The sequence below is a fragment of the Lycium barbarum genome, chromosome 2 (genome assembly GCF_019175385.1).
Source record: "Lycium barbarum isolate Lr01 chromosome 2, ASM1917538v2, whole genome shotgun sequence".
Lineage (NCBI taxonomy): Eukaryota > Viridiplantae > Streptophyta > Magnoliopsida > Solanales > Solanaceae > Lycium > Lycium barbarum.
Window position 1 is genome coordinate 127,121,511 of NC_083338.1, and position 72,089 is coordinate 127,193,599.

Below are 72,089 nucleotides of genomic sequence, written 5' to 3' on the forward strand. Positions count from 1 at the left end.
AAATTTTCGGTGATAATTCTAGTGCTATATGTGTGTCTAAAAATCCTGTGCATCATTCTAGAGCAAAGCATATAGATATTAAACATCATTTTATTAGAGATCATGTTATCAAAGGGTCTATTGAATTACAATTTGTTTCCACTGAAAATCAACTTGCTGATATTTTTACAAAACCTTTACTTGAGGAAAGATTTTGCATGCTTAGAGAATCTCTAGGAATTATTAATAAACCTTTATAGCTGCGTTATTTTTGGTAACTTGTTTGATTTTCCTTTCACTGAATTGCTTCAGTCCCTAAACTTTCCCCAATTCACGCTTTCTCATAAATATCATCATTCCCCCTTCCTCTCTTTTCTACCGTCTTTTCATTCTTCCACCACGTCTCCCACTTCCGCATAAACCTTTCCTCTTCCATGACTTTTCATTATCCCCAAAAACTCCATTAAAACCGTCCATCCTTCCATTTTTCTTCACTCAACAGCCTTCTTCTTTTTTTACTCATTTCAAACCATGGCCAAAACACAGAAACATTCTTATCTTTCCACTCGCAAAAGCTCGAGAAACAAGAACAAAAGTAAAGCCTCATCCTCTGTTCAAATAAACTCTGATGGCTCTGATTCCTCTCCTCATAACTCTCCAAATTCGTTGTCTCTTCGTTCCTCCAGTTAACGTGACCATGCAGATGAAACATGTGGTGATTCTTCCAAGAAATTTAAGTTCGATTATGAAAATGCCTTTCTTGACCGTCGAAAATTCTGTTCCACCCCAAATTCTGACCTATTTCACTCCCTTAAAGGAAAATCGTTTGCTCATGGTCGAATTGTGGATTTTGATGTCATCTCTTCGTTGCATTGTCATATTCAACAGTTTTTTGACTTTCAAGGCTGGATAAATCTTTTCTCCTATGCACCTCCTCGTGTTTATAAACACCATATTCGTATGTTTTATGCTAATCTTAGAGCTACAAAGGATGATGAACTTGAAACCCTTGTTTTTGGCACTCGTATTTTGTTTGACAATTCTGGCTTTGATGAAATGTTTAATATCAAAAGCCCTGGTTTTTCTGATTTACCTCGTAACTCATGGCCGTCCGATTTTGAGGTCTTTTATGAACAGGCCAAGCGGTCTATTTCTCTTGAATCAACCGATTCTCTGCCCCCTCACTTAGGCCCTAAAATTTTGTCTTTTGAAACCCGTGCACTTGCTCACATTGTTGCCACCACTATCTTGCCTCGTGTAGGCTCTTTGTCGACTCTTACTCAGCGTGATACTCTTCTTACTTACTGTTTGGTTAAAAAACGTAAGCTTCACCTCTCCTTCCTAGTCATGAACTACATGTTAGAATCTGTTTCTGATCCCACTAATCTGCCCTATGGTATGCTCATTACTCGCATTATGGAAGCCCATCATGTTAATCTTAATGACCACCCTCCTATCTTTATTAAAAAATGTTATGACTCTAGAGCATTTGTCAGTATGGCATATGTTTGTATGGATGATGCGTGGGTTCTCAAGAAGGATGTGGATAAGGAACCTGAGAACTCTTGTCTTCCTATTTTCCAACAATCCAAACCTTCCTTCTCGAACCTCCCCTCTGATCACTCTTCTGATATTCTTGCTAAACTATCATCCCTTGATGACAAACTTGATTTCCTCAAAGATCTCCTTGTGACCACTCATTTTCATATGGAAAAAGTCAGGGATGCCTCTAAGGAAGCAAGTGCTGATGTTGCTCGACTGCATATAAAGATTGATGGTGGCTTAAGGGAAATAGGTCAGTTGGCTACCAAACTTCAAGGTAGTGTTGACAGCCTTCCTGCTAAGTTGACTGAAACTCTGGATGCCATGAAGGATGCTATGGTTAACACCTTAGCGTACTTCCTTCGGCCCTTTGCTCAACAGCAGCGGGAGGAACAGCAGAAGCAGCACTCTGAAGGGGGGGTAGACAATCTTTTAGTTTTGGACATAAGTCCATCTTGTCTAAGTTATTTTTGTTTGTTCTTACTAGAACTAGACTATGGTTTGTGGCTGTTTAATCAGCCATTTTTGGACTCCGTTGGTGCTGGTCTATCCAGTCATCTGATCTAACCCTATTATCACTCTATTCTGTGTATTATTATTTTAGTTTTGCTGTCTGTTTCTCTTTTTGATTGATGCCAAAGGGGGAGAAAAAGTCTAGTCTGGATTATTCAACTATTCAGGGGGAGAATTCAACTGCTCAACTATTCAGGGGGAGCATTATTCATGGATTAGAATCAATAAGTTAAACAGGGAAGTTGACTACACTTACACTCACTTTGAGTATTTTTTTGTCATCATCAAAAAGGGGGAGATTTTTAGTGTTATGATTTTACTGATGACAAATTATTGTGTAGGTACTATACTCAAAGGTTCAACCAAACCCATTGGACAAAAAATCCCAATGGACAAAAAGAGTTTAGTCGGCTGCAAAGGAGTACAAGCCCAATTCAGCTGCATAAGGAAAGTAATTCAAGGCACGAAGAAAATAACCTATTACTTATTTTTGGAACATGGATTAGATTTTACTCAAGCAATCAAATCAGCACAATCATGGAAATTCAAGCATTAAATCAAATCTGCATATACAAGGAAACAAGTACCATTCTAACAAGGCAAATGGCGCATAAGGAAGACAACTGTACAACATTGATTATCTATCAAGGACGCACAAGGAAACGAGTATCTGCCAAATAAAGGTGATGCCACAGAAGGAAAGAAATGTTACAGACTTAATGATCTCTTGCTTTATTCTTGGAAATTAGGATCCTCAATATTCCTAATTTACAAGGATCAATTCTCTTGGGTTGATATCTCTGCTGAAAAAGAGTCTAACGGCTAGTTGATTTGAAGACTATATAAACAAGACTCTAGAGATGAAGAAGAACATACTTTGGTCTCATATTCTCAAGCTCTCTACTTTACTTTTCACAAACATTGTATTCTTAAGTGATATAGTGTAAACAAAAAAAGAAAGGAGAGATATAGTATAGTTTGTGAGGCATTGTATCAAAAAGATCACGAGTGTTTGAGTGTAGACATAGGAGCTCTATTCAAACAAACCATTGTACCAATCCACTTACAAAAAGCTGCAGAGAACACCCTTGCAGCCCAAGGGGACTGGACTAGGATTCACATTGAATCTGAACCAGTATAAAATACTTGGTGTCATTTACTTTCCGCACTTTTATTACTGCATTGCTTTATAGTCGACTAGGGTTCTAAGTTAGTCGACTGTCTGAGTGAAAAAGTTACAATTCACCGCCCCCCTCTTGCACTTTCAAATTTCGTGGATAATCCTCCATGTTAAAACATCATGTGGTCTACTCTTTTGCTGGAAATTAAATTCTTGGATTCCTTTCCAACCATAGGTGATACACTACTCCTGCCAGCACCGTCTTACACAAAATTGCTTTAGAACTCCTCCTTTTTGCATATCTAACAGCTCCATTAACTTCCTCAGCCCAAGTTAGTGTCCCTTTTGAAATACCTTACCATGTGAGTAGTTTATTCTACACCTATGTTGAGTATGTCCATTTGAAAAACAGATGTGAAAGTGCAAGAGGGAGGGGGGTGAATTGTAACTTTTTCGCTTATGCAGTCGACTATCTGAACAAACTAGTAGACTATAAAGTAATGTAGAAGTAAATTATCAAAAACTAAATTACACCAGATATTTTATACTGGTTCAGATTCAATGTGAATCCTAATCCAATCCCCTTGAGTTGCAAGGGTGTTCTCTGCAGCTCTTTTGTAAAAGGTTTGGTACAATGATTGTTTGAATGGAGCTCCTACGTCTACACTCAAAACACTCGTAATCTTTTGATACAATGCCTCACAAATTATACTATATCTCTCCTTTTTTTTCTTTTTTCTTTTTTACACTATATCACTCAAGAATACAATATTTATGAAAAGTAAAGCAGAGAACTTGAGAGAATGAGACAAAGGTATATTTTTCTTCTTCTCTAGAGCCTTGTATTTATATTCCTCAGTTGTGTAGCTGTTAGACTCTTTTTGCAGATATGCCAACCCAAGAGAATTTATCCTTGTAAATTAGGAGTATTGAGGATCCTAATTTCCAAGAATAAAGCAAGAGCTATTAATGTTGTATGACTTCTTTCCTTGTACAGTATCCGACTTGTATTAATGTTGTACGACTTCTTTCCTTGTACAATATTTGCCTTGTTTGGATGGTTCAACTTTGGTACTTGTTTCCTTGTAGATCTTGATCTGACTAAGCTTGAAATCTTCATGATTGGCACTGATTGATCCCTTGACTGATTTCCTTTCCTTTGACATAGCATAAGATTCTGTAATTTTACTCAATTGAAAGCTTGGCTTGATCTGGTACTTTGTTCTAATATAAGCATGGGCTTATTTACTTTGCACTTCATGGTTGTTTCCCTTTGTAGCCGACTGAGCTTCACTTGTCAATTTGGCTTTGTATGTCCAATGGGTTTGCTGCATCTTTGGATTCCTCTGTTTCCCTTTGTAGCCGACTAAGCTTCACTTATCCAATGGGCTTGCTGCATCTTTGGGTTCCTTGATTAGTGTACCTACATTGAAATATTTTTTCATCATTAAAATCATAGCACTAACAATCTCCCCCTTTTTGATGATGACAAAAAAAAAAAAAAAAAAAAACTCAAAGCAATGTGGTCAAACTTCCCTGTAAACAACTGAAGTTCATTAGTTGACTGTAGTCCGTGATAGTACTCCCCCTGAATAGTTGACTCATGTCCAGTAGTTATACTCCTCCTGAATAGTTGACTAATGTCCAGTAGTTGAGTGTCATCTCCCCCTTTGGCATCAATAATAAAAAAAAAAAACAACAACAACCAACAAAACACAACAGACTAATATAACTAGGATATAAGGCTGAATGAAAAACCACAAAATAATTCAAAAGGCTAAGTAAACAGCCACAAATCAAGTCAGGATGGACTTAGGTCCAAAACCAACACATTGTCTAAAACAAACACAAAAGACAAAAGTATTTTTAATCTTGCTCCCCCTCAGAGTGCTGCTGCTGCTGCTGCTGCTGCTGGGCAAAAGGTCAAAGAAAATAGGCTAAGGTGTTAACCATAGCATCCTTCATGGCGTCCAAAGTTGCAATTATCTTAGCAGGAAGACCATCGACACTCCCTTGGAGTTTAGTAGCCAACTTACCTGCTTTCTTTAACCCATTGTCAATTTTGATACGCAGGCGAGCCACATCAGCACTGGCTTCTTTGGAGATATCACGTACCTTCTCTATTTGAAAGTGAGTGGACACAAGGAGATCTTTGAAGAAATAAAGCTTTTCATCAATAACAGACAGTTTAGCAAGAATGTCAGTAGAATTTTCGAAAGAAGGGGGTTCGAAGAAGATGGCTTGGATTTTTGCAAAACAGGAGGACAGGGAATTTCAGGATCCTTATCCACATCTTTATTTAGAACCCAGACATCATCAATGCAAACATAACCCATGCTGACAAACGCCTTAGAGTCATAGCACTGCTTAACAGGAAGAGGAGGATAGTCACCAAGATTGACATTGTGGGCCTCCACTGTTCGAGTAATTAACATACCATAGGGCAGGTTTGTTGGATCAGAGGCAGATTCTAACATATGGTTCATGATAAGAGAGGACAAGTGAAGTTTGTGTTTATTAACTAAACATTAGGTAAGGAGAGCGTCATGCTGAGTGAGAGTCAAAAGAGAACCTACGCGAGGCATAATGGTGGTGGCAACTATATGAGCAAGCACACGAGTTTCAAATGACGAGTTTCAAAGAGAATCTCACGAATAAAACTACGAGAGTCAAAAGAGAACCTACACGATTTTTAGGTCTTCAATGGGTAGGAAGATTACCAGGAGTGTCAAGGGAACCGTTTGTTTTGTTCATAGGAAACTTCAAAGTCAGAGGGCCAGGAGTTGCAAGGTAAAGCAGAAAAACCAGAGCTTTTGATATTAAACTGTTACACCCCGTAGTTTTGTACGTGAGATTCGTTAGGTGTTGGTTGTTTTAAGTATGGACTCTAGAGTTACCTTCAAGGATATATAAGATTATATGTGTCTACCTTATGGCTATTAGAGTTTAAGTTCATATAATAAGCTATGGAAGGATTGGAGGGCAAGTGAATCAAGGAAATTAAGTTTGTTGGAACTTTGGAGAAAATATGAGGGGCAATTTTGACCCAACTTTGAGAAAGAATATCTTTTAGTATATGAGGAGTTTTGAATCAAAGTACAAGCCTAAAATGAAGTTCATGAAGTCTAGTTTTCAACGCAACAAATCGCGCATCCGACATCAGAATCAAACGTTATGAGCATTTTAAGACAGACTGCCAGAGCAGGGATTAACTCTGCGCGAATGCGCCTGGAGGTGGCGCGAACGCGCAGAGGACCAAAGGATAACTCAGCGAGAACGCGCCCCAAGGTGGCGCAAACATGCTGAGTAATTTCTAGGTTAGTGTAGGCAGACCCTAGAACGTTATAAAGGGGGGGGGGGGGGGGTTACCCCCTTATTCTTCACCCAAAACCTCCCCAAAATCTCTCCCCAACTTCCACCCATAAAATTTCAACGCGAATCAAGTGAAATCTCCGGATTTAGGTTCGCACAGCGTATAGTTGCGATTATAATATTGTATTGCGGGAAATCTGGGCTTGAAATCAAGGTGAATATTGAAGATATTGCGACTCTAGCGAGACCAAGGTATGAATCTTCCCTTATTGATATTGATTTAGGTTTATTTACGGAAATAAAGTTATTAAATAATCGTATAACGAATTTGTGGATTGAGGAATGGGATAAACATCGTGTGAGATGTTTTATGGAATATTTTGGTATGGATGATGATGGTGTTGACGTTAGAGTTGTTGTTGTTGTGTTGGTTGTTGGTATTGTGATTTCGGGCTAGGGGTATAAACAGGGGAGATGCTGCTCGAATTTTGGCAGATTCTAAAAAGATTTAATTTGAAGGCTTGAGGCAAGCATATGAAGATGAGCCTAACAATGGTATGAATTCTCTTAAATGTAGATTTACCAGCTTGGAAGGATAAGCGTTAAGTAGTTAAGAAGACCAAAAAGGTATGTTAAGGCTGTCCCTTCTTTCATTTTTAGCATGATCCTATGATATGAACGAACAAACGAGTAAATGAGCTTCCATATTACTCTACTCTTAGAAGCACTAGGAGTACTTCAGTCTTTGATGATCCTGTACCCTTGTTATTATGTTCCTTTGTTCATGGGTCTTGAGATTTCATGTATTAGTAATGTTAGCTCAGCAATTGTCCCTCAGAGTTAGTGTGACATCATATTATTCTGAGAGTTTTATTGTTTCATCTTACATATGCATTGCATTCATTATACATATGCACATTGACCCGTGACCAGAAGGCGTTATATACGCGTATATTATCTATATATGGGGTATGGGAAAAGGAATAGGCGTTATATACGCATTACCACCTGATCAACTGGTGCACCATGATGATGATATATGGATCGGGCTGCACGTTCCGCAGCAATGTATATGATGATGATGATGGCCGCACAGAGGCCGATGGGATATGAAATAATGGATCGGGCTGAACGTTTCTCAGCACTATGACCTATATATATACATGAGCATGATTATCATTGAGAGCATGCATGTTATGCACCCACAGAGGCATTGTCAGTATACAGACTTATGAAAATACTTTCAGACACTCAGTCATACAAATGCATATAGACAGTCAGTTGGTTTTGAGTTCAGAATCAATTCACGATTCTTATGTTTATATTACTTTTATGCCATACATACTCAGTACATTATTTGTACTGACGTCCCATTGCCTGGGGACGCTGCGTTTCATGCAACACAGGTGTATACAAATGAGTAGAGGACATTATCTATAGGATGTTCCCAGGCTATCAGCTGGATTGGTGAGCTCCATTTCTGTTCGGAGTGTTGTCGGGTCAGAGTACTTATGTATATCCTTGAGTCAGATACATTACTGGTATGTTGGGGCCCTGGCCCAACTTATGTTATATTATCTCGTGTATGTTAGAGACTATTGCAGATAGTGTCTTGTGGATAGTGCGTCGAGATGTCGACAATTGTGTAAAGCGGCCATGTAGGTCGATGTGTTCATATGCTTTGTTTTTAAAGATTTCATTATGACTAAGGGATGGTTTGGTATGATGGATAAGCAAAAAATAGTGATGGGATAAAAATTTAGTACCACCTTATCCTTTGTTTGGTTACTAATCGTGGAATAAGTTATCCCAGAATTAAAAATAGTGCTAGGATAACTTATACCAATTAGAGGGTGGAATAGTAATCCTGGGATAACTTATCCCAAGATAAAATAGTGAAATTGACTAAAATAGCCCTGAGGTTCTCAAAACCCTTTTTCTACTACATAAAATAGAGGGTATTTTTGTAAACAAATAACTTTCTCTTAAAAGTTATGCAATACATGTTACTTTTAATACAACAAATCAAACAATCAATAAGGAACAATATTGGGATAACTAATCCCAACATAAATAGTTCGAGTATAACTTATCCCAACATAATTAATCCCATCATAACTTGTGTTCAAACCAAACGACCCCTAAAGGTTTTCTTGAATTAACGATAAGGGAGAAGTCCCTGACATGATGAAAGAGTTTTATTGAAAAGTTTTTCAGGTTTTTCTTGACGGAAGCATCATTTCATAAATTAAAGGTTCACGAGAAGTCGTGACTTATCACTAGGATGGTAGTATGGCGCTCAGCCGAGTAGGGTCTAGGTGTCAGTCGCGACCCTCCGGTTTGGGTCGTGACATAAATATTTTGTCAAAACCAGAGCAGTAAAAAAGAATACGAGTTCCAAATACAAGGGTTTCTACCTCATCATCCTTGGTAGCTCTAAGGTTGGCATAAAACATGAGAATGTGGTGTTCATAGACTCTAGAAGGAGCATAAGAAAAGAGGTCGACCCAGCCTTAGAAGTCAAAGAAATGTTGGATATGACAGTGCAGAGAGGAGATAACATTAAAGTCCACAATTCGACCATGAGAAAAATATTTACCTTTGAGAGAATGAAAGAGGTCGGAATTGGGGGTAGTCCAAAAGTTTCGATGGTCAAGGAAGGCATTCTCATAGTCAAATTTGAATTTCTTAGAGGATTCTCCATAGTCTTCATCAGAATTTCCACGTTTACTGGAGGATCGAAAAGATAATGAGGCTATAGAGTTTTGGGGAGAGGAATCGATGGAACCATCAGAGTCTATCCTAACAGGGGACGAAACTTTGCATTTGTCTTTGTTTCTAGAGCTTCTGTGAGTAGAGATAGGGGAGGTTTTCTGAGTTTTAGCCATAGCGGAGAAGGAGAGGGATGTGAGAGGGAGAAGAAGAGGGTTGTCAAATTTAATGGCGGAGTTGGGGATGATAAAAGGTCAGAAGAAGGTGGAAGGTTTATAGGGAAGTGGAGAGGCGTGGAAAGGGATCTGAAGAGATAGTGAAAAGATGTGGGAAAGATAATTATGACAGACGTGCGTAAAAAAGGAAAATTGGAGGCGGGTAATTAAGGAAAAGGGAGTCCAAGAAAAATAATTACAACAAGTTACCAAAATAAATGCAGCTAAATCGGTTTAGCAATAATTTCTAAAGATTCTCTAAGCATGCAAAATCTTTCTTCCAGTAAGGGCTTAGTGAAAATATCTGCAAGTTGATGTTCATTATAAACAAAATGTAATTCAATAGCTCCTCTAATAACATGATCTCTAATAAAATGATGTTTAATAACTATATGCTTTGCTCTAGAGTGATGCACAGGATTTTTAGACAGACATATAGCACTAGAATTATCACATAATATTTTAATCAGCTTAAACAGCAAATCATAATCACTTAGTTGATGGATCATCCATAATAGTTGAGCACAGTATTGCCCAATAGCAATATATTCAACTTTAGTGGTAGAAAGAGATACTGATCTTTATTTCTTGCTATTCCAGGAAATTAACGATTTTCCAAGTAGTTGACAAGAATCACTTGTGCTTTTACGATCATCTTTATCATCTGCAAAGTCAGCATCAGAAAATACTTCTAATTTGAAGGGATTAGGTTTGGGATACCATAATCCATAGGAAATTGTTCCAAGTAAATATCTAATTATTCGTTTACAGCACTAAGATGAGATTCTTTAGGAGCTGACTGAAAACGAGCACACCTGCAAATGCTGAACATGATATCCGGTCGACTAGCAGTAAGATAAAGTAAAGAACCAAACATCCCTCTATAGTTAGTTTCATCAACAGCTTTACCTGTATCATCTTTGTCAATGGAACATGTAGGACTCATCGGAGGTCTCATATCTTTGGCATCACTCTGTCCAAACTTATGAATGAGTTCTTTTGTATACTTACTTTGACATATGCATATTCCATTATCAAATTGATGAATTTGAAGTCCCAAGAAAAAGATTAATTCTCCTATCATACTCATTTCGAATTCACTTTACATGAGATCAGAGAATCCCTTACACAAAGAGGAGTTAGAACTTCCAAAATCCATATCATCTACATAAATTTGAATAATAAGATTTCCAAAGGAAGCTCTTTTGATGAAAAGAGTTGTATCAATCTTTCCTCTGAAAAACCCATGTTCTACTAAGAAAGTGCTTAATCGATCATACCAAGCTCTAGGAGCTTGCTTAAGACCATATAAAACCTTAGTTAGTTTGAACACGTGATAGGGGTATTTAGGATTTTCAAAACCTGGTGGTTGTTTTTCAAATACCTCCCCATCAATAAATCCATTTAGAAAAGCACTTTTAACATCCATTTGAAATAATTTAAAACCTTTAAAAGGAACATAAGCAAGTAAAATTCGAATAGATTCTAACCGAGCAACAGGGGCAAATGTTTCAACATAGTCGACTCCTTCCTGTTGCGTGTACCCTTGAGCAACTAGTTGTGCTTTGTTTCTCACAACTTCTCCTGCTGAAGACCCATTTTGTTCCAATTACTAATCCTTTTTCAGGCTTGGGAACTAGATTCCATACTTTATTTTGTCGAACTGATCTAGTTCTTCTTTCATTACTTTAATCCAATGATCATCCTCTAAAGCTTCATCTACTTTCTTTGGCTCAAGTTGAGATATAAGAGCCAAATTTGCATTATTCTTACAGGATGCTCGTGTCTTCATTCCTTCATTTATTTCTCCAATAACAAACTTCTTGGGATAGCCTGGCTCACTCGTCCGTTCGTTTGGAACAGGCCCAATTGTAAAATTAGTCGACTCATCAGCAGAATTAGTTTTCTTTGGGGAACTATTTTGATCAGTTGAAGAAGTAATCATAGTGACTGAAGGTAGATAGTTTTCTTCATCTGCAAATTTTCTTTTTCAACCAAGCGATTAGTATCATAAAAAATAACATGAACTGATTCTTCCATTGACATAGTGTGTTTATTAAATACTCTATAAGATCTGCTAGCATTTGAATAACCAATAAAAATACCTTCATCGCTTCTAGGATCGAACTTACCGATGTTGTCTTTTCCATTATTGTGCACAAAACATTTGCATCCAAATGGATGAAAATAACTAATATTGGGTTACTTGCCACCCCATAATTCATAAGGGGTTTTCTTTAGAATAGGTCGAATCAAACACCTGTTTAGTACATGGCATACTGTGCTTATAGCTTCTGCCCAAAAATGATGTGGTAGGTTGTGCTCTATAATCATGGTTCTTTCCATGTCTGGTAGGGTTCAGTTCTTTGTTTCAACAACACCATTTTTTAAGGAGATCTTGGTGAGGAGAAGTTATGTGTACAACCCTGTTCATTGCAAAAGTCCTCAAATGCTTTATTTTCAAATTCTCCTCCATGATTACTTTTTATTGAAGTAATGTTGTATCCTTTGTTGTGCTGAACTTTCTCACAAAAAAACTTAAAATTCTTTATAGTATCATCTTTATGAGCAAGAAATATAACCCAAGTAAAACGGGAGAAATCATCAACAATTACAAAAGCATACTTTTTTCCTCCAATGCTAGCAGTTCTAGTAGGACCAACAAGGTCCATATGTAAAAGTTGTAGGAGCTTGGAAGTAGATACAATATCCTTGGAGTTAAAGGAACTTCTAGTTTTCTTACCTTTTTGATAAGCATCGTATATATGATCTTTTAAGCAATTTAATTTAGGCAAGCCTAAAACCATATCATGTTTAGCTAATTTCTCAATTAGTCACATACTAGCAAGCCCAAGTTTCTTGTGCTATATCTAAGGATCTTCTCCCATTGAAGCCAAATAGATGTGTCGAACTAGACTTTTAACTGAGTCTAGCACATACATATTATTTTTTCTGTTTCCAGGAAGGACTTCTTTTCCAGTTGTATCTTCTATGACGCAACCTGTCTTTCTAAATCTCACCTTTAGATCAGAATCACATAGTTGACTGATACTCATGAGGTTGTATTTGAGTCCTTTAACAAGATAAACGTTAGTGATATCACAAGAATTATTAAAAGAAATAGTTCCTACACCAATTACTGTTCCTGTTGAATTGTCACCAAAACTTACCAGTCGTCCGTCAAAATCTGCGACTGATTTGAATAAGCTTTTGTCTCCTTTCATGTGACTGGAACACGCACTATCTAGATACCGTTTGCCTTTTGATTTCTTCTTGTGGTGTTCCTGCAAAACAGAGTAGTTACTTTCTTTTAGGTACCCAAGCTTCCTTGGGTCCTTGAGGGTTAGCCTTTTGATGATCAGTTTTGGGTTTCCACATCTAGCCTGAAGAGGATGTATAACGAAATCGACATTGAAAAAATTTGTGACCCATTTTTCCACAACAAAAATATTTTTGGAAAACGTGTTCTTCAGTGATTGACTGGTTAGTCAACTTATTAATGGAATGATTTCTTCTTTGAGACATCCTTTCAGTTGATTTAGTCGACTGATCTGTCTCTTCATAATAAGTCGACACACCTCTAGATTTACCAGAAGTATTTCCATCATTGATAGGCCTTTTTCTAGTTGACTTGTTGCTACAAGTCGACTGGTTAGACCTGACTAAACTATGACTGGTGGATTTGCGCAACCCATTTATTTGCAATTTCAAATCCTTAACTTCTTCTTGAAGAAGGTCCCTTTCTATTTCGACTACTTCTAGTTTAAGTTCCCAGTCATTTTTTTTCTCTTTTAAGTTTCCTATACTCATCAAAAACTTTATTTAAATCTTCTAAAGTTTGATCAAGCAATTCTTGTGTTTCACTACAGTAGAACAGTGATAAGATCTTACCTCGCTTGTTTCACCAATGGGCATGAATCAAATATTCTCCATTCTTTCATCATCATCTTCAGAAGCTCATCTTCACTCCAACTGCTGAAAGCTCTTTGCTTTTGATAGTTTTTGGAGGGTTTTCTTTTTGCCTCAGGACAATCAGATGCAATATGGCCATATTTTCCACATTCATAGCATTTTCCATCATTCCTTTGTTGTACAGTGAAAGTCTTACCCTTCCTGAAATTTGAACCACCTTTTCTGTTATTTCTTGATCTTCTTATGGCTTCAATCACATGTCTAGAAATCATGGGTACTTCTTCCTCTTTAAAATCTTCATCAGATTCTTCAACTTGAGATTTGAAGGCAACCTCCTTTTTCTTTTCATCCTTCTGATATCTTTGAATATGATTCTTTTCAAAAGCCATTAGATTTCCTCTCAGTTCATCATAAGTAAAGTTGTCCAGATTTCCATCATTCGAGACAATTGCCTTGGTTTCCCAAGTCTTTGGTAAACTCCTAACAAGTTTTCTAACTTGTTGAGAGCTGGTATGAGTTACTCCAAGGGATTTGAGTTCTCCAATGATTTTGCTAAATCTGGTGAACATTGGTTCAATGTTCTCATCGTCCTTCATTATAAAAGATTCATAATCATGCCTCAACGCATCAATTTTGGTTTCTCTTACTTTTGACATTCCTTCATAGGTGACTTTAAGCTTATCCCACATTTCTTTGGCAGCTTCACAGTTGGATATTTTTGCGTACACTAATCCACTAATTGCACAGTAAAGCAAGGCTATTGCTCTAGCATTTGTTTGCAGTGTTTCCTGTTGTTCTTTAGTAACATCATGTGATTCCAAATCAATTTTTGGCGTGTTTGCGTCCTTCTTACTCGTATCCACATTTGGAACAGGTTTAGGCCCTTTCTTGATCGCAATCCAAGCTTGATAGTCTGCTGACTGCACAAAAATCTTAAACCTTTCCTTCCAGTGACAGTAGTGTTCACCATTGAAGTATGGTGGTCTTGTTGTTGAGTGCCCATCTTGCAAGATTGCTCCAGGAATTTGATATCCAGCCATTAGATATTTTCTCACGTGCATTTAAGCAACTAAACGTGAGGCCTTGCTCTAATATCAATTGAAAGTGCAAAGAGGGGGGTGAATTGTAATTTTTTTGCTTATGTAGTCAATTATCTGAACAGAGTCTACTATAAAGTAATGCAGAAGTAAATTGCAGAAACTAAATGACACCAAATATTTTATACTGGTTCAGATTCAATGTGAATCCTAATCCAGTCCCCTTAGATTGCAAGGGTGTTCTCTGCAGCTCTTTTGTAAAAGGTTTGGTACAATGGTTGTTTGAATGGAGCTCATATGTCTACATTCAATACACTCGTAATCTTTGGATATAATGCCTCACAAACTATACTATATTGTAAGTGGCGCGCAAAAAGCAAGAATAACATGTAAAAGGAAACAAAGGAAGTAGAGTTTAACTTTTGTATTTATACTTATACTAATATATAGAAACGAGACTTGGTGTGGACGAAAACAGCAAAAACAAGTTGTATCATAAGCTATGTGAAATGTACTCTAAACTTGGGCTTATTTTATTGGGTATTCATTCTTTCGTTCTTTCCCTGTCGACACATTTATTTGCACTATTATATCACCAACGCTCAATATTCTCATCAGCAAACATTGAGTCTTGAAGCTTCAGACTAGGATCTTTGAAGTTCTCTTTCTTCTTCACTCCTCCAGTTTCAGATCGCTTGTGATTTTTCTTTCGTCCTTCTTTTGCAATTGCTGATAGTTTTCAGAGAATATAATGATAGGGAGATTATGGATGTAGCGGTTTTTGAAATAGATTATAAACGAAGACAAATCCTTAACAACCATCCAAACAACCTATTCAAGAAGATGGAGACAATATCTCTTGCTCAAACTTCAGGAAACGCTGGTCATCTGAATCAAGTTTGGGTATTTATCCCTTTTTTTGTACTTTTGGGTTGTCGTCTATTGAATTTTCTAGATGCATGTTATTTTTTTCCTGATTTACTCATGCATGTTTAGAAATAGATACTCATGTCACACTGGTGCACCCGTGTTGTTTAATAATATGTCTAGATGAATTGATGTTCTTTGTTTTTCCATTTTGACAGGTGTACTAAATGATCACAGTGTGTATGGACTTTAAGATGAATTTAAGAGAGGGCAGCTGCAATAAAAGGCATGATCCATGTTTTGTTTAAAGTTTACCTATGTCTTTGCTCTCTAATTTCTATTCTACCTTCTAACTCTAATTTTTTGTTTTCTCTTTCCGTTTTATCTGTGCATGTTACCGTTATGGTACTTAAAATATCAAGAATGTTGGAATTTTCTTCATCTTGATTGTCTACTCAACATTTAGGATCTTTTAACATTTAAAAGGTGTGTAAACATGGCTCCTGATTTGCAGATTTCTTCATTTTTCCCCGTTCGAATTTACACACAACAATGAGGTACCTTCATCTCCTCATTATGGTATGTACCTCTTCTCGTGAATGTTAAGTATTATTTTGGAATCGACAAGTAATTTTATCACCTTTCAAGACATTTCCAATTTGCTTCACCATGTATATTTTGAATTCCTTTTATTTGCTTCGATTGAATGAAGATGGGTAAGGTACGTAGTTATGTCACAGTCATTGGATGTGTCCTCTTTACTGCAATTTATTTTAATTATCTATTATGAAGCTAGACTATCATTAGCAGTTCACTAATTAGAGATTATGAATTTACTAAGTTAACAAAAGGAAAATGAGGCAATTGTCTGTTATGTTACTGAAGCTCCATACTTTGTTTAGTTAATTATTCAAGAGTCACCAACCTAATGTGAACTTGTTTTCCCTTTATAATAAAATTTATTGGGTATAAGATAGTAGATATTTGAGGCAGGTTTAGCCAAGATGGTAGATTAGGGAACATGAACCCAGAAAAAAGTACAGGGGGAACTTCCTTTTCTTATCTTTCAGTTTTCCATTTTACATAACGGGAAAGAAGAAGACGTCATTTGACAGTCTCCAGTGTGTAAGAAGAAAAAAGCATTTATGTGTTTTATTAATTATTTTATTTGCTTGACCATGAGGAATAATGAAACGAATAATCTTATTGAAGCAACATTTGTAGAAAATTGAAATTATCACAAGGGCAGCAAACCCAGGAGAGATTGATACAACTGGATTGGTGTAGACAATTGTTTTAATTTATGCGTCAAACCCTTACGTGATAACTTCAGATTGGGTTAGTGTATCCATTTTCCAAGTCTTTGGCTTCATACTGGTATAGTATGTCCATCTTCATAAATTTAATGTGCACTACGCAAGGGAAAGAATTGATGGACTCCAGCAGTGTTCGTAAGACTAAATTGTTTCCTCTATCTGCTGTAACAGTAGTTCCATTGGAGATGAGAATTTCTGGTTTTCTTTATTGTGGCATTAGCTAATAGTTACTAATTAAAACTTTGCCATAGATATCTACACAATTGAGGGAAAAAAAGATGTGAGATATATGAACGTGATTGTATTTTAATTGATTTATAAGGAAACCACAATTGTCATCTCTCGAAAGGAACTTCTCTATTCAAAATTTCATGTGAGACACTTATATGTGGTAAGCCAGTGGAGAACCTGGATCCTTTCCGCGAGTCCTTTTAATTCAGTTAGAGGCATCCAAAGCCCCATAAGGTGAAGGATGCGGATCCGAAGGATGCCTACTGCTTGCTGAACTTTTGTGATGGTTAAACTACATAACAAATTTCACCTACTCGAAGCATTCACAAATATAGTCCTGCTAAGTACCTTATTGGGCAGGATGTTGATAGCTATGACTTCACATCATTATAGTCATCGTGGCAATGATGACATTATGGATGTGGTGCTTTTGCCATCATCTGCCTCCTAAACAAGCTGTTAAAAGGGGAAGTTGGACCAAAAGAATAGTTTATGAATTTCCATTGGAGAAACTTTATGTTTGTGGTACTTTCCTCCTTTAGGTTGCTAATCTTTCGATTGTGTCTTTCCTTTTAAGATCTTTCACATTAAGAAAGAGTTTGGATAAATATACATTTGATGGCCAGTTCTATGAATCAAAATCTCGAGTTGGGGGGCATATAAACCAATTATCCAACCATTCTCATGACTTCTATACATTTCACATTATCCAATTAAAAGTTCTTTATACATTTGAAAATCTGAAACATCATAGTACTAGATGCTTCAGAGCTTATTTCTTGATAAAATTTCTTAAATACATGATACTTTCATGAATACAAGTTTTCTGCGCAAGACATGGAGTCAAGTATAGGAGTGGAAGCTCGCAAGATTTGGGCTACAGGGTCCCCTATCCTAGTGGATTTTTGGACATTGCTACTGGAAATTTTGTTCAGTTCTTTCTGATTCTTCTCTGTGCATATATAAGTGAAGAAAACTCTTGTGGAGCGTGAAACCTGTAATTTCTAAAAGCATTGAGAAGATTCACTGTACCAAAGGCAGAATGAGATTTGTGCCTCTACATTTCACAGTTGGTGAGGAAGCAGAAACCATGAGAATTATTAAAGTTGTATTCTTTAATAATCTAATGCGTCAATTTTCTTCTCTCTTTTTTCTTCTTCTGGAAAGTGACTTGTACTCCCGATCTAGATGGGAGTTTAATACTCCTTTAAAGTGTGATATGCTCTGCTCTTTGGTGAAGGTTCCTGAACACTTTGGCAGCAGAATATTTTCATTTTTAAGTATATTCTGGAAATTTACACTTCAAGTTTGATTGTTTCATACTACAATTCATCTAATTATATCGGGGAATTAGTATTCTCTTAGCTTCTCATATCAATATCATATGTATATTTGATCTAAGATCACATTGTTTCTGATGTAAGTGTGGATGAATTTATCCAGACGATAGGAAAATCGAAGCTTGAATTTTCTTATGCTGTCTCATCATTTTGATTAGAATTTTAAAAGGTACACCAACTTCCATGCACGAGCCTTGCCCATCTAGTTGATAAATAAAAGATGGAAAATTTGCAGGATTGTCCTTCGTTGGGGGTGGTTTATAATTTTTTGCCCCTCAAATCAGTGATCTTTAATTTTTGCCCTTCGCTAAAAGCCCCTTGGTTTCGGATTCGAATCTCCACTCAATCAAAAATTTAAAAAAAAAAAAAAATGTTAGACCCCAACTTAAGTTGGGTTTCAAACTCTGCCTTAAGGCAAAAAAAAAAAAAAAAAAAATTGCTGGAATTTTGCAAATCTCTGCCTTAAGGTCTAATTTTGAGTAAAAGTTTTCTGCAAGGCATAAGTTGGACCCCAACTTATGCCCAACTTATGCCTTGCGAATCCCAACTTATACCTTGCAATTTTATTTTTATCTTTTTGACTGAGCCTGGGTTCGAACTCAGGACCTCTGGGTGTTAAACGAAGGACAAATATTAAAGCCCACAAATTTAAGGGGCAAAAATTAAAGACCACCCCAAAAGAAGGGCAATCCGCGCAAAAAAATGATAAAAGATAGCACGTATAACCGTCAATAAAAAATTGGACCAGTAATTTGGAATACAAAGACTTTTTTTGTTAAAACAAGATAAAATGTCCTATAACATAACATTTTTTTACACTATTAAGGTACATAAGTTACATGTTAGGAGAACACTTCAAAATTTACAAGATTTAAAAGACAAAAGGACTGAGAACCTATGTTGCTTGGACTCTCTAAAAGTGCTATCACATCCGTGTCGAGTCCTAAAAAAATGCACTATTTTAGGATCCGACACACACTTGACGAGATATTTGAAGAGTCCGAGCAATATAGCTAAGAACCCCTTTATGTTCTCCTTCGTGGATGTGTTGAGCCCTTGAATGTTCCTTTTTGTGCAAATTTTGGTCTTCTACTCACTCGAATGTGAGCATCTAAAGGGCTAAAGTGATTACTATTCCCATTTTTGAACTTTTTCTTCTTGTGGTGGATTGAATCATTAAAAATTCCCACTTGCATTCTATGACTCTTTGGCCTCAAAGACTTTCTCATATGCTCTTTCCTGTGTTCCCTCATCGATCTTCTTGTTCTTCTCTTTGTCTCATCAAATTTTATAGAGCCTTCTGCTTCACTAGAATTGCTAGAAATATTCACTGCTATTTCAATGTCTTTTTGATGTCTACTTCTTCTATTATGTCTAGGTGTAAGAAGAAGTTGTTGAAGCTTGAAACAAAGGCAAGAGCAACAGCAATCTAAGGCTGAGAAGCAAGTGGTGAAGCAAGCCCAAGTAGTTCTACACAGTATGTGACATATGCACTGACAAATTCCCAACTTATAAAGTAAGTAGAGGAATAAGAGAACTGCAAATAAACAAAGGAAATTTAAGTTAATTACAATGAAGTAATCACTTCCAATAACTTGTTTAACAATATTTTTTATGTGTTAGAAAAATATAATAATTCAACCACGACAATCAAAAGGGTAAAAATATCTTAATTCAATCCACGTCATCTTTGAATTTGTTATATTCTTGGAGTTAGCAAATCACCTCGTATTTGCCCTTGATTCTAATGTTTGAATATGATTCACCCCTCTTCTTTTAACTATGATTTAAAGTTACTCTCTGTTGTACTTCATGTTAGAGTTATGATAGATTCCAGGACGAATATGAAACGATTTACTAATTAACAACAAAGATGAAAGATAAAATTAAGATTTTTTTTTTTGTCGTAATGAAGTAATTTGACCATTTCTCCTATAACAATTCAATCAAGATAATCAAATCAATAATCTATGGAAATCTTTGATTTATGTATTTGATGCCAGGTATATTTTGCATAAAGTTCTTGATAGCATTTTAGTAATCTTAGATATGGTAAATACTGTAGCTTGCATTCTTTTAATGTGATTACTACATAAAAAGTCACATTCCATTCTTTTAATGTGATTACTACATAAAAAGTCACATTCAATCAATATATTTCATTTTTTTCTTTTACATGATCACTTCATCAAAAGTCACATTCAATCAATATATATATATATATATATAACGTGATCACTTCATAAAAAGTCACATTCAATCAATCTATTTCATTTTTTTAAACGGGATCACTGCATAAAAAGTCACATTCAATCAATCTTAATAACAAATATAATTGGATGCTAAAATTGTAAGGTAGAAACTGACCGAAGTATAAGAGGATTGAAACCATGGCCGATTTCATCAGTTGAGGGATGCAAAAGTTCTCTATGTAACATAGAAAATCCCATGTTGGAGCACATACTGAACTGAAATATTAATTATATCAGAACATAAAACACTTTGAAGGGAAATTAAAGAGAAAACAATGAAGCAGTTAGAGAACAGAGACAATTTTGTAAAAATAGCCCATAGATAGACCAAAAAATTTGTTGAGGCAAAGAGAATAAACATTTACCTACAAGCCTTTCCAGACAAAAAATCAAGTGGATGACCAAGCAATTTGCCAAGAATTTCACCAAAACCTGATAATAATGCAGTCATCACATTCCCCATTCTCTAAATCACTAATAACAAACTCATTTAATGCTTTCACTTATACTCTTTCATTTCCTGCAAAAGTCAAATTAAATAAAATCTTAGTAAATAAGCAAAATTAGTTTAAGAAACAAATGAAGGAAGGATAATCTTACTATAGCAGCAATAATTTAAAGCATTGATGGTGACCGTTGTAAATAAATATAGCCTCCGAATCATTTAAATGTAAACTAGTATTAATACCCACGCGATGCGCGGAATATCTTAAAGAATATTAAACATGTTAAATTGTAATTTTCTAATCATAAATTTAAAATTATTCTCATTTCAAATTCAAATATGTAATATCTTTAGACTTCTTATACTAAACCTTTTGAAAGTTCAATTTTAACAATTTTTGCCTTTCATAATCTTCACTGTATTATTTCATATTGTCCATTACTTAGTATTATTATATTGCGATGTGGCTTTTTATTATTATTACTTAAAATTAAAATAGACTCACATGTCTCTTCGCGTTGTTTTAATATAATAAAGAGTTGATAAAGGTATGAATAAAAGAAACTACCCAGAATTTTCGAGCAATCTTTGGTCCATAATGAATAATAAAACGAAATAAAACCTTCAACCCCGTGACGGATCACAAAAATGACATAAAAACTCCAAGTAGAAACCCTTTTTTAGTCTCTACTAATGTCATTCTAAAGTCATTACTTTTACTCTTTTAGTACCGTATGACATTTGAAACATCAGATACTTGGAGTGGCTGCTATTTCTTAAACAAACAAAATTAAAGCTTTTTTGATAAAATAATAAACTTTGAAAATAGTGAACTTTGTTTTTTTGGGCGGGGGGGGGGGGGGGGGGGGGGGGGTGGGGGAGGGGAAAAGGGGTGTACCCTTTATATATATATATATATATTATTGAATTTCTTTAGCATCATTTCCTTTTCTGAATTCTCTTATTTGAATTGAATTCCTGACTCTATAATATCAATACTTAACTCTGTTGTAGTAATTTTGAACTCCTGTGGTAAAGGTCTTTAATGTTTGCCATTGATTCAAAGCACAATTAAAGTTATTGGGCTATAGAAATAGAAAAATTGACATCCTGTTACTTGAACAGAATCAACTCTGGCACAAATTTGTATTTAATAGAATACTTGCAAATATCAACTAAAAGAGAAAGATCTTTAATTTGTTATTTTAATGAGTGGTTACATTAGCTAAACCAAGAAACTTCTTAAGTGGCTAAAAGAGAATGATGAAAGATCTATATACTCTTACCTTTCGTCCGACAATATATATTCAAAGCAGTGGCCGGGGATATAATTCATGTAAATGTGAGCATTGTTTCCCTGAAATTGACGAAAGAAATCAAACTTAAGAATAGGAAAGAAAATTGCAATGATCTTATTGATGTGATGAGGGAAAGTCGTGGAACATTGATTTATGTGTAAGAGATTAAGAAATTGGTATTTTATTCAAATTCAAGTTCGAAAATTAATTATATCAATTTGTTAGGAACAGTTTTTGTTTTTTTGTTAAAACCAAAAAACATGTATTTTGAAAAGATAGGATTCTAATATCATATTTATCCGTATCCTGTGCAGTTAAGATCAAAACTTAAAAACATTTTGAGGCCATTAGAATAACTTAAAGATACAAATTCTGCAGATATCATATTAAGCAATTTAAATTCGATCTTTATGCAGAACTAAAAAGTTTATATTATTCTCCTCACTCATAGTGCCTCAAAATAACACAGTTCATTTGTAAAGTAATTATAGTATCCCCTCTAGCGCCTCAAAACTCATCGCTATTGGCCAAAGATTAGAAAATGCTCATCAATAACCCCACATACTGTTGAGTTACTTAAAAAATGACATAAAATTGTCCGAATGCCAGTACATCAACAATAACCTAACTAAAAGTTCAAGCAAAACTCAGAAAAAAGTATGACCACACGAAAACACCAGAGTAAAGCAAAATTCTAATAATCACAAGCAACAAAGTAAAATTTCTCACATTGTTTCCAATCCAGACTTAGTACACTAAGACTAACCATGGAATCGTCTGTTTCTAGGAGAAGTTTTTTTTCTTAAAGGGCAGTTTTGAGTTTGCAGTTTTTTTATTTTTCTATTATTATTTTTTATTTTTACATAGGAATTTTGTGGTGATTACACTTGGCATCCCAAGAGTGTTTTGCCTCTCCTATATATAGATAGAAGATAATCGGTTTCCCAGCAAAATTGAAAAGAGAAAAAAAAAAAAAAACTTACTAGGAGTTGATTTTTCGATTTTTCTTTCACTTCAAGCACCTATAGCGAAGTCCAATTACGACTACGAATAGTTCTAAGTGTGCACCGAATAAACTGACGAGAGTAATTAGGTATTCTATTGTGGGAAGTTCTTTTCAATTGTTATCTTATAATTAAATTGCTTGCTGATCTTATCATGAGAAATCAAGTATAATGGCATGGCCTGTGAAATTTAGCATAACCATCAATATATTAACTACCACGTAACAAGGAAAAACGATTATTCTTTTTTTTCTAATTGTTCTTATCATTGTCAGTTTTCTATTCCTAATAATATTTGGTATAAGAATCATACAAAAGGCAGAAAACAACTTCTTCTGATCAACCAAGTTTTTGGGAAGTGATTACAAAGAAGTTAAAGAAAATTGATTTGAAAAATTCAAAGGAAGATTAAGAACGGATTAGTAGCCAAGTCAAAATTAGTATTTCGCTATTAAAAACATCATGATTCTCGTCCCATAAAAGAGGTAAAAAATATAGAGAGAGAGAGACTGAAGGGAAATCACTCACAATTGAAGAATTCGCCCGAGATGTAGAGTAGCAGATTTTTGGGATTTAAAAATGCTATTGGCGGTTGTCTTAACAAAACAAATAGATAAGAGAAGTTTTGGGCTTGTGAAAATTCGCAGGAATGCCCTCATTCGGGGTGGTCTTTAATTTTCTGTCCTTCGAGTAGAATTCCTAAGGTTGGGTTCGAACTCCGACTTGGACATAAAAATAAAAAATAATTTCGTAAGACAAGGCTTAAAGAAAGTTATGCAGGATCCGGCATAAGTGTCTTAAGGCATAATTAAAGTTCTGCCGAATTTGATATAAATTTTATGCCTTAATGTAATTTATAAGGCAGACTTTTATGCCTTAAGACATAGGTAATTTATAAGGCAGACTTTGTGAAGTTAAGTAAAATGAATCATATACTAATGAAATAAATTTTAAATGAAACTCAAGTAGCATAATATAACCTGAAAATATAACATGATTCAAAACGAACAATGATATATTATAATTGAATTAATAAGTATTACGTGATTAATAATATCTCAAATGAAATTAGGAAAAGCTTCTTTATTTGTTCAATTTTCAATTTATTTATTTTTTGTTATTTAGCCATCGTCGTCATTAAAGTCTCCAACCCTGCTCTACTTTTCATTAGTGAAGAGTCATAAAGTTTTTCACTTCATGTTTCTTTAGAAATACCCCACATGATAATGAATCAGCTTAATTTTTATTAGTGGTAATTTTTTAAAATAGTACTATGTTAAAAATTATCTTCATTTGAATTTAAAAGGTATTCTTGAATCAGATTGAGCCAATATCATTATAGGGATGACACTTTTTCACCAAATATATTCTCTAATGAAATTTTGGCTTCAATAACTCAACTCAAATTTAAATAAGTGTTATTATTTTGTATTTTACACTACAATATTCTAATACATATTTGTTATATGGCGTAAGTTAAAATAATAATTGTCTTCAAAAGATTTCCTTAATCTAACATTTGCAGATTTTCTAAACATTAAATAAGAGGGGTAAGAAGAAAAAATTGACTTTCACAATTCAATTAACAATAACATTGAAAAATATCTCAAATCTCTTTGAGCTTATAAGTTGCTTATAAGTTGCTTATAAGCTGTTTTTAGCTTTTTTGAGTGTTTGGCTGGCCAGCTTAAAGTCATTTTGTGCTTAAAATAAGCTCAAAAAAATAATTGGGCCCATTTGACTTTGCTTATCTAAAGCAGCTTATAAGCTGAAAACAGCTTATAAGCCAAAAAAAATAAGTTAGACTACCCCAACTTATTTTTTTTAGCTTATAAGCTGCAAACAGCTTATAGGCATAAGTCCATCCAAACAGGCTCTTTGTTTCTAACGCAAGAGGAATTGGAAGTTTATTCCCGAAATGAATGTTCTTTGAGATCAAATACATCACAAGGAGGTCATTATGCATTCGAGAAATACGTCACTGATTGAATTACTAAGAAAAAATAGGAGAGAAGAATCAATAGATGAACAGATTTGTACTCACAATCTTAATAAATAAAATCTCTTCATATTTGTGGTTGAAAAAAAAAAAAGTTATGCCAAAATTGAGAAATTTATAAATGATTATGCGTATAGTACGGAAGACAGTAAAATTAATACAGTTTCCTTCTTAGTAGTATAAATTGATATAGACCAAAATGCGTACCTCGATTTCCATGAGGAAAAAAGAGCTAATGTTTGCACATAATATTTGTGGATTCTCAGAAAAAATGCAGAGAGATGGAATGATGAATAAATGTGGAGAAACAAACATGGGACGATTTGATTTTTATAGTTATTGAAACGAAATGGTGTAAATTGTTGCAAGCAGAAGTAACTGTTTATGAAGTCTACATAAGTACTTATTAACAATAAATAAAGTCAAAAAAAAAAAAAAAAAGAGAGAGAGATAAAAACTTTTGTTTAGTTGTTATAAACAGGGGCGGATCTTCGTGTTGTCGAGGGTGTTCCGAACACCCTCACCAAAAAATTACAGTGTGAACACTCTCGGCAAAAAATTACAGTGTATATATAGGGTAAATTTTCTGTGTTTATGTGCATATATTAACTTTTGAACACCCTCGATAAAAAATTACAGTATATATTTAGCTTCTTTTTTTTCTGAACATCCTGAATGAAAATTCTGAATCTGCCACTGATTATAAAGAAGCAGCAAGTTAATTTTTTTTTTTTTTTTGGTTAAACCGTGTATATGTGTTTGTGAATTAGTTGGGGAATGGGGAAAAAAAGGGACGTGCATAGGTTGGTTTTGTTTAGTTTACTCGTCTTATTTTTTAATCTTTTGCTCTTTTTGTCTTTTTCTTATTAAAGGTAAAAAAAAATAACATAAAATAAAATGCAAAAATAAGGTTAACTTTCTTCTAAAATTTGAAAGCACAAGTTCAATTAAAATTTGTTTTGATATTTTAAACTTAATTTAAAAATCTGCAATTTGTATAGTCTTAAAAAATACGGTTTACTTCTTCTCAAATTTGACTTCAAAAGTTCAACTGTTGGTCTGTTGCGATGTCCTCAATTTAAATGGATAACAGTGATTTGGAATGTAGATTTAATATGATGCCACAAGAATAAATTAGTTAATACTTAAGTTATATGTGTTTTTTTCTGGTGATGTCACTTAACTTAAGGAGAAAAAAAATTCCTCTCCCTTTAATAATAAAAATAAAAGATAATATAGATTAGGAAATAGCCAATATTTAGTTACAAAGACCGTTTCATCCTTATCATTGGGAAGCGGAAACGGCAATGGCTAGTGCGAGAAATTTGACCAAAATATTCCAATTTCAATGGAAGAGCCTCACAAAATCATAGCAAAATTAGAAAAAAAAGCTTTAAGACTGTAATTGCACGGTTTAAATTTAAAATACAAAGTTGTAAATTAAAAATTATATCAAAAAATTATAAAGCTTAAATTTCTTATAATAGTTATCTTATAATTAAATTGCTTGCTAATCTTATCATGAGAAATCAAGTGTAATGGCATGGCCTGTAAAATTTAGCATAACCATCAATATATTAACTACCTCGTAACAAGGAAAAACGATTATTAACAAGGAAAAACGATTATTCTTTTTTTCTAATTGTTCTTATCATTGTCAGTTTTCTGTTCCTAATAATATTTGGTATAAGAATCATACAAAAGGCAGAAAACAACTTCTTCTGATCAACCAAGTTTTTGGGAAGTGATTACAAAGAAGTTAAGAAAATTGATTTGAAAAATTCAAAGGAAGATTAAGAACGGATTAGTAGCCAACTCAAAATAAGTATTCCGCTATTAAAAACAACATGATTCTCGTCCCATAAAAGAGGTAAAAGATATAGAGAGAGAGACTGAAGGGAAATTACTCACAATTTGAAGAATTCGCCCGAGACGTAGAGTAGCAGGTTTTTGGGATTTTAAAAAAAGTAAAATTTACTTGGCATAGGTTTCATTATTACCTATTTATGGAACATAACTAAACTTTTCAATAATTATATTTAGTAGCTAAAATATATCATATTTACTTCACATAGCTACCATGTTTTTATCACTCATCTGATAACTTCTCACTCCCCTAAATTTAAGCAAAAAAAAACGTGTCACTCTCCTACCTCCTAAATACACGCCATTATTCACCATATCCATTACTTTCCTCCAATTTCAAATCAGTTTTTCAATTATTCAACTTCCTTTTTTATCTCTAATTAACTATTCATTGATTTCTCTCACGTTTCAAATCTAATTCCCAAAATAAAGTAAGATTCTATACAGATTTTTATTTTTTACCGTGTATTTAACCTATATTTTGGGTGTTTTTTTTTTCGTTTGAATCAGGAATGCAAGTCTAAGTAATTAACTATCAGTGTTTGTTCTTGGTTGTTTTTTCTTAGATTCAATTGGAATGACTAAGAAAGCTGCTACTCCGATGAGAAATACAGGTATAGAACCCGAATGTGCGATTCCTAATTTTTCTTTGGGAATTTCTCAACATGAAACTGCCATTGCAGGCTCTTATGCTGAGAATCGTTCAAAAAGAATTAACGATCCTAGGCGTTCTAAGGAATATGTTGATTCGAAGAGTAAACAACAAGAAAAATTGAAAAATGTTTCTCAAATGGAGAAACAAAAGAAGAGAAAGGCTGGTGACAATGTTGTTAATGTTAGGGGCAAAAAAATTGCTAAAGCCAAACGTAATGTGGATGAGGATGATGATGAAGAGGTATGTTTTTGTTGTATTTTCAGTATATTTAGTTCTTTTTTTTTTTTTTAGTTCAGTTATTACAGATCTGTGAATTAACCAGATCTATATTATATGTGCATTTTAAGTATATTTCTGTGTTTTTTTTACACATGTTTCTTCAGTTATTTTGTGTGTATTTTTCTTCACCATAACTGTGATTTTTAAGATTTTTAAGTACATTCAGTTATTTTTGTGTATATTTTGTTGACAGTTATTACAGTGATTTTTAAGATTTTTAAGTACATTCAGTTATTATTTTGTTGACAGTTATTTTGTGTATATTTTTAAGTACATTCAGTCGATATATGTCAATCATACGTGTTTTTTGGCATTTTGTTTCAGGTATCTAAATTTTTGGTTACCAAGCACCCTGCTGTGGCACCATCTATGTGTAGATACACGAATGTTAATGTAATGCAAGATATTAGAGGCAAACTAACAGATCCACAGATGGATATGTTTAGGAATTCTTGTTTTGGTAAATATCTTAGAATGCAGCAATTGGATGTACAAGCACAAATTTTTCGGTGCTTTATGGTCAAAGAACTTAGGGGCAGTACATATAGGTGCTTTACATTTGAAATAAATGGTAAAGTTCTGCGTTTTGGCCTTAGAGAATTTGCACTGATCACTGGGCTAGATTGTGTATCTGATGAAAATGATTTTGTTTATGATAACTCAAAACTGAATAGGCTTATGGTTGAGTATTTTGGTAGAAATCAGGAGAACCAATTGCCAGTTAAAAGACATGAGCTTATTGAGTGTTTCAACAAGACTGTCTGGGATGATAAAGGGGATGACGCAGTCAAGATGACAATATTGTATTTCATAAATACGTGGGTACATTGTGGTGAGCCGAACTCAACAAACATACCAAGGATCCATTTTGATGTTGTAGAGGACGGGAGATATAATGAGTATCCTTGGGGTAAAGATTCGTTTAGAGAGTTGGTTGTAAGCATCGGACAGAAATATGCTGGTTTTAAGAAATATTATAGGATTCATGGTTTGCCGCTTGCTATGCAAGTATGGTTGTATGAATGTTGCTCAAAAGTCCCGTCCACCATTGCAGTTAAGACGGGGAATTTAATTCCTAGAATTTTGAACTGGCGGACTACGGAAGGAAAACCAGAATTCAAGAGATTGATGGATGGCATGTTCAGAGACGATAAAAATCCGGTAAAACAGTCTTTTAACAGTTTTGTGTCTTTTACCATTTAACTGTTTTAATATGTTTGTTTTACATGCTATATTTTTATTATATTTTGTCTATATTTATGAAATAAGTCATTTGTGATCAATATATTTTGACTATATTTTCCTCATATTTTTAGTATGTTACCAATGTAGATATATACGGTAATATAGTTTCTATATTTTGTTGTTCATAGTCCTGTAGATTTGAGGAAGTTGTGCCAACACCCCATGAGTTGGAAACTCTTAAATTGCCTCCTGTTGCATATGATATACCAGACGTCAAACATGGAGTTGATGGTGTACATGGTACTGATTTGGTAGACGATGATTACGATGATTTTAGTACCACACCACCACATCTGTCCAGTGGCAAACAGCAACAAAGGAGTGCCAATTCTGATTCCCCGCGAGGCAAGAAACGGACGCAGTTTCCAGTTTCTGTTCCTCCTTCCAGGAAACAACCATCACGGAAGGAATCTGGGATAAAAGGGACAAGGAAACCAGATGCACCTACAGCACCCCGAACAGATGAGTTTAAACTGATAAGGGAAGAGATTCGGATTTTCAAGAAAGAAGTAGGCGTTTTGTTTTCAATATGTTTTTTTTACTTCATATTGCTTGTGTCAAGTAATTAACAATTCTAATTCTATTTTTTATCTTTCAAAACTGTAGGTGTTTGACTACATGGATAACAACTTCAAAAAGTTGTTAGATGCAATAAAGGGCAATCAAACACCAGATAAGGTAAAAATCAACACTAAAAATGAAAATTATTTACTTTTTAAGTTATTTTGATATATTTATTGGAAGACTTTATATTTTCTTTTGGAAAATTTTAAAGGTCGGCGACACAATGTTAAAATCTGACTTACATAGTGATGGTGGGATTTCTCAAGGCAATCAAAGTGGCGGTGCAGTAAAGCTTTCAACCAAAGAGAATCAAGGTGGTGGTGCCACTTCCGCGCAGAGGAGTCATCCAGTGGTACTCATTTTTTCTTTCACTTTTCTATATTTGCAGTATATTATTCAAAGTGAAAATATTGAATTTTTAGCTGTGTTTTTGTATTACCTATAGTGTATTTACATATATAGTTTTCACATGGTGATTTGTTAGTAGTGTTTTTTTTTATGTATCTATTTGTGCTATTTTTGTTATGATTGTGTTTATATATACTAGCAGTGCTATATTTGTTTTGGATTGATATTTTAATATTAGTTTTTCATATATGTTGTGGCTGTATTTTAATTGTATTTTGATTATTATGTTCAATGTTACTTATTCTGATTTCTGTTTACTATATTTCAGGCATATTTACCATATATTTTCTCTATATTTAACTGAAACTTTTAACTTTTAAAGCACTATTATATATGTGTATATGTGTATCTGTTTTGCTGATGCCTTTAAATTCATTTGAACCATGTTTTTATTGTTTTAGGTTGAGGGAGTTGGGTTGCCAATTAATGATTCGGTTTCTGTTGTTGATGTGGATAAAGAAACCGGAGTTAAAAGTGATGCACAAACAGATGGAGTGCCCATAACACCAATCCATTTAAATTTTGATGTAAGTACTGAAATGTGGCTTTTAAGTACTGAAATGTCATTTTGATAAGCAATAATTGACAAACACCAGTCGTTTTTTTCTTGTTTTTTATTTCAGAAATCTCAGCAAATCGGCGATATGAAGAATGCTAATGCTGAATTTACCGCATCAGAGGAAATGGTAGCGGACTTGCTAATCAACTGCCCTTTAGCATGTGTTATTCCTCTCGGTCCTCCTCCAGTACCACGCGATGATCAAACCGATTTGTCAAGTTTAAGGACTCCTCAGAATGTGGACAATAACCCGGTAACCATCTCTCAGTGGATGATTCCTGATTCTCAGATACCAATCCAACTTGGAGTACAACCAACAACCGGACAAAGTTCAACTAATGAAACTGAACAGCAAGTTGGAGTACAACCGATAGTTGGCCACAGTTCAAGCGATGAAACTGGACAACAAGTTCCCGTACAACCAAATGCGGGCCAAAGCTCAAGTGGTGAGACTGCACAGTTTTCAAACTCTGAAAAACAGATCATTGTCCATCCAGGTGCTGCCCGAGAAAGGAAACCAAGCAAATATAACCTGTCCCCTTATTGTCCCAATTTCAGCTCAGCGGGTTCTTCTGCCAAAAATATCGGTCCTTGCATTTATCAGAAAAAACACCCATTTGTTGACCACCCTATAAATGCCCCGTTAGATACTTCGTTTCTTTAAGAATATCAAAAGTGGCTTGAGAAGGATCTGTTGAAATCGCATGACAAAAGGTACTTATTGTCACAACTTGTTTTTTTAGTTTTCCAGAATTCAATTATCAATAAACTTAACGTATGTTCTTTCTATTGTTGATATACAGGAAGCCAAATGAAAATCATTACAGAAAGAACAAGGAAGGACTCGATCCTGCGGATGCCGAACTTCGGTTGCATTTAGGCGTTACAGCCGTAGCCGACAAAAACTGGTTCTACTTGTTATCTATGGATGGGCAACTTTGGACTGATGAGGTTTTGATATCTTTCTGCTTGTTATCTAATTTTTTTTATGTTTTATAATAGAATTACAATGTGATGTATTTAGAGTATATTTTTTACTATATTTGACATATATAGTAAAAAATATATTTCAGGCATATTTACCATATATTTTCTCTATATTTAACTGAATCTTTTAACTTTTAAAGCAGTAGTATATATGTGTATATGTGTATCTGTTTTGCTGATGCCTTTAAATTCATTTGAACCATGTTTTTATTGTTTTAGGTTGAGGGAGTTGGGTTGCCAATTAATGATCCGGTTTCTGTTGTTGAAAATATATTTCAGGCATATTTACCATATATTTTCTCTATATTTAACTGAAACTTTTAACTTTTAAAGCAGTACTATATATGTGTATATGTGTATCTGTTTTGCTGATGCCTTTAAATTCATTTGAACCATGTTTTTATTGTTTTAGGTTGAGGGAGTTGGGTTGCCAATTAATGATCCGGTTTCTGTTGTTGAAAATATATTTCAGGCATATTTACCATATATTTTCTCTATATTTAACTGAAACTTTTAACTTTTAAAGCAGTACTATATATGTGTATATGTGTATCTGTTTTGCTGATGCCTTTAAATTCATTTGAACCATGTTTTTATTGTTTTAGGTTGATGGAGTAGGTTTAGGTACTTATTGTCACAACTTGTATTTTTAGAATATTGTCATCATTATACTTGCACTATATTTAATATACAAACATTAATTTACTAGTTGAGCACAGTACTGTCCAGGTATACAGAATTGTATTTTTACTATGCTTAAGAGTATATTTCACTATATTTACTATATATACAGCAATATGTTTTTTGAACATAGTGTTGATTATAGTCACTGAATTGATGTTTTTACAGCATATTGATGTTATTTTCTACTACCTACGCAAGAAGGGGAAGTATCATAATAACAACAACTATAGATTCACCACTGCCAGCTGTATTTTTCACACTTTAGTTGCTGAAATTTACAAATCTTGGGAAAACCCTGATTCATCCACATGTGTCGCCAGTAAGGAAGATGAACTGTGTGAGTACATTAACGGGCACAGGCTGTTGGCTAATGTACCATGGTATACTGTTGAGAACGTACTAATTCCTGTCAACATAAAAGAGGAAAATCACTGGATTTTGGTTGTGATATCATTCACTGACAGGTCTGCTCTCATCCAATGAAAAGATCATTCATTTTTCTATAAATTTTATATGTTTGTTTTTTTCTTATATTTTCTTTTTACAAACAAGTGCATCTACGTATACAACTCATACCGAGCTGCAGGGCATGATGCTGTCGTTAGAGTCGGAGTGAAAATGTTGGCTACTCTAGTGACACATAGTCTACAAATGACTGATTTCTATGAGAAGAAGGCGGATATAGATTTTGTCACACATCCTTCTTACAGAAATAGAGAACAGACCGACAACTTTGACATTGTGAATGTAGACAATCTCCCGCAACAAGCTCCCTCTCGCATGTAAGAATCTATTCCAATAAAAAACACAATAAATACATCTTTTTTTTCGTGGGTTTTGATAAGTAAATTTTTTGATCATTTTTGTTCCAGGGATTGTGGTGTGTATGTGGCAGCCTTCGCTGAATACTTGAGCTCAAGTGCAGTCATCCCAACCGAATTCGATGCAAAGTTACTCCGTATGAGATATGGTGCCCTTTTATGCGACTATGCATGGGATAAGTCAAACAACAATGCATCAAGTGATAACGAGCAGCCTCCAAGACCAATTAGACCGGCAGTTGATTACGATGCAGTTGATAAAGCGGATCTTGATTAGGCCACCAATTCATTTGTGTTTTTGATTTTCATGTTGAACAATAGCATAGTTGGTTGCGACTTTTGTTGCTGTTTTTTCATTTTGGATATATTGTTTCATGTGTAGTAATCTTTTTTAGGATGATTAATATTGAACACCACCTTATGGTTTTTATATTGTTGTTTCTTTCAAGTATGTTATTTTTTCAATGCATAAATTCCATTTTTCATTATCTGTGAAATGTATTCATTTAACAAAGTAGTATATATAACCATTTAAATACAGTCGATATATACAGAAAATATAACTCAGATATATTCCATAAGTCCATTTTTAAAATTACAGTTTGTTACAAAATTTAAAATTTCATCTAAATACACTTCAAATATATGTAAAATATATATCAAATATAGTTAACAGTAAACCAGAATAAGTATTATCTACCAGATCAGACAAAATGCAACTAAAATATATACGAAATACAACTATTAAATCATAAATCCAAAACAAAAGGTCAAATCAGTTAACATAGAGTAGACTTTCCAAATACCATTTAACCACCAATATAGCATTACATTGAAAAACATCGGATGTTCTACCATGTGAAATACAATCATACTAGAATAATATGAATTCAAGATGAATTCATTTTTTATTTTTAACTGAAATTTAAAGTAGAATTGTCTTAACAAATAAAATCAAAATGGACTTATTTATTCTTCTTATTGAGCGGCGGATTATCACACGAACGCCTATTATGACCAAGACGTCCACATTTACCGCAGGAATTTCTGCGTTTACCAATCATCAACTCCTGTAATGACTTGTCCCTCTTCTTTTTTGGCCTCCCAGGGGGTCTCTTATAGATCGGTGGCATAACAACTTCATCTAATATACTTTTAGGAACATTCCACTCGGTCTCATCGGGAAGAGGATCAACTGGCACATCATATGTGTTCACAACTGTTTCCGGCTTGAATAAATCCGAACAATATACATCAGCAGTCAAATTTTTATTCTTCAATACTGCCCATGCATGAGAACACGGTATCTCGTCCAGTTGGAACATCCTGCAGCTGCAAGTTTTCTTCTTCAAATCTATTATGAAACGCCTCGGTCCATCATTCACTGTGTAAACATATTCAGTTGACGCTTCAACCTGAGAACCATTTAACAAATAAACAAGCATTACCTGCGCAGTTTTACCATTTTGGGAATATATATAAATATACATTACATATAGTAAAAATATAGATTAAATTTTTGTGTTGCAAACAAAGATACCCTCATTCGTATTGATTTGTACTCGTTGATCGACAACATCTCTTGATACCGCCTCATCAGTGTTGTGAATGTGTAGGTACCATTTTTTCTATTTGTCCAATTCCATCTACCAAACATCTTCCTCACTTCTTCAAGGAAATCAAAAATATGTAACTCTCTTGCAGCAACCAGTTTTCCATTAATACATTCGGCTATATTCGAAGTCATTGTCCATCCTCTATTAACAGGTGAATAAAGCCTAGACCATTTATCTCTTCCAGCATCTTCTAGGTATCGTTTTACCCGAATATCAACATTCCCAATCTTCTCCATCAATTTATCGAACTCATCCTGGCTGTATGCTTTCGCTAGTGAATAAAATATAGGACTCAACACCTCACTGTTTGTTGTGTATTGCTTTGTCACATTTTTCCACAAATGCCATATACAAGCCAAATGAGGAACAGTAGGATACACCTTAGAAACTGCGTGTATTATGCTTTCATGTCTGTCGGACACGACACACATATTTTGCCTAACACCATAAGCTTGCTTGAACAGTTCAAAGAACCACGTCCACGACTTATTATTCTCAGAATCTATCACACCATACGCTAGTGGTAGGATATTACCTACAAAAATCAGTATATATTTATAATATATTCAACACATATTTCAACTGAATTTGATCTCACACTGTATTTTTAGCACCATCATTTATAAAACAATAATATATATATTTACAATATATTTACCTCATATTTACAGTGTATTTCAACATATAATATTCACAAATTTACACCAGCAATACATCCAGAGTATGTTTTTAGCAGCTTTTTTTGCAAATCAATAAGCATAATGTTGTATTTATAAAAAAAAACATTCATAGAATAGAATTACACATACCTGCTCCATCCAAATTACTTGCCGACACAAATGTACCATTATACGTTGATTTAAGATGTGCACCATCCACTACAACTATTGGTCTACAACACTCGAATCCCTTTATGAATGCTTTGAGTGCTACAAACAAATACATAAACTCATTTTCTGGTGATTTATGCATTTTAACGAGCGATCCAGGATACGTTTTATCAAGTATGTATATATATGCCGGCAACTTCTTGTATGAATGAGCTGGATCACCTCTGAAATCTTTTATAGCCTTCTCTCTAGCTCTCCATGCCATCATATAAGAAACATCTACGCCGAATTCATTCTTAACATCATCTATTATATCCCCAGGTGTGACCTTCCTTTTATGGTTAGTTATTTTCGCCTTCACAACCGCTTCTCCAATAAACCAACTTGTTGCCTGCCTTTGTGAATACACCTTGTCCTTCAACGGACATGTATGTTCGTCATCGAAAGCTCTAACCCTGAACATTTCAGAATCCCCAATTCTCGACGCTCTGAATTTCCATTTACATTCCGACGACCAACATGCCAGAGTGTAGCTACATAATACAATGCAAATAGTACATATTGAATCAATTAAATACAGTATAAATATACAAAAAATATATCAGAATATATTGCATCAAACATTTTTAAAATTAACAGTGTGCTAAATAAGTTAACAAATCATCTCAATACAGTACAAATATAACAAAAATACATCTGCACTTTCTGTTACCAGAATACATTTAGAAAATCATACCTTATAGCATTCGATCTCTCTGTTTTGAAATTGAATCTTTCACGAATTGCGTATTTCGTCATCACAATTTTCAAAGTTTCCTTATCCTGGTAAATTTGATCGACAAAAACTCCTTTCGCTTCCAGTTTCGAAATTACCAAATTGTTATCATTCCCAAACAAAACAACAGCGTTTACAGTAGAATCACAAACTTTCATACCATCCCGATTCTCGCTATATCCAATTTGCAGTACATCATCTCCAATAATACGATTACCAGTTACACCATCCTCAACATCCAAATCATGAATACTAACGCACATTGGATACATCCCCAAAACTCTGTTTTCTCTCTTAAGCTCAACGTACACACAAACTCCCATATCGTTGTGTATTTCAATTGGTTGAAAATCGCCTTCAACAGTATATTTTATTGAAATAGTTTTCCTAACAGTATCCACGCCTAATTGATTTGTAATCGTACAAACTAACTCATCGTAATTGCAATTATCAATGAATACAACAGCATCAATTTTGTAATTCACAAAACAGTTCTGATCGTTCCAAAAACCAGAATGACGGATCAACGCAGTTACGCTTTTCATTATCCTGTTGTTTTCGAATACAGCAATGTGTTATATTCAATTTAGCTGAAACAATTTCAGAAAAGACGAACAAAAAAAAAAGTTTGCAGTGAAAAAATCGTTACCTCAATTATGAACTCAACTTGATGAAATCAAATATATATTCGTCGTGATAATCAAGCTATGTTCACTGGTTTGATATTGTTATTTTTCAAAGGTTTTTCAACCTTTTTATTTTTGGTTAAAAATATGATTGTAAGGTTTGAATTCAATTTTTTTTTGAATTTGTTAGCTGTTTGAATGAGATATGGAATCAGATATGGAATGAGAGGATATTTGCGTGAATCAGGGAACAATATAACTGATTCTAATTAAAATTGGAACAGATTTTGTTTCCATAAATATAACACTGTCAGTTAAACTCGCGTCTGTATTTCCGCTATATTTATGCTATACCCGACTACTAGATAAATATAGGGTCATCTAGTTACGAATTGTAAATATAGCATATGTAGTTATAGGTTATTAGAAAGAGTTAAAAGGTAGCTATTTGTGAAAATTTTACTTAAAAAAATGCTATTGGCGGCTGTCTTAACAAAACAAATAGATAAGAGAAGTTTTGGGCTTGTGAAAATTCGCAGGAATGTCCTCATTCGGGGTGGTCTTTAATTTTTGTCCCTCAAATTGCTGGTCTTTAATTTTCTGTCCTTCGAGTAGAATTCCTGAGGTTGGGTTCAAACTCCGACTTCGGCATAAAAATAAAAAATAATTTCACAAGGCAAGGCTTGGGGAAAGTTATGCAGGATCCGGCATAAGCGCCTTAAGGCAGACTTTTATGCCTTAAGACTTAGCTATGCCTTAAGGTAATCTCTGCCGAAGACAACATAAGTTGTCTTAAGGCATAACTAAAGTTATGCTGGATCCAGCATAGGTTTCCTTATAAGGCAAACTTTTAGTTATGCCTTAAGGCAACATATGGCGCATAAGACAGATTTTTCTCAAAGCCTTGTCTTGCGAAATTATTTTTATTTTTATGCCTGAACGGGAGTTCGAACCCAAAACCTCAGTATTTTTGGCCACCTTTTCAGGCGAAAGACAACATTTAAATACCACTAATTTGAGGGACAAAATTTAAAGACCGCCCCAAAAAGAAGGACAATCCAACCAAAAAAAAAAAAATGAATTTGATTGGGCCTAATATACTTCTGTGTTAGAAATTGGGCTTTGTTCATGTCAAAATTAGGTGGACTAGGCACTTTGGGACTGTTAGTTAGTGATCAATATTTTGCTCGGATTTCCCTTTCTTATACGAACTGATCTTTAATTTTTGTCCTGCTTCTCATTAGCCAATTTACACGATTGCCCTATTCGGGGTGGTCTTTAATTTTTTCCCTTCGCTAGAATCCCTTGGTTTCGGGTTCGAACTCCCGCTTAGTAAAATAATTTTTTTAAAAAAAAAATCGCAAGGTAGATTTTGGATTTGTAAAGCAGGAATTTGCCTGCACGCAAAGTTTTGCTACCTTCACACAGAGTTTGAGTCAAACTCTGCCTGATCAGATAGAGTTTTGCCTTCGGGCATGCCTTAACTCTACCTTAAGGCATAGTGTTGCATGAAAAACTCTACCTCAGGCAAAGGTATTTTGTATGCAAAACTTTGACTGAGGTAGATTTTGCATTCAAAACTCTGCGTTAAGGCCTAATTTTAGCCCGAATAGGCCTAACTTTGCTACAAATTTCTGCCTTGCGAAATTATCTTTTTTTTTTTTTACTGAGCCGGGGTTCGTACTCCAAACCTCATAGTATTAGGCGAAGCGAAAAAAATTAAGACCACCAACTTAAGGGGCAAAGATTAAAGACCAGTGTATTTGAGGGGCACTCTGCACAAAAAAATGCTTCTCATTTAATGAATATTTGTGGGCCAAAGTATTCTTATTCGCTAGTCTAAGAAACGAGAGATTGGGGGTTCGATCCCCAGCAAAGGCGATGAATTCATTGTTTTCTTACCACAAATAAATAAATCACTAGGCATAGGTTTAGAGACCCTTGGCCTTGTCACGCATAAGTTCTGTAGGAATTAAATTATTCTGCCTAAGTTTTGTAGTAACTAATTCGCAAGGCGTAGTTTATAGAAATTTTGCCTTGATCGGCATAATTTCTATAGGAATTAAATTTTCAGGCATAAGTTGTGTAGTGCCGAGCGAATTATGTCCAAAAATATAATTCCTACAAAAATTATGTCGGATAAGGCAAAGTTTCTATAAACTTATGCCTTGCAAAATTAGGTGAGTAGACCAATTTTTTTTCGATGTCAAATGTATTTTCGGCCACTTTTTGTTACTTAAAGTGCCGAAGAATAAACGTTAAAGATCAGCGATTTGAGAAGCAAAAATTAAAGACCACCCCAAGATAAGGGTATTCGTGCCAATGACAGGTGGACTAGCCACTTTCGAACTGCTAGTTAATGTTTAGCTACCATTTAAAATGTAATTAGTATTAGGGTCCGCGCGATGCGCGGATGGAACTAAGAGCCTGTTTGGCCAAGCGGCTAAAAATGCTTATTTTGGGAAGTGTTTTTTAGAAAAGTACTTTTGATGAGAAATTGTTTTTGTTTCGCTAATTCATTTGAAAAGTACTTTTGAAAGATTGTGATTGACTAATCTTCTTAAAAGAGTGCTTTTGAGTGTCAAATTACAAAAAAGAACAATTATTAATGAACGTTTACTATCAAGATTATTTTACAGCGAGAAATTATTTTAAATATCTATTATGAAAGATTTTAATTAAGTTTTTATTTTTATTTAATTAAAATTTAAAAGTACATATTAAATTTTTTAATTAATATAATACATTTATAAATAGAACAAAATTATTAATATTGATATAATATCAACACGTTAATTTAAATATACTAAAAATCTACAACCAAAATAAAATTCAAAATCATTTCACAAATTATAAAAGTATATTACAAAAGTGAAAGCTAAAGAATCATTAACTAAAAATTATGGATTAATGAGGGATATAGTTGGCAATATGTATTTATGGTAGAGATATTTTTGTCTTTAAAAAAATAAGTTTCTGCTTCTGCTTTTTTCAAGAAGCAGAAATTTTCTGCTTCTCCCCAACCGTAGAAAAACTACTTCTACTTCTACTTAAAAACAGTTTTACTAATTGATCAAACACCTCAAATATCCCGTAAAAGCGTTTTTGCTCCCCCCCCCCCCCCCCCCCCCCCCAAAAAAAAAAAAGGCTTTTGGCTAGGCCAAACAGGCTCTAAAGATTAACAAAATCGCAATTTGTCATCTTGTTTGCAATGCAATATCACTTTGTGAAGTTAAGTAAAATGAATCATATACTAATGTTTTTTTTTTTAAATGAAACACAAGTAGCATAATTATATAAATCTGAGACAAATAACCTGAAAATATAACATGATTCAAAACGAACAATGATATATTATAGTTGAATTAACAAGTATTACGTGATTAATAATATCTCAAATGAAATTAGGAAAAACTTCTTTATTTGTTCAATTTCATTTTTTTTTTATTTAGCCATCGTCGTCATTAAAGTCTCCAACCCTTCTCTACTTTTCATTAGTGAAGAGTCATAAAGTTTTTCACTTCATGTTTCTTTAGAAATACCCCACATGATAATGAATCAGCTTAATTTTTATTAGTGGTAATTTTTGAAAATAATACTATGTTAAAAATTATCTTCATTTGAATTTAAAAGGTATTCTTGAATCAGATTGAGCCAATATCATTATAGGGATGACACTTTTTCACCAAATATATTCTCTAATGAAATTTTGGCTTCAATAACTCAACTCAAATTTAAATAAGTGTTATTATTTTGTATTTTACACTACAATATTCTAATATATATTTGTTATATGGCGTAAGTTAAAATAATAATTGTCTTCAAAAGATTTCTAAAATAATAATTGTCTTCAAAAGATTTCCTTAATCTAACATTTGCAGATTTTCTAAACATTAAATAAGAGGGGTAAGAAGAAAAATTGACTTTCACAATTCAATTAACAATAACATTGAAAAATATCTCAAATCTCTTTGTTTCTAACGCAAGAGGAATCGGAAGTTTATTCTCGAAATGAATGTTCTTTGAGATCAAATACATCACAAGGAGGTCATTATGCATTCGAGAAATACGTCACTGATCGAATTACTAAGAAAAAATAGGAGAGAAGAATCAATGGATAAACAGATTTGTACTCACAATCTTAATAAATAAAACCTCTTTATATTTGTGGTTGAAAAAAGAAAAAAAAAAGTTATGCCAAAAATTGAGAAATTTATAAATGATTATGCGTATAGTACGGAAGACAGTAAAATTAATACAGTTTCCTTCTTAGTAGTATAAATAGATATAGACAAAAATGCGTACCTCGATTTCCATGAGGAAAAAAAGAGCTAATGTTTGCACATAATATTTGTGGATTCTCAGAAAAAATGCAGAGAGATGGAATGATGAATCAATGTGGAGAAACAAACATGGGACGATTTGATTTTTATAGTTATTGAAACGAAATGGTGTAAATTGTTGCAAGCAGAAGTAACTGTTTATGAAGTCTACATAAATACTTATTAACAATAAATAAAGTAATAAGAAAAAAAAAAAAAGAGAGAGAGATAAAAACTTTTGTTTAGTTGTTATAAACAGGAGCGGCAAAAAATTACAGTGTATATATAGGATAAATTTTCTTTATTTATGTGCATTTATTAACTGTTGAACACCCTCGGCAAAAAATTACAGTGTAAATTTAGTTTTTTTTTTTCGAACGTGCTGAATGAAAATTCTGGATCCGTCACTGGTTATAAAGAAGCAGCAAGTTACTCTTTTTTTTTTTTGGGTTAAACCGTGTATATCTGTGTTTGTGAGTTCGTTGGGGAATGGGGGAAAAAAGGGACGTGCATAGGTTGGTTTTGTTTTAGTTTACTCTTTTGCTCTTTTTGTCTTTTTCGTTTTAAAGATAAAAATAAAAATAACATAAAATAAAATGCAAAACTAAGGCTAACTTTCTTCTAAAATTTGAAAGCACAAGTTCAATTAAAATTTGTTTTGATATTTTAAACTTAATTTAAAAATCTGCAATTTGTATAGTCTTAAAACATACGGTTTACTTCTTCTCAAATTTGACTTCAAAAGTTCAACTGTTGGTCTGTTGCGATGTCCTCAATTTAAATGGATAACAGTGATTTGGAATGTAGATTTAATATGATGCCATAAGGATAAATTAGTTAATACTTAAGGTATATGTGTTTTTTTGTGGTGATGTCACTTGACTTAAGGAGAAAAAAATTTCCTCTCCTTTAATAATAAAAATAAAAGATAATATAGATTAGGAAATAGCCCAATATTTAGTTAAAAATTATATCAAAAAAATATAAAGCTTAAATTTCTATTAAATAAATTAGTGGTTTTAGCTTTGGAATCTTTTTTCACACTCTTGTTCAAATATTCAAGTCTTTATACACATTAAAAAAATATCTAGATTCCTCATCCCGTTCCCCTAAAACCCGGTCCATCAGGTAACGAGATGTAGGCCGGGTTAAGTTCACAAATGGCCTCCATAAGAGCAGTGTTTTAAAAGGTGAGGGCGTAAGGCGGGACGTTTTACGTCTGCCTCAGTGAGGCGTAAGGCCCGAGGCACGGGGCGTAAGCCCTATGGGGTTTTAATTTTTAGTATTTTATAAAATGATATAATTATAATAAATACTTTTAAATAGGTGAAATAGCGTAAAAAATTGAAGAAAACTATAAATAAGTGATATATATATATATGCTCCACCCCCACAAACAAACTAATTAGAACAATCTATTATATGCTACTTACAAGTACAAGTGACTGCTCGTTACTTTTTTGAGATAGTAGAAGACAAGATAAATAATTGGAAAAGAATATATATTAGGCATTCTAGCAATAAAAAAAAGGTCTTGACTTTTAAATTTAATGTTCCAGTTCCTTTTTAAAACATTTGAGTAATTACATGTTGACTTTTGAGAATTTGGGCATTATATTAAGGACTTATTTAACAAATTTCGTTTTAGTTTGAAGAAGTTTTCTGGGCTTACGCCCCAACAAAAAAAACTCGCCCCAAACGCCCGGGCGTACTCCCCGAATTGCTAGGCGTACGCCTTTGGAGACTTTCGCCCCGGGGCATTTTTGGTACGCCCCGCCCCAGGGCTCGCCCCGAAAATGCCTTTTAAAACACTGCATAAGAGGTAGTCTTGATTTTTTGGCCTGCCTAACAAATTTTTTGAAAAATAGTCTCTACTTCAGAAAATTAGCTAGGCAAAGCTTTTGTTGCCCATCGGGCATAAGTTGTGGACATAAATTAATTTTACATGTGAGATAATGAATTTGCTCAATTGACCACAAGTTCTTCCTTATATGCAAAAGCTAGAAATTATGTCTGATGAGCAACAAAAGTTCTTCCCAGCGAATGTTTTCAAGTTAAGATCATTTAAAAAAAAAAAATTATTAAGCAGACACAAAAATTGAAGAGCGGACACTTTGGGAGACACCACGTGTCCTGATATGGGTTGGTGCAGTCCCCTCTCCCAGTCCCCCTCGATCCGAATCATGCATACAACTAATTAAAAATAATAATATGTATGTTTGAACGGGATTGCTGGTTCAAGTTGATCAGTAACCCTTGAGCAAAGAAACTTAAACGGAGAGCCAACCAATGCCGATGATCTCGGCGTGGCAGCAGAGGCAACAGGTCATGGAGATGTTGATATCAATCCAATCAAACCTGCTCCAATACTGTAGCGGTTCGAGAAGCGTATGAAAAAAATTCAAAGAACATGAGGAAAAAATCAGTAGAATACCCGGGGCACCACCCGCTATAAAAAAAGAGGACGGTAGTGACTACATATATCATCCATGGAAAGATTCTGCATATTTGGAACACGTTCCAAAAAGTTTCAAATTACCAAAAATTAAAAAATATGACGGAACCACCGACCCCTCAAGATCACATCACTGCCTATACATCCGCAATTCGGGCATGGTCACAAGAATGAGGATTGCCATGCATTGCGATTAGCAGTTGCCGATCTCTTAGAGCAAGGACATTTGACGGAGTTGCTTTCAGAGAAAGGCAAGCAAACATATTATCGGAACAGAGAGCAAGGAGCGCCGCCACCACTTCTTGAGCCAAAGCAAGTAGTGAATTTTATTACAGGTTGTGCAGATATCAACATTACATGAGGGCTGGACGTCAACAAAGTCACTTACACCTCAGGCGTGAAGTTCAAAAGAATAACCACCAGAAGTGAAAAAAGGGATAGGCTGGCTCTCGTCGAAGATTGTATCACCTTCAACGAAGCTGACGCCGACGACATGCAATTTCCGCATAATGATGGGTTAGTAATTACTTTGCGTATCTTAGATACTAATATTAAACGTGTTTTTGTTGATCAGGGAAGTGCTGCCAACATCATAAACATCAGGTTCATAGAGGAGATGAAATTGACGAGCAAAATAATCCACAAATCCATCATGCTCACTGGGTTCAATAATTCAACAAAAAGAACTCTAGGTGAAATCATTTTACCAATCGTAGCAGGTGGAGTGGAACTGCAAATTGCATTTTCAATCATGTCCTCTGCGATGGCTTACAACGTGATAGTTGGACGTCCTAGGATTCACGCCATGAAAGCAGTACCATCAACATATCACCAAATGGTCAAATTTCCAACGCCGTGGGGCATCGGAGAAGTTCGTGGAGAGCAAAGAATTTCCAGAGACTGTTACGCCGTAGCGATAAAGAAAGGTGTACCAAAGGTAGAACCTTTCGAACCGGAAAGAGAAGGTAAAAAGGATAAACAAGTCTACCAAATACTGCATCAAACGGAATCAAACATCAACGATGCTGAAAGAGAAACTATACAAGATCCTTTAACAGAGGAACAATCAACGGCGGTAGTTGAAGATCTCGACCCAATGCCATTTGATGACACATCTCCAAAAAAGCGTAAATTCGTCGGATGCAAAGTGCACCAACTGAGTAAGTATATTTCATTTTTATCTGACAATATAGATATTTTTGCCTTTTGCACGCTGACATGACAGGAATAGCACCGGAGGTAGAAACACACAAATTGCACATTGATCCTTATCACAGACTTGTGAAACAACCCCCAAGAAGATTTTCCGACGATAGAAGTAGATTTATAGAGGAAGAGGTACAAAGATTATTAGACGCCGAATCTATAAGACCAGTAGAGCATACGGAGTGGGTATCGAATGTAGTAGTGGTGCCAAAGAAGAATGGAAAGATGCGAATGTGTGTAGATTTAACAGATCTAAACAAAGCATGTCCAAAAGATCCTTTTCCACTTCCTCATATAGATCAGATGGCAGACGCAATAGCCGGCCATGAATTGTTAAGTTTCCTTGATGCTTATTCAGGATACCATCAAATCAAGATGAACCCTGCAGATCAAACAAAAACAACATTTATAAGACCGAGGTGTTTGCATTGTTATAATGTGATGCCATTTGGACTCAAAAACACCGGAGCAACATATCAACGGTTAGTGACAATGATGTTCAAAGATCAACTGGGGAAACTAATGAAGGTGTACATTGATGATATGGTTGTAAAGTCAGAAAGAGCTGAAGATCACTTGATTCATATGAAGAAGCCTTTGCAATACTAAGGCAGTTCAGCATGAAGCTGAACCCCGAAAAATGCGCATTTGGCGTGTCTTCCGGAAAGTTCTTGGGATTCATAGTTTCAAAGCGAGGAATAGAGATATACCCAGACCAAATAAAGGTGATAGAAAACATTCCCGATGATCTCAACAACAAAAAGGAGGTGCAAAGTTTGACTGGTCGGGTAGCAGCGTTACTCAATTTATTTTAAGATCATCAGAGAGGTGCCACAAATTCTTCACTGTACTGAAAAAACAGCAAGATTTTGAATGGACGCTAGAGTGTAAACAAGCATTGCAAAAACTCAAAAGGTATCTTTCAAGTCCACCGTTGCTATCAAAACCTAACCCCGAGGAGAAGTTGTTTCTATATCTTACCGTTTCTGAGGTATCAGTAAGCAGTTCTGGTACAGGAAGAAGAAGGTAAGCAAACTCCGATTTATTATGTTTGTAAAACTCTTTTAGATGATGAAACCAGATATCCGCATTTAAAAAAAATTGGCTCTAGCTTTAATACATGCCGCTAGAAAATTAAGGCATTATTTTCAAAGCCATCCAATTGTCGTGGTAATGACATTCCCTCTACGAAGTATTCTCCATAGGCCGGAGTTATCAGGCAGATTGGCTAAGTGGGCAATTGAACTTAGTGAATTAGATATTACTTATCAACCTAGAAATACTATAAATCGCAAATTCTTGCCGATTTTGTGGCGGATTTTAGTTCAAAATTAACTTTAGAAGCGGAAAAGGAAACCATCACAAATTCGGGGTCATCCTCCGGGATATGGACCCTATACACTGATGAAGCATCTAATGAAAGTGGGTCGGGATTAGGCTTAGTACTTAAAGTACCCACTGGAGAAATGGTCTGCCAAGCCATTAAATGCCCAAAAATTACTAACAATGAAGTCGAGTATGAGGCTGTTGTTGCAGGTTTAAAACTTGCTTTGGAATATGGAGCATAAAGCATCAAGGTACGCTATGATCCGCAATTAGTGGTTAACCAGGTAAATGGAACTTTCAGTATAAAAGAACCAAGAATGCAGAAGTATCAAACACAGATATCACACTTCTTTGCAAAATTCAAAAACTGGGAATTAGAGCAAGTCCCACTGGAAAGCAAAGCCGAGGCCGATGGCTTAGCAAAATTAGCATCAGCCGCTGATCCCGCAGAACCAGGAAGCAGAAGTGTCATCCATTTATTGCATCCAATTAGTTGCGAAATTGAAGTACGTACAACGGGATCAGCGTATGATTGGAGAAATGAGATACTTGATTATTTCCAACAAGGGACTCTACCCGCAGATAAGAAAGAAGCACAAAAATTAAGAGTACAAGCAGCTAGATATTGCTTGGTTTATGGAGAGCTATACCGGAGGACCTTTGCAGGGCCACTCGCAAAGTGTTTAGGCCCAACAGACACAGAAACCGCTATGCAACAGGTGCATAGCTGATATTGTGGAAACCACTCCGGTGGGAGATCATTAGCACGATGTTTGTTGCGTGCAGGTTATTATTGGAATACAATGGGCAAAGATTCACAAAACTTTGTACGACGATGCAAAGAATGTCAAGGACATGCATCTGCAATACATCAGCCTGCAGAACCACTTCATTCTGTCATTACCCCATGGTCATTCATGAAATATGGACTCGACATCATGGGACCATTCCCCGAAGCCAAAGGTAAAGTTAAATTCTTACTTGTTGCAACTGACTATTTACCTTTCAAAGGTTGGACATGAGCAAGTTATTAAGTTTCTCCGAAAAGACATCATATGCCGATTCGGAATTCCAAAGGAAATAAGTTGTGATAATGGGAAGCAATTTATTGGAACGGAGATAACAAATATTCTCTAAAATCTCGGGATCAAAAAAATAACGTCTTCACCATATCATTCATCTGGAAATGGACAGGCAGAATCAACAAACAAAACGATACTCAGAGTATTGAAAAGGCGACTCGGCAATGCAAAAGGAAGTTGGCCAGATGTCCTTCCCGAAGTTCTTTGGTCTTATCGAGTTACGCACAAAACTAGTACTGGAGAAACACCTTTTTCATTAGTCTATGGAGCTGAGGCATTAGTACCAATTGAAGTAATGGGGCCAAGCATAAGATATGCACATGCAACAGATGCAGAAAACATGGAAGCAATGAAGGATGGACTTGATCTGCTAGAAGAACACCGAGAATTGACTCTGATCAAGTTAACAGCACAGAAACAACAAGTGGAAAGATACTACAAAAATAAGGCCAAATTACGGCAAATTAAAATTGGAGACTTGGTCATTCCAATGGTAACACCAGCCACTAAGATACCGAACGAAGGCAAACTAGGAGCAAATTAGGAAGGATCCTATAGGGTTGTAGCTGATGTAGGGAAATGAACATTTCAATTAGAAACTTTGGATGGGAAGATTGTCTCCAACAACTACAACATAAGCAACCTAAAGCTCTTCCATTCCTAACATTTAGTTTCATTCGACAAACTGTACTCTTTTTCCCTTACCCAGGTTTTATCCTATTTGGGTTTTACCGGGAAGGTTTTTAACGAGGCAGTAAGTAGGATGTATGGGAAATGGACTACAAGCATCATTGTTTAGTTCTTCATACTTGACAACAAAACAATGGGGGACTATCACCACAGACTTACAATAGAGGCTATCGCCCCAGGAATGTACGGAAAAGGTCTCCGAGCTCGACTCATAAACTTATAATCATGTTAGCAATAAAGTTGATTATTACATGATCTTTGTAAGTTTGTATAATGTATTCATGATTCCGATCATATTACTATTTACAATTGATTGCATTCATGATTTCGATCATATTACTATTTACAATTGATTGTATTCATGATGCCGATCATATTACTATTTTCAATTGGTTGTATTCATGATTCGGATCATACATACATATTATTATTTTTAATTGGTTGTATTCATGATTCCGATAATACATACTAATGCCGGAATTTTCCGATTCCATTAGTAATAACAATGGAATTTGACATACGACTTCTTTATCAAATAAGTCGAACTTCCCAAATTAAAATTACAAGTCTACTTACAAGGATTCTGATGTTAAAATTCTTAATCGGATTGATCACCCGCGAAAGGTATTAATTAAAGAAAACTTCCAAGAGATTGTTTATAATAAAGGCAAAACATGAATAAACGAAATTTTATTCAAAAAACAAAGCCTTACAAGGACAAGAAGTATAAAAAAATTCAAACATGAGAAGAAGAAACAGTCGGAGAAGAGGGGAGAAGGGCATCTTTGGCAATTTGCACAGGAGCACTCTCGGGAACATCCCCGACATTTGAATCAATGTTTGGATCTTCCCGATTACGGTATCCTTAGAAGCAAGAATTGATGCATGTCTGGATAACATATCCACTTCATCTGAGGTACCAACATCATCTTGCTATTTACTCATTTTTCTTCAGCCATATATTCATCCTTCGCATCATATCCAAGGAATTCGTTGGCTTCTTTCATGTTCCGCTCAGCAACGGCGAGAGCCTGGGCATGATCAAAAGAAGAAGGGTTGAAAGTCTTCAAAAATATCATAAAGAGCTTTGATAATAGCCCAACTAAGAATATTTTGTTTTTCATCCTCAAAATCCTTCTCCATATTTTTAATTTTTTGCTTGTACATGTTTTTCCGTTCCAGGAGTTGCTTTGAGTAATCACGCAATTTCTTAGAACGACCCATAAACTCCGAGAATTTTTTATGATTTTCCGCCAAGGAAACACATGTCTTATTGAGAGCCCGTTCTTTATCTGCCAACTCTTTCCGAAGAGCATGGATATTGATGTGGCGTGATTTTACGCCACAAATTGATGATTTTCTGCTATAAGTTTTACTTGTTTTTAAGCAAGTCTATGTGATTTTACGTGGTTTTTAGTGTTTTCAGGTGACGGAACAGATTTGGCATGACAACAGTTGAAAGTGCAGAACCAGGTCGTAAATTCAGTTTACGGTCCGTATTCTACAATATGGGCCGTATTCCAAGGTCGTATTAAAGAATAAACAGAACAGAAAGGCAGGCTGAGAACATGGTGATTTACGAGCTCAGTTTACGGACCGTTTTCAGTTTACGGTCCGTATTCCAACACGTATTTAACCATTCAAGCATTTGGCACAAAGTCTGAGTTTTGGAAGTTGAAAGACGACCAGGCAACAGTGTTTTAAAAGGCGGGGGCGTAAGGCGAGGCGTTTTATGTCTGCCTCAGCGAGGCGTAAGCCCCGAGGCACGAGGCGTAAGCCTCATGGGACTTTAATTTTTAGTATTTTATAAAATGATATAATTATAATAAATACTTTTAAATTGGTTAAATAACGTAAAAAATTGAAGAAAACAATAAATAAGTGATATATATATATATATATATATATATACACACACACATATACATACTCCACCCCCACAAAAAAACTAATTAGAACAATCTATTATACGTACTTACAAGTATAAGTGACTGCTCGTTACTTTTTTGAGATAGTAGAAGACAAGATAAATAATTGGAAAAGAACATATATTAGGCATTCTAGCAATAAAAAAAGGTCTTGACTTTTAAATTTAATGTTTCAGTTCCTTTTTAAAATATTTGAGTAATTACATGTTGACTTTTGAAAATTTGGGCATTATACTAAGGACTTATTTAACAAATTTCGTTTTAGTTTGAAGAAGTTTTCTGGACTTACGCCCCAACAAAAAAAAACTCGCCCCAAACGCCTAGGCTTACGCCCCAACAAAAAAAAACTCGCCCCAAACGCCTGGGCGTACGCCCCAAATTGCTGGGCGTACGCCTTTGGGGACTTGCGCCCCGACCCATCGCCCCGAGGCATTTTTGGTACGCCCCGCCCCGGGACTCGCCCCGAGGCTCGCCTCAAAAACGCCTTTTAAAACACTGCCAGGCAATTTACAGGCTGTAAACCACTTTATGGTCCGTATTTCAAAAGACGGAAGTTGATCACAAGTAGAAGGACGACCTGTTCGTAAACTGATTTACGGTCCGTATTTCACTTTACGGACTGTATTTCGTGACGACGGGACCAAAGTGCAAATCTGTAACTTTTATGTTTTCAAAACCTATAAATAGTCATTGTAGGGTTTTTAATAGATACCAGTTATTATATTTTTGTCTTTTGACTTAGAACATTAAATACTCTCTAGTTTTTGAAGATTCAAACATCAATTCAAGTATTATCAATTCCTCTTTTCTTCTAAAGTAAGCAATTATGAATTCTTCAATTTATTATTTCTTGTTCTTTGTCATGAGTAGCTAAATTCCCTTACTAGGATTGTGAACCCAATGATGGGTGTTTTGTGATTGGGTTTGTGATTGATATACACATAATGGATTATTAGGATTTAGTTATTCTTCATTCATAATTAATGGTTGCAAATATTGATTAAAGCCATAAACCTTGATTTATTTGGGAAAATAATTAGGGTTGGTAAGAATAACTAACAAGGACTCAAAGCTTTAAACTTTGTTTAATAAATTCATTTAGGAATAAGAAGAATTTACTTGGCATGATTAATCGTTCTTATATTTGGAAAAATCATAGAAAGACATAATCTTTATTTATTGGGAAATAGTAGAGATTCACATAGAGATTAAGTGCATTCATATAATGATCCATTATAAGTATATCAAGATCAATACCCATGATCATACACCCTATCTAGCGGGGACACAACCTTAGTTTCTTTTACCATAAATTTTCACCAAAGCAATAGATAGCGATTAGTTATAGAAAAAAACCAACTTTTACCAAAATCATCGGATTAAGACATTAGACCTAGAACTTAGCATCCTACGACTTTAGTAACCTTTTCACCCCATATTCCTTGTGGGATTCGACCCCAACCTTGTTGGGTTACTATATTTGACAACGTCCGCGTTATATCATTAATAGGTGTAATTTGAGCGTACCAAATTTTGGCGCCGTTGCCGGGGAATACGATTTTGAAATTACTAAATAGTGTTTGCTTTGATTAAAGTCTTTTGCTTATTCCATCACACCTTGTTTGCTACTCTGTGTAAACCAGGTGAACATGAATCAAAATCAGCAAAATCAACGTGCTGGTAACCAGGGGAATCGGTTGAACAATCAGGTGAATGATTCAGATGATGAGAATATTTTCGTTGAACTTGTTCCAGAGGAGGCCTATGCATCTGCTATTGTTCAACCTCGAGTTAGAGCTGCTACTGTGAAAATTGACTCCTCTCTATACCAGCTGTTGAAACTTGAGGGATACTTTCGGAACTCTACCGAGAATGACCCTCAACGTCATTTGCAGAATTTTGTGGATGTGTGTGCTAATCACATCCAGAACAACGTTCCACAAGATGCTATTCAGTTTAGGTTATTCAAATATTCCTTAGCTAGAGAGGCAAGAACATGGTTCGAGAAGCTTCCCCGAAATTCGATTACTTCATGGGCAGAGATGGTAGCTGCTTTTCTCACAAAGTAGTATTCCCCTAGCAAGAAGGCTGAGATTCGTGACAAGATATATGAATTTAAGCAGCGACCGGGGGAACAACTATATGAAGCCTGGGAGAGATTCAAGGAGTATTTGCAGAAGAGCCCGAATCATGGTTTTCCGAAACATATATTAATGGAGAAGTTCTACCGAGGGTTGGATCCAGTGACACAGTCAGTAGCTAATAATGCAGCTGATGGTTGTTTTATGAACAAGACCTTTCGACGAGTGACCACTATACTTAACAAGCTGACGACTCATAATCAGGCTTGGCACTCAAACAATGCTAATGTGGTGCCGTATGGTAGTGCTATGATCCAGAATATAGTGAAGGAGAATCAAGACACCCAACAAACTTTGGCAGAACTTGCAACAAATATTTCCTTGCTAACAAAGAAGTTTGATGAATCCCAAATCAAAAAGGTAAATGTTTGTGAGGATGATACAATTTTTCCTAAAGGGATGTACCATGCTTAAGATGGTCCATTCCAAGATGGGCCACCTATGCAGGTTGAATATGGTAATTATGTTAATAACTCTCAAGGGGGTTACCAAAGACAAAATTACCAAGGTGGCTATCAGAATCAGAATCAATGGAGACCTCAGCAGGGTCAAGGTGCTTACAACAACTCTGGGAACTACAACAATAATTATGGTGGTACGAACCAATGGAGCTACGACAAAAGCAACAATTTTGGGAACAAGAGTTCTAATCCTTATATACCACCGAAAAGGCAGTCAACAGAGCAAGGTAGTTCAAAGGTTGAAGCAATGCTTGAAAAGATTCTGGCCAATCAAACTAAGTCTGAGAGGACCTTATCTGGGCTGACAGAAACAGTGGGTTCTCATACAGCGGCTATTCAGAAGCTTGAGTCGCAGATGAGGGATATTTCTAGAGAGCAGCACCCTCCTAAAAAGGGAGGACTTCCGAGTGACACTATTCCAAATCCCAAGAATGGGGGAGGCAGTGTAGACCGTGTGTTTGCCATCACTACTAGGAGTGGTAAAACACTCCAGGGGGCTGCTGAGAAGGAGATTGATCTTGAGTCAATAGATGAAAAGGATGAGGTGCAGCCTGAAGCATCCATTATTGCTGATGAGAATCCTACTAACAAGAAGGTTGCTGATATTCCAGAGATGGAGAAGGAAGCTGATAACACAAGTAAGAAGGCTGTAAAATGGGCTCTCCGCCCTTTGACGCAGCTTTGCAAATCTACACCTCCCTTTCCTCAAAGGTTGGTGAAGAAGAAGGAAGATGCTAAGTTTGAGAAGTTTTATGATCAGTTGAAGCAGTTATCTCTGATTTTTCCCTTCTTGGAAGCTGTCAAGGAGATGCTCGGCATTGCGAAATATTTGAAGGATCTGCTGACCAAGAAGAAAACGGTGCAGCATGAAACCGTGAGCTTGACTCACACTGTGAGTTCCATCATTTCAATTACAATTGTTCAGAAAAAGGGAGATCCTGGCACATTCACCGTTCCTTGTTCTGTTGGGCACCATGATTTTGCTCGTGCTTTGTGTGATAATGGGGCGAGCATTAATTTGATGCCCCTTGCTATATATAAACAATCAGGTTTGGGGATGCCAAGACCGACTACTATGAGATTGCAGATGGCTGATAGGTCTATCAAAAGACTTGTTGCGGTGGTTGATGATGTAATTATGCGGGTTGGTGATTTTATGTTGCCCACTGATTTTGTGATTCTTGACTGTGCTGTTGATAGGGACATTCCAATTATTCTGGGGAGAACTTTTCTTGCTACAGGGAGGGCTCTGATAGATTCGGAGAAAAATGAGATCAAGTTCTGAGTCAGCAATGAGGAAGTGACTTTTCAGGCTAGCAAATGGATGAAGTTACCAAGTGCTTACGAGAGTATTTCGGTAATTGATTCATTCGATGTTGTTGATGAAGCAGTGGAGTTCAAGATGGAAGAAGAAAGTTTGGGTGAAGCTCTAGCTGGTATTCTTATGAATTTCGATGCTAAAGACATGGAAGGCTATGTGGAGACAGTTAATTCACTTGTTGGGTTGGGCTCATATACATACCACCCAAAGAACTGAATCTTGATCTGGAAAATAGAATAACTCCTCCAGCAAACCTTCTATCATTGATCCACCTAAGTTGGAGCTTAAGCAGCTCCCATCACATATGAAATATGAGTTCCTTGGTCTAGACAATACATTACCTGTGATTGTTTCAGCCATATTGACTGAGGAGCAGATTTTTCAGCTTTTGGAGGTGTTGAGGGAGTATAGGCGTGCTATTGGTTGGACCATAGCAGACATTCGAGGTATTCCATCTGGGTTCTATGAGCACAAAATTCAGTTGGAGGAGGGTAGCAAACCGAGTGTAGAGCATCAGAGGCGACTGAACGAGAATATGCAAGAGGCCGTCAAGAAAGAGATCATCAAATGGCTGGATGCGGGCATGGTTTACCCAATTGCTGATAGTAAATGGGTGAGCCCAGTCCAATGTGTTCCTAAGAAGGGCGACATCACTGTAGTGTCGAATGCAAAGAATGAGTTGATCCCGACCAGAACTGTCACCAGATGGAGAGTTTGCATGGACTATCGCAAGCTCAACACAACCACTTGCAAGGACCACTTCCCTATGCCCTTCATTGATCAGATGCTTGATAGGCTAGCGGGGCGTTCCTACTATTGCTTCCTTGATGGTTATTCGGGCTACAATCAGATCAACATTGCTCTAGAGGATCAGGAGAAGACCACTTTTACTTGTCCTTATGGGACATTTGCATTCAGTCGGATGCCTTTTGGTTTGTGTAATGCGCCAACCACTTTTCAGAGGTGCATGATGTCAATCTTCTCTGAAATGGTAGAGGATTTCTTGGAAGTGTTCATGGATGACTTTTCCGTGGTGGGTGATTCATTTAAAGATTGTCTTGGCCATCTGGGTCAAGTGCTAAAAAGGTGTGAGGAGACCAATCTGGTGTTAAATTAGGAGAAGTGCCATTTTATGGTGAAGGAAAGAATCGTCCTCGGTCACAAAATCTCTGAAAAGGGAATCGAGGTCGATCAAGCGAAAATTAATGTGATTGCAAAACTTCCACCACCGATCTCAGTCAAAGGTGTCCGCAGTTTCTTGGGACATGCTGGATTCTACAGGCGCTTCATCAAAGATTTCTCCAAGATTGTCAATCCAATGTGCAAGCTTCTTGAAAAAGAGGCTAAATTTTTGTTTGATGATAAGTGCTAGAAGGCGTTCGAGGAGTTAAAAGAGCGTCTCACAACTGCTCCTGTTATTGTTGCTCCTGACTGGTCCTTGCCATTTGCACTGATGTGTGATGCTAGTGGGTTTGAAATAGGTGCTGTGCTTGGGCAGAAGCACAATAAAATTATGCACCCGATCTATTATGTAAGCAGAACACTGAATGCTGCACAGATGAATTACACAGTGACGTAGCAAGAGCTGCTTGCCATTGTGTTTGCTTTTGAGAAATTTCGGGCTTACTTGTTGGGGTCCAAAGTAGTGGTTTACACTAATCATGCAACCTTCAGATACCTCATGGCAAAGAAGGAAGCAAAGTCGCGACTGATCAGATGGGTGCTATTGCTACAAGAGTTTGATTTTGAGGTGAAGGACCGCAAGGGTACTGAAAACTAGGTTGCTGACCATCTCGCTCTGCTTGAAGAGGCTGGAAGACCTTCTGATGAGCTTGATATAGATGATGCTTTTCCAGATGAGAGGGTGTTGGCTGTGTCAAATGAGGTGGCACCGTGGTATGCTGACATTGCCAATTATTTGGTAACTGGCATAGTTCCAGAAGATATCAAAGCCTACCAAAAGAAGAAATTCTTGCGGGATGCTCGGCAGTACTATTGAGACGAGCCGTATTTGTTCTGAACATGCGCTGACAACATCATTCGGCGTTGTATTTCGGAAAGTGAAGTGATGGCGATTCTAAAGGCGTGCCATGACTCTCCTGTTAGGGGTCATCATAGCGGAAACTGGACTGCAGCTAAGGTACTTGAGTGCGGCTATTACTGGCCGAATATCTTTCATGATGCTAATCTATTGGTGCGGTCCTGTGATCAGTGTCAGAGGCAAAGGAATATCGGCAGAAGGCAAGAAATTCCTATGAATTGTGTTATGGAGGTAGAAGTGTTCGATGTCTAGGGGATTGACTTTATGGGACCCTTTGTGAGTTCGGGTGGCATGAAATACATCTTGGTTGCTGTGGACTATGTGTCAAAATGGGTAGAAGCGGTGGCTTTACCTAATAATGAGGCCAAGAGTGTTATGGGGTTCCTCAAGAAAAACATATTTACTCGTTTTGGTACTCCGAGGGCTATAATCAGCGACGGTGGATCCCACTTTTGCAATAGATCTTTCGCAAGAATGATGGATAAATATGGTGTAAAACATAGGGTGGCAACACCTTATCACCCTCAGACAAGTGGACAGGTTGAAGTGTCCAATAGGGAGATCAAGAGCATTCTAGCAAAAACAGTGAATGCAAATAGAACTGATTGGGCTCGCAAACTCGATGACGCTCTATGGGCATACCGGATTGCTTTCAAGACTCCAATTGGAACTTCACCCTTCAAGCTTGTATTCGGAAAAGCTTGCCACTTGCCAGTTGAACTTGAGCACAAGGCTATGTGGGCGCTGAAGAAACTGAATATGGATTGGGAGGAAACAACCAAGCTCAGGTTGTTTCAACTAAATGAGATGGATGAGTTTCGGTACCAGGCATATGAGAGTGCAGCACTTTATAAAGAAAGGATGAAGCAATACCATGACAAGAAGTTCCTGAAGTGAGAGTTCTACAAGGGTGACCTTGTATTGCTGTTTAACTCTCGGTTGAAGTTGCTGCCTGGTAAGCTTAAATCAAGGTGGTCTGGTCCATTTGAGGTGGTAGGTGTTTCCACCATGGAGCAATCGAGTTAAAGTCCAGAGATGGAACTCGGACATTTAAAGTGAATGGGCAGAGATTGAAGCACTATCACGGAATGGTTTCGGAGGATAGGATTGTTGATCGCTATAGGTTGAAGCACCTCGGAACGAACAATGATCTGGTGTACCAAGATAAGGAGTGAATGGTCACCATCGTCGTGCCGCGACGTTGAATAGAGCGCTTCTTGGGAGGCAACCCAAGTGTAATGTTTATTTTTTTTTTAGTTTTTTTTTTTTACATATATGGTAATGGTTGTTTTGGTGCAGGAATATATTGCAGAAAATATTGCTGAACTGCAGGTAAGTTCAAGTGTAAGAAACTGTCTCGTAGCATTGCAAAATACGCCTGCAGTTTACGAACTGTATTCCACAATACAGCTCGTAAACCAGGGTGTATTTAACAATGTCACAAAACAGTAAGCACTGTAATGTAACATGCCAGTTTACGACCCTGGAGGATGGACCGTATTTCACAATACGGTTCGTAAACCTGATCGTAAACCATCATGAGACAATACAGTGTACTGCCCACATCAACATCTCTAAATACGGGTCATAAATCACTTTACGGACCGTATTTAGAATTTATATAAAAAAAAAGGGGGCACGATCTAAATATAATAAAGACCAGCGATTTAAATCAAAGGGTAGAGAAACATCATCTTCCCTCCATTCCCACGATCTCCCCATCCAGTAACATTTTCCTCCTCTCTAAACTCCATAAATACACAACTCGCATCCCAAAAATAAACCCCCAACAGCAAAATTCGTATCTCTCTGCAAAAATTCGTATCTCTCTGCCTTAGGTTTAAAGTTGGTTGTGATTGAAGTTGTGTTCTCCATGTTTTGCTGATTTCCATCTGTTGGGTCATAATAAGAAGGTATGATTGACACTCTCTACTCTTATTTTCCAGTAGTGACTGTAAACTTGATGGTAAGTATTTGATTAGGCTAGGTTTTGTGAGATTAAGGGTCTACTTACCTTGGTTAATGATCTTGTGAGGGGATAGATGTGTTAAATTCTTTAAATTCTCGTGGGAATTTGTTAATAAAACCCAAACGGGTTGGAGGGCATTCCATACTTTAAAATTCAAATTTTGAAGTTTTGGTCTGCCCACCAATAGCTTGACTCTTGCGGGAATTATGAAAAATTAGTAGAAAATGGGTGAAGTCTGAGTAACCTAATCCCCAAAAACAATGTGAAACTGAGATGTGCAACGAAATCTTGAAATCAAAATATGTCTCTGTCTGTGATGTGAAACACGACTATACTTTACAGACCGTATTTCAGTTTACGGTCCGTATTTAAGCACGTCACAAATGGGCAGAATGTTCTCCAAAGAACTGAGCAGTTTACGATCGTACTTTACGGACCGTATTTCAGTTTATGGTCCGTATTTAAGCATGACACGAAGGGACAGAATGTTCTCCAAGAAACTGCTCAGTTGACGATCGTACTTTACGGACCGTAAATCAGTTTACGGTCCGTCTTTTGAGTTTACGGTCACAGACAGAACACAGATTTTTTGCACAGTCAAGTTGTCTTATCTTTGATCGGCTGTTCCATGGTAACTAATATGATGTGTCTTTTGCAGGAATGGGTCAGAAAAGAAATGCAAAGAAAGCGGGGGCCAAAAGCCCTGGCACAAGAAAGAAAGTGTTATACCCTGTATTTTTGTACGCCGAGATTTTTCGCAAAAGAATCGACGCGAGTAAAGACGGAACCCTTCCCGGACACGAAATGGGAACTTGTAATTTTTAATTTTCAATTAGAACATAAATTGTTTATAAATTGTATTTAGTGTAAAAGTATTATTATTGGAGATTGGAAATTAATTAATTGTGATTAGATTATTAGACAATATTTAGTAAGTAATTAAAAATTAATTAGCTTAATTAGGTTTGGTGGGCCCCACCCGATCATTCTTCAAAAAAAATTATGATAAATAAATATAATAATGAAATAAAGCTAAGTTAGTGGGTCAACATGGGGAAAAGCACGTGTAGGGAAATTGGGAACAATATATGTATAGTTAAATGAAAAGTGGATGAACCTTTCATCTCACACTTTGCAAAGCAAGTTCCAGAGAAAACAAAAGTGAATTCATCAAATGCATGCCACCTTAGAAGGGCACGTGTAGGGCCTAAACAATGCATATATATATATTGGCAACATGACTCATGGTCAACATATTCAACATTTCAAAAAAAAAAAAAAAAAGAGGAGCAAGTGAAGGAGGTTCGGCCATGGTTGAGGTTTTTGCAAGCTTGGGATCTTGATCCTAATTAATTTGCCAAAGTGTTCTAGCTGAATTAGAAAGACAATTGTGATGTGGAAGTATTCATTAAGGCAACAAGAACAAGTGCTATCTTAAATTGTAGGTGCTAGCCAATTGAAGGATTAAGTGTCAAGGTAAGAATTGATCACTTTTCATATGTTTTATGGTGAGGTGGATACATTGTGAATATGTATAAATGTGAATTTAATGTATAAGGATTATGCATGTTGGTATTAGAATCTTGTTGTTGAAGTTTAAAGTGAGCCGTGTGATAAGCTTATATGAAGCAATGTTTAATCTTCTATTACAAGTATTGTGGATGGTCTGAACGTGTGGTAAAATGTGGAAATGAATAAAAATCTTGGAATTTTTTATGTTGGTATTGAAGCCGTGTAGAGGCTGGTTTAGGAGAAATTGGTAAATTGATTTATTTGATGGTTGGTTGGTTGTTGTTATGGACGTGTAGTGAGGATGAAGTTTAATGATTCAAGTTGAAATTGAAATGGTTTGTGGGCTGTTGTAGGAGCTAATATGATGCTAATATAGTTCTTATAATTGTATAAATGATGTCGTTAGACGTGTGGATTATTGGTGTATTTCGTGAAATTGAAAGAAAGAATGTGTTGTTGTGATTCTTGTAAAACTTGATAGATGTGTGTTGAACACAAGGAATTGTAAATGGTAATGTTATGTTGCTATTTTGGCCATGAGTAGGGGGCTGTTTTGATCAAGCATGATAGTTAATTTTAAGTCGCATTATAGTTGTGGTTTTCCCGAACTATATGGCGAAAAGATTAGAAAGTTAAAGTTGAAATTGTGTTGATAGGAACATATTGTTGTTCTTGTTGAATTGAAGGAATTGGAAGTATAAGTATGCCCATATATTGTTATTGGTATTTCTGTGTCTACAGGAGCACAATTGGAAATTTGGGATAGGTGAACCTATAGGGGAAGTGCTGCCGAATTTTCGCCAAAATGTTAGATAATAGAAAACTTAAGTGAGAATATATATAGACTGGAATGTAGGTCCTATAAAAGAATTAACTATAGAGTTGCGAACTAGAAAATGTAGTTACTAACGATAACGTCACTTTTATATAAATAGGCGAAAAGAGCGACGAGGCAAAAAGGATTCACGGATAGTCATCGACAGGTATGTAAAGCCTATCCCTTCTTTCTTTTGGCATGTCCTAGATGTAAGTAAGATATAATATGAGCCTTGGGGAAATTCGACTCTCTAGTTCCAAGCATGATTCATGATTTTTATTCGTTCTTGATGTTAGAACTTTCAGGATAGTCGAGCTATTGCCTCGAGTCTATTACATGATTGACTAAAATATGATGTATAGAAGTTCCTATTCTTAAAGAATTCCATAATTAGAGGTGTACTTGGATTTTGTAAGCTATCTTATGTTAATTTGATACATGTATATGATCCCTGAAACGTTCCTTGTTATAGTTCGTAATAACATTTAGAAAGAACTTAATATGATTGTTATCCCGATACTTGAAAGCTGAGTAGTTTACTTATCTATTGAGTCTCAAAAGATGATTGGTATGTATATGGTTGCTTATTACTCTACTCGTGCTTACCGTTACATCCTTCACTAAGTCCCGGGCCAGGACATGTTTTCGTGCGCAGATCCACTGCATTATTCTCCGAGTCCCTTACTAGAGGGCTGGGACACATTATATATATATATATTTATATGATGATATGATGACATGATGATATGGGGATGGCGGCCAGGATGGCATATGATCATTTTATTCACCGAGTCCCTCACTAGAGGGCCGGGACACGTTATATATGCTTATGTACAGTATGATTATCTAGTTATGTTGTTAAGTCCTATAATGGTATGGGTATGATGTTGACACATATGATTTATGTTCAAAGGTAAGTCTTATGGTTTTCTGGTTGTTGCACTGGGTTCTACACTCTTGTCTCAGTATGATACTATTTATTATATTTCATGCTTTACATGCTCAGTATATATTCCGTACTGACCCCCTTTCTTCGGGGGGCTGCGTTTCATGCCCGCAGGTACAGACGTTCGTTTCAGAGATCCGCCAGCCTAGGATATCTATTCAGCTATTTTGGAGTGCTCCTTTGTTCCGAAGCCTAACTTTGTGGTATAGATCCTTTTTGTTGTATATATATGTGTTTGTTCAGGGTACGGCGGGGCCCTGTCCCGTCATATGATACTGTCGGTACTCTTAGAGGTCTGTAGACATATGTGTGGGTCTGTATATAGTTGTTGTTTCGTTGTGCGGACATGACTTATGTTTGGGGCGTACCCATTCATAGTGGCAGCCTTGTCGGCTTGCGTATATATATGTTTGGGATGTTGTGTGTACTGGCAGCCTTGTCGGCTTGCGTAGATATATATATTTGTTGTGGAAGCTGTGTATAATGGTAGCCTTGTTGGCTTATGTATTACTGGGACGTTCCCCTATATATGACAGTTTTGCCGGCTTATATGCGACAACTTTAAAATAACGTCTTGCCTTTATATGTATATGAGTTCTCGTTATGCTAGCTGTAGACGATTATAGTTAACAGGTGTGTACGAGTGTCCAACTCGGGTACTAGTCACAGCCTACGGGGTTGGGTCGTGACAGAAAGCGCGCCCGGATTTGAGGTTGATAGATGAACCCTCCAATTCGAAAGGGGAACAATCAGGATCCGAGTGCGTAGAGGTTATACCGCCACCAAAGGTCAGGGGCCCCCCACACAGGGCACATCGGCAAGGCCATCACATCCCCCACCTATGACCCCGTCCAAGTCTGCATCGAAAGCCTCCCAGTCTGAAGAGGGGGATTTTGACGCGGAAGCATCAAGCAGGGGGGCAGCCACCCAAATAAATCCGGAGAGTGACTCAGCAGGGCCCAGTGATGGTAGTGATCCGGATGATGGTACGCCGCCAAAGGGTCATAAACTGGCCGTAAGGACCAAACGGCTGGAGGAAGAAAACTGCGGTTCTCGGTAAAAGGGTCAAGGAAATTGTATGACCAATGGATGGCCGGGGCAGAAACTGGGGGACAGCCGCCGCGAAAAATATTTGAAGAACGACGACTGATTTTCGATGGTATTTCGGCTCATCCACAGCTGGATGATACCATCAAAGGGTACAAGTTAGATGTGTTTACTCATGAGCCGGGAGAGTATGCTCCGCACATTGTGCGGGAGTTCTATGCATCATATGGGGCTGTCTTGATGTCGATGAAGAAGCCGAGTCGTGCTTGGCATGAGATTCCCATGCTGGAGAATGTGATAGTCCGGAACTCACTGGTTGATATTTCCTCCAAAGCCATCAACAGAGTCCTGTTTGGTGATGATTTTGTGGCTCCTACTGATCTGAGCCTGTTCTTAGACAAACGAGACAGGAAAGACAAGAAATCTGTGAGGGAATGGACTGCTGCAATTATCACATCTGAGCCACATGAGAAAAAATGCACTAATGATGGGAAAATCAAGATTGCTAAAAGCTGTTTGTCCACAGAGGCTAAGTTTTGGTGGACGTTGCTTCGGTACAGGATCACTCCAACCCAGGCAGATACTACCCTCTCCACCAGTCAGGCAGTCACTATTGCCTCATTGATGTCCAGGTACCCAATGGATATTGAGGAGCTAATAGCTGAGGAGCTGCATGTGCGGGCACACAAGCCCAACCAAAACATGGTATTTTCGTGTCTTATCACGGAATTGTGTAGACGGGCAAGGATATTTCAGCTTCCAGAATAGGACAGCACCATCACAGCTGCTCATGTGGGGGATTGGAGGAAGAATAAAGTTAAAAGCAAGAAGGACCAAGAGGCAGATCAGTCCGGTGATGACGACGACACTCAGCTAGAGTTAAGTCCGAGCCGTGCTTATGGGACTGATCCAGTAGAGTCCAGGATTGGTGTTCCTACTACTAGGACTGATGCTCCCACGACAGGTGTTCTAGAGGCTGTCGATACACAGGCTGTTGCAGCCACACTGGGTGCTTCTGAGGCAAGACCTCCACCACCACCTCCGGCCACACAGGGCCCTCCTTCGGGGTCTGCCACTGCCATTGCGACAACCGAGCCTGCTGATCCAGAGCTGGAGCTGCTGCGCTTCAGCCATGCTAACTACAGCCACATTGCAGTCAAAGCGGTGAGGACTGAAAGGCAAGTAAAAAAAATCTTGTAACAATTTAGACCAAAAGTGGTGAGAATAGTGCAGCAGTTGGTTACTGAGGCGACCACAGAAATCCGTACGGAGTTTGAGAAAAATCACGAAGTGTATCAAGATAGACTAGACAGTTTTAAGGCGAAATTGTTGACTCGAGAGCAGACCACACCCGGTGGGGAGTCTAGTTTATTGAGGAGTGAGTTGGAGAAGCTAAAGGAGGAGCTTGAAGCACTCAAAGTGCAAGGGATTGTAGCCGCACCAGTGCCAGCACCACGTGCCATTTTTCCTACTACGTTTAAGGTGCTGGATCTGCTGGATTCTGAGGAGGAGGCGGAGGATGCCGAACCTTTTGTTCGCGATACGGGAAAAAGGGTCCGTGAAACGGCTGAGGACCCAGAGGTGTTGGACAAGAGATTGAAGAAGACAGAGAAGAAGGAAATGCAGCAGGCAATCCTTCAGTCGTTGGTTGAGCCGCAGCGCCAACCGGGAGAGTCCACGAGTCAGCCGCCGGATGCAGCGAGCCAGTCATGAGTTTCGCACAGCACCAAGGGCACCAAGGTACCACTTCTTTTTCCCTCGTTCTTATGAGTGAAGCACTGGGACTGTGCTCGATTCTTTAGTTGGGGGTGGGCCTATCTGAAAGTAGTGTAGTGTAAATATGTGTTTAGGAACCCCCTCGGCTTTTCTTCGCCAGAGTTCTTTTCCTGAGGGGGGTTTATTTTGTTAAAACTAGCATGTTTAGGATGTTGCTTAGGTTGAGTAGAATAATTTTGACTTATTTGGTGTTATTTTGTAACTGATGGCATGTGTTATGGTTTGTTGGAAATTTGGGACCCCTCGAAATTTGAAAAATGCATACTTAGAACAGTTATTGGTTGACCTGATTGATTCTTTATATGACATTGTAATTATTGGGGTATTGTGTGCGATAAATGACTACTTAGGAGGTCACAATTGTAAAAATAATTGTCCTTATGCCAATGTGTGTGTGAGTTGTTAATTTAATTCTGTTTAAGCATGTATAATCTAGAACTTTCCTGGTTGGTCTGGTTTGAAATCCGAAAGTCAGTTTGGTTGTGAAATGATCTTAGGCTTTCTTTGTGTAAATAGTCACTTTGCCTAAATAAGTCTTACCAAAAGCTGAAAATATCACTAGTTTCCCTTTTTGAGCCTTTTTGACCTTTTTCTTGGCCAGCCGAATGAAACCTCACCCGTTGTGAAATTTATCCATCTTCGCACCCGTTCCCTCCTTAATGCAACTAGATAGATGAGGCAAAGCGCCTAAGTAGGGGGTGAATTAAATGTGAAGTAGATGTCAAAATCATAAGTTGGGGGTGGTGGAGTTTGCTAGTAGAGAGTCGATGGGGTAGTTGCATAAATATATAAATAATAAAAAAAATCATCAAAAAATTGTCACACAAAAAGAGTTGCAAGTTAGGTAGGAATAAAACCACATCGAGGTCGAAAACTTGAAAGAAAATAAAAGGGTGAAAGAAAAGAGGCGAGTCAAGGTGAAGAGATGTTGTAGTGTTCAAAAAGGAGGGTGAGTCACTAATATCCAAAAAGTATCCTACCCGTCCCTAAGCCTACATTACAAGCCGAAACAAGTCCTAATGTGATCACAACCGAACGAGCCTAGGATGAGAACATAGAAAATAAGGGCAAGCCTATGGTATTTGCATGTGTAGATATGAATTTCTTTGTGAGTGTGAGTGTTTTTCTTTTCTCTTTCATCTCCGTCCCATTCTTGTTGTATATATATGTGTTGGGACATTCTTGGTCTATGTGAGGGCATAAGGATGAGAATTGAGCAAAATAAAGTGACTGCCTAAAGTAGCGTTTGTGTGCATCATAATAGGCTCGATAATGTAATGTCATGCATTGAAGCTTCATTGTTAGTCATAGCGTTCTTGAGTTGTGTATATTGCTTTGAAATAGAAAATTGGGGTGGTCCTTTGAAAAGAAAACATGCATGCCGGTGGTTCAGAGTCAAAAGCAATGTAGACATTGTTATTCTATGATATTTAGGTGTTAGATTGAGTCATTGTTTTGTATGGCTTGCTTGAGGACAAGCAAAGGCTTTAAGTTGGGGGTGTTGATGTGGCGTGATTTTACGCCGCAAATCAATGCTTTTCTGCTATAAGTTTTACTTGTTTTTAAACAAGTCTATGTGATTTTACGTGGTTTTTAGTGTTTTCAGGTGACGGAACAGATTTGGCATGACAACTGTTGAAAGTGCAGAACCAGGTCGTAAATTCAGTTTACGGTCCGTATTCTACAATACGGGCCGTATTCCAAGATCGTATTAAAGAATAAACAGAACAGAAAGGCAGGCTGAGAACATGGTGATTTACGAGCTCAGTTTACGGACCGTATTTCAGTTTACGGTCCATATTCCAACACGTATTTAACCATTCGAGCATTTGGCAGAAAGTCTGAGTTTTGGAAGTTGAAAAACGACCAGGCAGTTTATGGGCCGTAAACCACTTTACGGTCCGTATTTCAAAAGACGGAAGTTGATCACAAGTAGAAGGACGACCTGGTCGTAAACTGATTTACGGTCCGTATTTCACTTTACGGACCGTATTTCGTGACGACGGGACCAAAGTGCAAATCTGTAACTTTTATGTTTTCAAAACCTATAAATAGTCATTGTAGGGTTTTTAATAGATACCAGTTATTATATTTTTGTCTTTTGACTTAGAACATTAAATACTCTCTAGTTTTTGAAGATTCAAACATCAATTCAAGTATTATCAATTCCTCTTTTCTTCCAAAGTAAGCAATTATGAATTCTTCAATTTATTATTTCTTGTTCTTTGTCATGAGTAGCTAAATTCCCTTACTAGGGTTGTGAACCCAATGATGGGTGTTTTGTGATTGGGTTTGTGATTAATATACACATAATGGATTATTAGGGTTTAGTTATTCTTCATTCTTCATTCATAATTAATGGTTGCAAACATTGATTAAAGCCATAAACCTTGATTTATTTGGAAAAATAATTAGGGTTGGTAATAATAACTAACAAGGACTCAAAGCTTTAAACTTTGTTTAATAAATTTACTTAGGAATAAGAAGAATTTACTTGGCATGATTAATCGTTCTTATATTTGGAAAAATCATAGAAAGACATAATCTTTATTTATTGGGATAGTAGAGATTCACATAGAGATTAAGTGCATTCATATAATGATCCATTATAAGTATATCAAGATCAATACCCATGATCATACACCCTATCTAGCGGGGACACAACCTTAGTTTCTTTTACCATAAAGTTTCACCAAAGCAATAGATAGCGATTAGTTATAGAAAAAAAACCAACTTTTACCAAAATCATCGGATTAAGACATTAGACCTAGAACTTAGCATCCTACGACTTTAGTAACCTTTTCACACCATATTCCCTGTGGGATTCGACCCCGACCTTGTTGGGTTACTATGTTTGACAACGTCCGCGTTATATAATTAATAGGTGTAATTTGAGCGTACCAAATATCATGTTTACTTTGATCTAGATCAATCAAAGCCTGTGCAAGCTCTCCAAAATCTTTGACATTTTTCAATTCCAAAGCATGAAACTGAGGATCAAGTTTGCTGAATTTGGTACTTTGATGCCACAATTTGTTTTTGGAGATCAATTTGAAGCTGATTCGATTCCACTAATTTTTGCTTCAGATCACCGATAACCAACACTTCCTGCTTTGCTATGCGAAAAGCCTCGACTCTTTCTTTTTCGAGCTCATCAATTCATTTTCGAATATTCTTTTCTTCAGCCCGATGCGCTACTATCTCATCTTTGGCCCTGTCTAACACCGCAATAGAAGTGCTGCGCTCCGCCTTGAAAATTTCCACTTCCTGAGCAAGTACGGCATTCTCCTCACGAAGCTTTTAGATAAGTTTAACCTAACCTTCATGTTACACCTCGGAATTTCGGGTTGTTGTGCGCTAGACAGACTAACGCAAGTCACGGTGTTATGATGTACCTACAAGTAAGAAGGAATACTTAATGATTCTAATTAAGATTTCAAAGACACTTGAGGAGAGAGAGAGAGAGGAGAGCTCGTTGGAGAAATTTAAGGCAGGGAGTGTCTTACCGTGTGTACGAATGTACCAGCAGGTTTTCCGTGTAGTTACAGGACTATAAGTCGAATGGATCGAATCGCCAAAATCTGAACTGAATTGGGAAAAGTCTGCAGGCACCAGTCACGGTCGACGGGTCGTCGACATGTCGACGGACCGTCGATGTGTACCGTCCCTGTGTTTCTGCAATCAGACATTTACAGGCGTGAGTCGATGGAGCAAGTCGACGGACCGTCGATACGTCGACGGGTCATCGACCTGCTTGTCGAACTGCTTCTCTGGAACCTTCCAGTTTCAACTATAAATAGACGAATCATGCTCTAAATTTTCAGATTTCGTTCTCTCTCTATGTCTTGAAGGTTCTAGAATAACCCTCTCATCATATTATCATATATCCAAGGGAGATCAAGGAGTAAGCTCCAAGTATTAGTGAAAATCAAGGGTGTGGATGCAAATCAAGAACTTTTTTAATGTTGAAGTTGCGGTTTTCTCAAGTGGGATATCTTCATCCAAAGACTATTCCTACATATTCAAAGGTGAGTTTTGCACTTATTTCATGTTATTAAGGATATTGAGTGGTTGAAAGACTTAGATTATGGAAGCAAGAATAATAAGGGGTGCAAATATGGAAATAGTGATATTCTTGAATTATAGTTCTTGACAAGTTATGAGTACAATCTTGTGATGAATACTACAAATGATGCTATAGGTGTATTATATGAGAGTGAATAGGGTGTTGTATTATAGTTATGGCTATGGATGACTTGAAGATGGATTTGAGAAGTGAGCAATGTTTAACTTGAATAATCCATTGATTATGATATTATGGATGTCCTTATTGTTGTTTGGGGAGTTGTCTTATTTTATGGAAGAAGCTATTGAAACAAAGGAAATGTCGCCAAATTGTCATTAACTCTTAGTTGCTTTAGCTTAAGCTTAAGTATGTTCCGATTATCTAATCTTAGTACAAATTCTCTTGAAGGTAGAATCGTGAGCTTGAAAGGCAATCAATTAGGCGATAGAGTTAAAGAGATATAAAGGTATGTGAGGCTAGTCCCCTTCTTTCAAAGGCACGATTTCTATATTATGAATTATTTTCTATATTCCCATAACTCTCTTACATCCTTAAAAGTGAAAGTTAGGGATCCTTAAGGGCTCCTTATGAAATAGAGATGATAATGATGCGTTCACGAGATTGATAATTCTATGTTTATGACTTCATTGATGTTATTTCTTATTGTTGCTTTACCTTATGATATTAGTTCTTTCGGGGCGAGGCATAGCGATGATGATCGTTCCATAACGTAATCGGAGGTTACCGACCTTACGTCACTCCGATGGAGTACAACTTTTATTTGAGCTCTTATGTGTGCTTCATGATAAGTTTATATGTATGATTACACCGTGTCTATTTGGGCGGGCATGACATCACTTCGGTGGGCGGCTTATGGTTGATGGTAACACCGTGCCTATTTGGCCGGGCATGACACCACTAATGGACGCCGTGAGATGGTTACCCCGGACGCGGGCTAATGATGTTATTGATTCAGACATTTTATGTATGTATGTGTGATACGTTTTAAAGGTAAAAGTGAGCATGCATGATTCCGCCTCAAGTGGCAAGCAGTTATAGTTATCTTTTCTGCTTATGCTTTCTATATTTCCTTATTATGTTACCATACATGCCTTACATACTCAGTACATTGTTCGTACTGACGTCCTTTTCTTTATGGACGCTGTGTTCATGCCCACAGGTAGACAGGGAGACGGTGCAGACGCTTAGGAGCTTACTCAATAGTTGTACAGGAGCACCCTACTACTCCGGAGGTGTAGCCTATTCGTATATTCTTTTGTGTACATATTTGGGGCATGGCGGGGTCCTGTCCCGTCCTTGAGATTTCAGTATTCCAGTTAGAGGCTCGTAGATACTTATGTGTGGGTATTACATGTCATGAGTCTTGTTTATGGGTGTGAAGCGAGCCACATTTATAAACAAGATGCTACGGGGCATTTAGGAATAATGACCGTCTTTCTTCTTCATAGATCTTGCGGTAGAGCTATGTTATAAGATTTTCTTTTCCCTAATTGTGCGTTATGATTTCAGCGATGCCGGTAAAGAGGAAAGAGACAGCCGCCAAGAAGGGCAAGACTGCGGCAGGAAGGCGGGCTGAACCGGAGCCGCCGACAAATATAGAAGAAGGTGAGTCCCACGATGAGGCTCCATCTCATACCTCTCACACCTCGCCTGTCTCGGAGGAGCACGAAGGGGCTCTAGCTCTAGCTCCAGTGCCTCCAGTTCCTCCACCGGGTGCTTGAGGTCAGCAGATGACCGAGGCTATTCAGCTACTGACACAACTAGTTGCTGCTCAGGCCCAGCGGCAGAGTGCGGGGTCGGTTGACAGAGCCACTAGTGCCAGAGCCCATGATTTTATGAGTTTGAACCCGCCAGAATTTTTTGAGTCAAAGCCGGATGAAAACCCACAGGGATTTATAGATGAGATGTTGAGGACGTTGCGGATTATCCATGCTTCCGATACGGAGTCCGTGGAGTTGGCATCTTATAGGCTCCGTGATGTGGCGGTTCTTTGGTCTAATAATTTGATTTCTTCAAGAGGGGAAAATGCACCTCCCCCGATTTGGCAAGAGTTCGTAAATGCTTTCATCCGTCATTATTTGCCACCCGAGGTTCGTCGGGCTCGAGCTAATAGGTTCTTGAATTTAAAGCAAGGGAATATGAGTGCTCGGGAGTATAGCCTCCGTTTCAACTCATTGGCCCGGTATGCTCCGACCATGATAGTTGATATGGGAGATCGGGTGCATAGATTTATGAGTGTCTTGGGGCCACATTTGTTCAAGGATTGTTTGACAACTTCACTTCAGGATGGGATGGACATCTCCCGTATACAGGCCCACGCCCAAATTTAGAGGAGCAGCAGCAGCCACCCCGTGGTGGGCGCGATATTGATAGAGAGCAGAGCAAGAGGGCCAGATCTGCTGGTGCTAGTAGCGAGTATAAAGGGGGTCAGAGGCAGTCTTATTCCAGATATTCAGGCTAGTCTGCGACTAGTGCACCTCCTCGGTTCGCGGGCAGGAGATTTGATCGCCCCATTTATTCTAGTCCGGGTTAGAGTTCGAGGGTCCCAGGTCCCCAATTTGGAGATGATCCTAGTCAGAGGAGACCACCGGTTTCACGTGTTGACACCCAATTTTGTCTCGCCTCTCCTCCAAAATATCTATTTACGCTTCTAATATTTTTGGCAATTTAAAAAAAAATTATTTATACTTTACTATAATTATTAGCTTTTATTAATACCCGCGTTTCATTATCCTGTTGCAGTCACTAACTGTCATTATTTTTATTACTACTACCACTATTGTCCTTATCCTTATTATTATTATTATTCGTTATTATTCTTATTACCAGTATTATTATAATTCGCATTATAATTATTTCAGCATTTTTACCATCTTATGCACACACATCGTATTTATTTTCGCACACTTAAATAATAGCGTTTATTTGCTGTTAAAATTTTAAAATATTATCGCACGACCATTACGACGTCATATAATTTTATTTTTTATCCGAGCACTGATAAATACATACTTTTATAATAGGTAATATTTTAATTAAAATAGATCTTTTATGCAAATTTAGAAGCCCAAAATAGAATAAGAAGCAAATATATATTTTAGCCCATCTGCCCCAATCAACTTATAATTATTTTTGGACCAGTCCATCAATGCCCAGCCCATATTTTAATTCATCAACTCGCTACCCGACTACCCAGCCCAAAAACCACCAGCCCATTACCCGCCTAAATCGACCCAGCCCATGTTTTTTTAATCCGCCCAGCCCAATACCCGTCATCTGACCCGACCCGAATCCTTAAACACAAATGAACTGCTATCCTTAAGCACAAAATGAACTGCTAGGTTTTCTTTTCTTCAGCGCCGCACACCCCCCTTTTCTCCTTTGCGCCCTTCCCCCTCTCTTCCTCGCCATTTTTAGCAAACCTTTCCCTTACCTTTAGCCATTGAACAGTCTGTCTAGCCTATTTTCGCACAAAACTCGTCCTTCTTTCTGCTCACCTGCGTTGTTCTGCTGTTGAAAGGGAAAGGTCTTTCCCATTTTTGCTTCGAGACACATGTTAATCTTCAAAGACCAGAGTGGTCGAGCCATTTTCATGAAATACCCAAGTCAAAACACATTACGATCTGTCCAAAAAATACTTTCAATGTGCAGTTCTTGAACGGATCTATTTTGACTCATTTTGAAAACCCTAGACGAAAATCCCGCCCAAAATTCGAACCCAGCAAACCCTAAAAATACCCTATAAATATTCTCTTCTTAATCGGAGAAAGGGGGTTTTTTTTTGGAGCCACCATCGAATCCCTAAAAGGACAGTTTTTGAGTCGACTTGAACCCCCTAAAAAATATTAGCCCACTGTTTTCTTAATATTCGAAGTGTCGATTCATTTTTACTTCTCATTTTTTGCTCCTGTTACTGTTTCGCATCCGAGTCTACGCAAACTCGTAGATTTGAA

At 36.6% G+C, this 72,089-nt stretch overlaps 4 protein-coding genes, 1 long non-coding RNA gene and 1 other non-coding gene across 6 annotated transcripts; 3 read left to right on the forward strand and 3 right to left on the reverse strand.

Annotated features, from left to right (window-relative positions):
- The first annotated feature begins 15,717 nt into the window (after positions 1-15,717).
- On the forward strand, positions 15,718-18,231 carry LOC132627137 (uncharacterized). The gene is made up of 2 exons (XR_009577790.1): positions 15,718-15,788; positions 17,579-18,231. It is a non-coding gene; the product is annotated as an uncharacterized LOC132627137 (long non-coding RNA).
- Positions 18,232-18,317: 86 nt separating this feature from the next.
- Positions 18,318-23,696, reverse strand: LOC132627136 (uncharacterized). Its single transcript, XM_060342294.1, has 5 exons — positions 23,624-23,696; positions 22,080-22,150; positions 20,714-20,868; positions 20,464-20,564; positions 18,318-19,633 (listed from the first exon to the last, which is right to left on the reverse strand). The coding sequence occupies exons 3-5, from the start codon at positions 20,809-20,811 to the stop codon at positions 19,122-19,124; spliced, it is 711 nt and encodes a 236-aa protein (XP_060198277.1). The 5' UTR covers positions 20,812-20,868; positions 22,080-22,150; positions 23,624-23,696; the 3' UTR covers positions 18,318-19,121.
- Positions 23,697-27,451: 3,755 nt separating this feature from the next.
- On the forward strand, positions 27,452-29,101 carry LOC132622050 (uncharacterized). The gene is made up of 2 exons (XM_060336568.1): positions 27,452-27,855; positions 28,219-29,101. Exons 1-2 carry the CDS (start codon positions 27,538-27,540, stop codon positions 29,095-29,097), a joined length of 1,197 nt encoding a protein of 398 aa, XP_060192551.1. The 5' UTR covers positions 27,452-27,537; the 3' UTR covers positions 29,098-29,101.
- Positions 29,102-32,910: 3,809 nt separating this feature from the next.
- LOC132622057 (uncharacterized) lies at positions 32,911-33,562 on the forward strand. Its single transcript, XM_060336580.1, has 2 exons — positions 32,911-33,123; positions 33,214-33,562. Exons 1-2 carry the CDS (start codon positions 32,960-32,962, stop codon positions 33,437-33,439), a joined length of 390 nt encoding a protein of 129 aa, XP_060192563.1. The 5' UTR covers positions 32,911-32,959; the 3' UTR covers positions 33,440-33,562.
- Positions 33,563-34,127: 565 nt separating this feature from the next.
- On the reverse strand, positions 34,128-35,425 carry LOC132628882 (uncharacterized). Its single transcript, XM_060344636.1, has 2 exons — positions 34,703-35,425; positions 34,128-34,577 (listed from the first exon to the last, which is right to left on the reverse strand). The coding sequence occupies exons 1-2, from the start codon at positions 35,207-35,209 to the stop codon at positions 34,128-34,130; spliced, it is 957 nt and encodes a 318-aa protein (XP_060200619.1). The 5' UTR covers positions 35,210-35,425.
- Positions 35,426-52,109: 16,684 nt separating this feature from the next.
- On the reverse strand, positions 52,110-52,215 carry LOC132629549 (small nucleolar RNA R71). Its single transcript, XR_009578319.1, has one exon. It is a non-coding gene; the product is annotated as a small nucleolar RNA R71 (small nucleolar RNA).
- Positions 52,216-72,089: the final 19,874 nt, after the last annotated feature.

Bases quoted from the DNA above. Each gene is read 5' to 3' on its own strand.
- LOC132622057 (XM_060336580.1), top strand. From the start codon at position 32,960: ATGTTGGCTACTCTAGTGACACATAGTCTACAAATGACTGATTTCTAT. The intron at 33,124-33,213 runs GTAAGAATCTAT...TTTTTGTTCCAG, and splicing joins CAACAAGCTCCCTCTCGCAT to GGATTGTGGTGTGTATGTGG.
- LOC132627136 (XM_060342294.1), bottom strand. From the start codon at position 20,811: ATGGGGAATGTGATGACTGCATTATTATCAGGTTTTGGTGAAATTCTT. The intron at 20,565-20,713 runs GTAAATGTTTAT...TTAATATTTCAG, and splicing joins TTGTCTGGAAAGGCTTGTAG to TTCAGTATGTGCTCCAACAT. The intron at 19,634-20,463 runs GTCAGTTTCTAC...GTTTATTTGCAG, and splicing joins TTCAATCCTCTTATACTTCG to TTCTCTTATTCCTCTACTTA.
- LOC132628882 (XM_060344636.1), bottom strand. From the start codon at position 35,209: ATGTGTGTCGTGTCCGACAGACATGAAAGCATAATACACGCAGTTTCT. The intron at 34,578-34,702 runs GTATCTTTGTTT...AATGGTTCTCAG, and splicing joins ACAAATCAATACGAATGAGG to GTTGAAGCGTCAACTGAATA.
- LOC132622050 (XM_060336568.1), top strand. From the start codon at position 27,538: ATGACTAAGAAAGCTGCTACTCCGATGAGAAATACAGGTATAGAACCC. The intron at 27,856-28,218 runs GTATGTTTTTGT...ATTTTGTTTCAG, and splicing joins ATGAGGATGATGATGAAGAG to GTATCTAAATTTTTGGTTAC.